This window comes from Melanaphis sacchari, unplaced genomic scaffold, assembly GCF_002803265.2.
Source record: "Melanaphis sacchari strain LSU unplaced genomic scaffold, SCAv2.0 Contig63_pilon_pilon, whole genome shotgun sequence".
NCBI classification, from domain to species: Eukaryota; Metazoa; Arthropoda; class Insecta; order Hemiptera; family Aphididae; genus Melanaphis; species Melanaphis sacchari.
This window is the reverse complement of record NW_020271454.1, coordinates 374569-446657: the sequence shown is the minus strand read 5'-3', so window position 1 is coordinate 446657 and position 72089 is coordinate 374569. Positions and strand designations below refer to the sequence as shown.

At 26.3% G+C, this 72089-nt stretch overlaps 3 protein-coding genes and 1 long non-coding RNA gene across 6 annotated transcripts; 2 read left to right on the top strand and 2 right to left on the bottom strand.

Annotated features, from left to right (window-relative positions):
• Nucleotides 1–139: 139 nt before the first annotated feature.
• Nucleotides 140–3382, bottom strand: LOC112600327 (COP9 signalosome complex subunit 4-like). Its single transcript, XM_025347526.1, has 9 exons — nucleotides 3028–3382; nucleotides 2527–2606; nucleotides 2299–2420; nucleotides 2089–2225; nucleotides 1893–2004; nucleotides 1349–1538; nucleotides 621–791; nucleotides 351–554; nucleotides 140–283 (listed from the first exon to the last, which is right to left on the bottom strand). Exons 1-9 carry the CDS (start codon nucleotides 3108–3110, stop codon nucleotides 141–143), a joined length of 1242 nt encoding a protein of 413 aa, XP_025203311.1. The 5' UTR covers nucleotides 3111–3382; the 3' UTR covers nucleotide 140.
• A 23182-nt stretch (nucleotides 3383–26564) lies between these two features.
• Nucleotides 26565–44714, bottom strand: LOC112600329. The gene is made up of 3 exons (XR_003114995.1): nucleotides 44572–44714; nucleotides 26958–27166; nucleotides 26565–26786 (listed from the first exon to the last, which is right to left on the bottom strand). It is a non-coding gene; the product is annotated as an uncharacterized LOC112600329 (long non-coding RNA).
• Nucleotides 44715–56648: 11934 nt separating this feature from the next.
• On the top strand, nucleotides 56649–58022 carry LOC112600332. 2 transcript variants are annotated; one of them, XM_025347530.1, is made up of 4 exons: nucleotides 56649–56721; nucleotides 56800–57298; nucleotides 57459–57684; nucleotides 57955–58022. In XM_025347530.1, the coding sequence occupies exons 2-4, from the start codon at nucleotides 56910–56912 to the stop codon at nucleotides 57970–57972; spliced, it is 633 nt and encodes a 210-aa protein (XP_025203315.1). In that variant the 5' UTR covers nucleotides 56649–56721; nucleotides 56800–56909; the 3' UTR covers nucleotides 57973–58022. The 2 variants fall into 2 exon arrangements, with proteins under 2 accessions (XP_025203315.1, XP_025203314.1); XM_025347529.1 differs by lacking the exon at nucleotides 56649–56721 and having other exon boundaries at nucleotides 56771–57298.
• Nucleotides 58023–60222: 2200 nt separating this feature from the next.
• Nucleotides 60223–68615, top strand: LOC112600319. 2 transcript variants are annotated; one of them, XM_025347516.1, is made up of 3 exons: nucleotides 60223–60433; nucleotides 64638–64934; nucleotides 68180–68615. In XM_025347516.1, the coding sequence occupies exons 2-3, from the start codon at nucleotides 64852–64854 to the stop codon at nucleotides 68571–68573; spliced, it is 477 nt and encodes a 158-aa protein (XP_025203301.1). In that variant the 5' UTR covers nucleotides 60223–60433; nucleotides 64638–64851; the 3' UTR covers nucleotides 68574–68615. The 2 variants fall into 2 exon arrangements, with proteins under 2 accessions (XP_025203301.1, XP_025203300.1); XM_025347515.1 differs by lacking the exon at nucleotides 60223–60433 and adding an exon at nucleotides 64302–64536.
• Nucleotides 68616–72089: the final 3474 nt, after the last annotated feature.

The window sequence follows — 72089 nt, the reverse complement described above, 5'->3', positions numbered from 1 at the left end:
ATAATAAAATACTAAAAAAAAATTGATTTTGTAATTTAGATATTTATTTATAAGCTTTAATACTATCACATACTACTGATATTATTTATGTATATATAAATAAATGACAAATGTACTTAATTGTACGCTAACAATGGTATTTAAGTATTTGTATGTGTATGACCACTCCTAACATTTTGTTCTGATTCGTTTACCGGTATAAGTTTTTTCATACGATTTAAATGAATGTTTAAAGATTCAATTTTCTTTTGTTGAAATTGTTTTGATTCGTTTGGGATTCGACCTTTTTACGAAAAAGAAATCATTTTAACAAATTATAGAACATGAAATAATATAAAACTGAAACTTACACATTTTAAATTTTACAAAACCGTTTGTATGGTCAATTGAGCCTTTAATGCGTCCTCCAGATATCATTTTTCCTGCTACTATTTTGACTATTTCTGGTTCTAGTTCTAATAAATGGCCAAGTGACTCAATTTTTATACATTTATAAAGTTTTTTGATCGAATTAATATTATGTTCTGCTATAGCTTCAATCAATATGGTAGTACCTAAAAAATTTCAAATATGTACAATTATATGTAATGTATTTAATGTGTGCTGTTGTAAAAAATTACCATAATTTGTATTCACTCTCTGATGTGGCAATAGCATTTTTTCTATTTGTTCAATTTCGCGTGGTTTGATCATACGCTCTACGCACAGTTTTTCAAGGATTGATAATTTTATGTACACTTTACATCTTTCATCTTTGAACAAAGATTTCAACAATTGAGTTCGAATGTTATCTATAACAAAGTTTATTGATTAAAAAATTGTAGTAGGTACAGTAACTAGTACTAAGACATGTGTTATAAAACAGTCATAAATTTACAATGATATACAACTAGTATTAAAATATTACTGTTATAAAAATAATTTGTAATTTTTATAATTAAATAAATCTACCTCATAAGTATGACTTCGGCCTATCATAAACTCAATTTAGTTTACGGCTAATATTGTTTTTTCTACAGAAAGTTTTCGCTAATAAAATTGATTGCTTATTATTACTATCAAAACTTAACTTTAGTATTCTGTCTCATATAACCCGTTTAATTAAAACTTTTTATTTTCCTTTCCAATCAACTAATTATGAACTTAACGAACCTATATCTCATACACTGCTTTATGTCAATACCAATTTTTCGTTCTTTTTGTTATTAATATTATTTTTTTGTATATAATGTAACCAAATTATTTATTCGTCTTGTCTATATTATTATTATATTTTTCATACAGAATCATTACTATACTTTTGTCATAATACTGCAATTTTTTTAATTAAGAGAACGTTATATCTTACCAGTTAATGATAAAATTGTACAGACAATCGTATTCTTCACAGCTGTCATACGTTCATTCTCACTTAATGATGGATAGTGCGATAATTCATAATATTGCTGTGCAGCATCAATAAATTTTAGACGGAAATCCATCATTCGTGCAACACAAATTTTAAAATTTAAATGAAGATCTCTATTTAATGTTAGAGTCTGAAAAAAATTATTTAATGTGTTATTATTTATTTATATCATATCCTTATTTGCATTCCTCCTTATTTATGTTCTGCAGACATAAAATGTGATAATAGAATATTAGTAAGCAAAGTATTCAGTCTATTACCTATCTATGTCACATATCATAAAATAATAATAAAAATAAAACTTTATCATGATATTAATTTATAGTTTTAACTATTATCTTTAAAATATAGTTTCATCGCTTAAGTAAGAATCGAAAAAAATGTAAATAAGTTTTAATTTATAAGTGTAATGTCATGTTGTTAAATCGATTCCAAACATTGGGTATTAAATTTTAATTATAATTTTATCGAGTATAAGACATACTTGCGTCATTGAAGCTTTTTTTACAAAAGGCCCTGCTAGCAATGGTTCATTACTTTCCATATACAGACGTGCAATTTTCATGTATAATTCCAGTTCATAATCAACAGAAAATCTTAAAAATATTTTAAACTTGTAATATATGTCATAATAATAGATATACCTACTAAGATAAGTCAATAAAAAAAAGTTTAATCACCTGTAATACGATTCCATTGGGATGTTGGCAAGCATATATGCTGCTTCCTTCCAATTTTCCTCTCCCTCGTAAATGTATGATAAATGGTGACAGATAACAGAAATATGGTATTCAAAATCAACCTCTCTCGATTTCATCTAATAAAAAATCAAAAAATAAATAATTTTGTTGGTAACTCATAAGTATACCAGTATATAGCAGTCTTCTTACTTTTTCCTGCATGAAATGAGCCAATAGTTTAGACTGTGGATTAGGCAACCAGGGTAAAATTTTCATACATAAATCGGAAAAGATTTGTCGGGATACGAACAAGGTGACGTTATTCTTAGCAACTGAAATCGAATAAATAAAATAGTGGTGTTTCAATGGTTTTAATTCTGAGATTATGTTAACACATGAAAATAATACTGTATAATAATATATACTTAAGTTACTAACGGAATTCGACGATTACTTTCAATATTTCTATCATATTGGCCGACCATATTGAAATGACGTTGGTTATCAAAATCCTACACCTGCAAAAGTTAATTAACAATGTTATTATACTATTAGTCGAACGCAGATTTCTGTTCAATCGCATATTTTTCTCCTTTTAACTTTTTTGGATTTTATCAGTCAGATTTTTATCTTCATGAATCATAATAATTTTAATTTAATGATAATTTTTTTTTTTTACATATTTCTGTATATTTAATGGTTATTGCATACCTATTTGTATAAAATTAAAAATGTATTGCATATTAAAGAAAAAATTTTAAAAAAATGTATCAAATAATATTTTTTCAAGTAGAAATATTAAAAATAATTTTGTTACTAATAATAAATTTATTATTTGTATTGACCGATGTGTTTTTCTAGCGGATTTGATGACTTAAATCTGCAATCGTCAAATAACCTATAAGCGTTTCGCAAAAAAAAAAAATTAATGTATCTCACTTAGTAATTCGTTGAACGTCAGACGACCACAAGTTAAAAATTTGGTTTAAATCGTGGCGGACTTGGTAAGTGGACAAGGCCATGATTTATCCGAACACGTGCAAAGTGTAATAACTGACGAGATAATATCGACGACAACAACGTGACGATTCGTTGCGTTGTGATGGACAGCGGGCAACTGGATTAACTGCTGAGTGTTCTTAACGGAAAAGCCAAATGCAACGGATGACGATTGGACTGACAGCGCGCGAACTGTAACGTGACTGAAAATCGAACAGGTGAAATCGATTTGAAGTTGAATAAACGTTAAGCGAATCCGACCAAGTTCAAGAAGACAAATAGATGGAACGATTGTTCTGTGAGAAGTGAGAATGACGAATGAAGACTATACCGCACAAGTGTATAACCGACAGCAGAGGAAATCGAGATATCGACATTCGACCTCGGTCGACCTATAAAAAATGATAAAATAATATTATATATTATACATAATAATAATCATTAACGAAAGTTTATCGTGGCACTGAACGGCATGTCAGACTTACATATTAGGCGGCTGTTATTCGTTAAATTTCTGTTATACTATTCATGCTTACAAATTAATCTATGTTGGTAACCGACAGGTCAAAATCCAACCAGAACGCACTACGTGCTTATCTGTAACCCAACAACGTCCTGATCATATTTTCCATAGACATAATATATTAATATATTTAAATAATACTTATTATAAGGCTGTAACGTTGTAGAAAAATGCATTATTTATAGCTAACTGTTTAACGTAGCTCCTTTTAATAGAGAGTTTTATTTAGAATTTAGATAATAATGAATTCACTTTTGAAATTTTTATTTTGCCAATTTTTGGTTAATTATATTATTTTTTTTTTTTGCTTTTTTATGTCGTTTTTAATTTTTAATTTATTTTTCAATATATAATAATAATAATAAAAATAATTTTTCTATTAATCCTCACTAATTTAAACTTTATACGCGTGTTTTAAAAACTTTTTATTTTAATTTTTGTCTGAACGCACGTCGTATCTAATAAATTAACATTATCTCAATTTAAAATATTTTACACTTTATCAATTTTTATATTTTTGAAAATATGATTTCTAAATATGCTTGCATTGTATTCTATACTTAATTTATTAAGATTTAAATTAATTTATAAGATTTTTAGTGTATTGTTTTTGGGATTTATAATGCATTTTAGGTTCTACATTCTTAAGGTTTTTATTTTTTTAAATATTTTCTCATTATAAAAAAAAGAATAAAATCTCTAAATTTAATGCAGTGTGATATGAAACCACAATCGTAGTTATGTGTATATTTTTTCCTATTAATGTTGATTAAAAATTTTCACTTGATCAAAAAGGTTAAAATTTTAATATAATATTTCTTACAAGTCAATATCATAGATATTAAAAATTTATATTAAAGATACACAGGCATTAATTTTTTTTAAGGTATTTTAAATGCGTATTTTAGCAAATTTTTCAAAATCATGAAAATATGCAATTAATTTTGTAGTTAAAAGTTTATAAAACTTCCAATTTTTGTAGCTTAAAATTGAAAATGTAATTACAAAGTTTCTCTTAGTAGTTCATACTGTAATCAAAATTCTTGTAAATATACATAAACATAGCTTTTTTATAGAATTTAATTTCAAATTTTAATGAAATTGAATATTTAAATTAAGCATACTTAATGATTTTAATTATTTTGTTGTTATCTTAAAACACTAATCCTGGGTATGGTACTCAAAATTTTAACGTATATATTATTATATTTTATGTACGGTGTTTTCAGAAAAAATGTATTTAACCTACCGTAGTACTGTATCACTAAAAGAAAAATAATTTACTTTAATAGATATAAATATATCATTAATACTTAGTAATATTAACTGATGAACGCCTCCGCTCAGAATCGTTTTTTGTATGCAATAATTTTATTGCGCACAAAAAATGATCTATGAATTCAAACTTAGTATACAATACATTACATTGATTCACTCTTTAATGACAAAATACAGTCTATGACTACTGTACAATAGAGTAGTTGCTTATTTTCCCTATTTTTTGAACTGTAACAATATACTTATAGCTATTATTTGTATATTGTATTTGAATACTTAATTTCACAAAGTACAGAGAATCTATGTATTCATATTCAAATCTATTGGATGTAATGTATTTTCAACTACAAAAAAAAAAAATGTTTATTACTATGACCAAGGTACCTATTTTTAAAAAGTAAAAATTTAAAAAAAAAAAGTGTTAGTGTTGGAAAAATGTACGGTGATCAAGTACGTAAAAAGAATTATATTTTTTTTTAAATATTTTTTTTTTTTTTTTTGGGGGGGGGGGGGGGTGGTAAATAATTTTAAATACAATTTTTATTTTTATTTTTCTTACGTGATTGATAAACAAACTTTTATTTTTAATTTTTAAAAATTTCGATGTTGGAGGGTTCAAACCCTAGGACGCTCCTGGATACGTGCCTGATTATGATTGACATGTCAATGATATTCATTGCTATTAACCTCACACGAGATCTGTACAAATCTTACACATATTGTAGTTTAATATTGACTTATTGGTACTTATTATAGCCAACAGCCAGTCTGTAGATAATAAAATAAGTCTCTGAATTTAAGTGTAATCATACTTAATTATCCTTCTATAGAAAAGGTGGACATTAATGAGTTAAAAAATTAAAGTCGAGTTATCTAACGAGTTACTTACTTAAAAAATAAATAAATTATTTATACCTACCTACTTAACGAGGTGAGTTTTTCTAAGTAGTGTAGTTATTAAAATTAGTTACTTAATTTTATAGTTAGGTTAAGTTATTTCTAATATAAAACACAGATTCAAAGTATATTTTGTTTTGTACAAGTTATTGTTTTTATAAGGAAAAAAAATAATCGAAAAGAGTCTATGGTTATATACAATATAATATAATATTATACATCTAAATGAAAGTATAGATATTATTAAGTATTCAAATAATTTTTTGGTATCTAAAATTTTTTTTCAATTATAAAATACTTTTTGTTAGTATTTTTATTCCAGAATACAAAATATTTTTTTTATTTTGCCATTGTATTTCAATAACCAATATTTTTATATTTCAAATTTTGTTTCTAAAATAATACTTTTTAATGGTTCTAAGAATTTATAATAAAATTACACGAATGAATTAAAATAGCTACAATTTTTATCTACTTAATATAAGTTTAAATCGACATAATTAGTTAATAACTATATCATAATACACGTATGTAAATATGTGAAATTTGTAAACTTATTAAAATATTTTTTAACTATTTAACTAATATATTTTTAAATTAGTTAAAGTATCTATTAGTGATTAAGCATGTAAAATGTTTAAGTACTTTTAAAATGTATATGTATTTGTATTTATATTCAAATACTTTTGAAAGAAAGTACTTGTAAGCATATTTAAAATACAAATGACAACAAATATTTAAATACACGTATTCTGAATACCTATATATAAAAAGTATTAACTGTGGATAATCAAAGTGATTAATGCATTTTTTTGGATTTCGTGTAGTTCAAAATCATAGGCGTAGGGTGATCAAATTTTTTTAAGGGGGGGGGGGGGGGAGCCCCCCCAGCGGGGGAAACATACTGATTCATGGAGGGCTTCGTCTGCATTTTTAGGGGGTTATTTTCCAAACTGAGGGGGGGGGGGGTAAGCCCCCCAAGTCTCCTAACCACGCCTATGATCAGAATAAAGCGAGTGTGTAAACATATAATTATATAAATTTACATTTAAAATTACAATCTCATTCAAATATATTAACTTAAAATCGCACAATAACAACACTTCCAGTTAATAACCCAGTTATAGGTACGTTTAAAAAGATTCCACCCCGTCTGTATTTTTCCCGAAATAAATTTATTATAATATTATGCTTATTAAGTATTTTATTTATAAAAATCTATACATTTTAATTACAAAAATGTAAAGTTTTCGTGTACAATTACCTTAAAAAAGTGCGTTTTTAACCTTTTATAAAAGTGTGAAATCGTCTCGTATTTTATCTTAAGTATGTGGTTATTTAATTAATAACCATTTAATGACGATTTTGAAGAAAAACCGTTTCAAAATCATCAAAATATGCCGTAGAATTTAAAATTGTACATACATAAAATATTATTGTTCTGAGCTTTGTGGCCTGATCAGTATACAAGCAAATACCTATATAGGTAATTGTCGTAGCATTAAATTACACATTTACACGTCTTATACAGTAGGTATCATAAAATAACATTACAATGCATTATATATTACATACCGTCCGTACACAATCCATTAAAACTGAACATGAGGCAGTTCATCTGATAAAGAAATCCTCGAATTCTGAAAATAAAATTTTTATCACAGTTTGAAGTACGTATACAATACACACGCACATGAGAAATCTCTGATCGCCCATAACTATAATGACTATATTGTGTATAACATAGAATATAATGTAATAATTAATATGTGATATGACTTTTTGAACCCCACTTCCATTATTTTTTTTTCAAATTCATTATACGTGTCTACTGTCTATATAATATAACAGTAGCTGAACTGTAGTTCACGTCTTATCGTAAGACGCAACACGTTTTTTTTTTCAATAAATAATATGAATGTAAAAAAAATTATGTAATTGAAAAAATATAAAATTTATTTAATTACATTTTCTACGAAAAAATGTATATGAAACATAGCATTTTTGATTATACATTTTTATGTCTTTAATGTAATATATTTATACGTAATTGTTTTTTAAACTTCAACGTATTTTTTAATTCTTGATTGACATTTAATTTAATGTAAAGTATTTGTCGTGTTTTCCTTTTTTTTTTTTTTTTATGTAAGTTTTTATGATGTCTGGTTCATGGATTCTTAGACAAGGCTCTATGAAAATGAGCACTTATTCCCTGTCTAATTAGAATTCTCTGCGTTTTCTTTTTCATACTCTTGTTTCGTAGATATGATAATATTATTATTATATAGTAACATACAACGTCGAATAGCACAATAGAGACTTGTTTGCATGTAGGTTAGGTTATATTAATATATTATTTTGAAACAAAATTATTCTGTACAAAATTTAATCTGACATTACAGTACGTTATTATATTGTAAAATGTTTCACATTCTACACTTGTTATAATATATTATTATTTGAATATCTTATCTTAGGTTAAGTAAGGTTAACTGAGAATCCTTTTTTTCCTGTTCTTGGTTTTTATATATTTTTTATTGATTATTATTTATTATATTGCGCAGTTAGTGATTCTCTTATCGCTGAAATTTTGTTACGTAATATAATTTGTATAGACAAAATTACAATATTATATTAAATCTGACTATCATATACATTATGTTTTTATGTTGTAGCCGTACCAAATAATTAGAGTACCACTACTCTACCGGCATATTCCAGTAAAGTTATACACTGTCTCGCTCGTGCTATGTACAGCTAAATAATATGTACCTACCATTTTCGTTTCACCGATGTAATACTAATACCTACAATAGATTATGGTACTTAAATATTGCTCGCCTGGAAGAGCAGTATATAAGAAAAATTAATTTTTACGGCCTATAGGAGTAATGTATAGGCAATAGGCGTAAATTCATATAGCAATAACCGAATTTTAAACAGAGAAAAATTTTGATGCAATATACTTATTGATATCATATTCAAGTCACTGTATTTTACGTTTTCTTAATTAGACACTAATAAATTTATTAAACTACAGTCGTTACTTCGTAGACAGGCTTTATTTTACAAATATAATCAGACGGATATGACGTATCTTGAGAATGTAAATGTACCGCTTATACTCCTCTCAGTCCTTTATTAAAAGTGTGTTATGAGTGTTAACCTATAATTTTGTTAATTTATACGCCAAAATGTCGATTTCATGTTTGACGAAGTAGTAGATAAATGCTTTTGCGGAGCTCATGCCGTTCACAGTACCGTCAGTACCACTCCACTCCGCTTACCTAAATTTTAAATACTTACATAATTCATAAGCTACTGGTTCAGTTAAACAATTTTTGTGTACGGACATACTTCAAAAAATATTCTGCTTTAGAGAACGAAATTAGAAATGTATAATGTAGTTTAAAAAAAAAGTAAAATCTTAAAAATTTGTGACTAGAAAAATATTTAAAAATAATTTTTTTTTTAATGTTGTTTTATTTCGATTGAAAATTATACAAGAAAAATAATTTCAAAAACGTAATTGATTCTGAAATAATGCGTGTTACTGATAAAAGGATCACCTTGTTCAAACAATATTAGGTAGGTATATATTGCACGTGACTCGAATAATATGGTGGGCCACATTACGGCATTATAGTACTATGGCCAGTATACACTGACTGGTAAAAAGAGGAGCCAAACGCGTGTTAAAGTTAACCTAATTTTAACAGGATGCGAAAATATTTTTATTTCATTGTTCAATCTATACAAAACTTTAATACTAACATTTAATTGAAAACAAAAAAAAATTCTCTTTACACTCGATATTTGTGTTAACAAACAGTTGTAAAAATTTATTTTCCCCAACCAATATGAATTTTATCGAACTATTACTGAGAAATAATCTATTGATCGACAAAGCTAATTTCTGATCGAGTTGAATAAAAAATTTTAAAAAAAAATACAAGCTTGATATTAAAATATGTTGGTAATTGTTTCTTAAACTTCGTTCATACCGAGAAAACATGTTTACAGGCATATTCTTTTTTTTTAAGACTTTGATTGCGAAATATCGTCAAGTTATCAGATAAAGGTTGGCCACCACAGGAATATTACAGTATTAGATGCAAGCAAGTACTAGAACACCGGCAATATTAGATGAAAAACAACTAATTATATATTAATGAGGTTATATAGTGTTCAAGTGTACATATGACACCACCGTGTATGGGCACCACCAATATTTATGTCGCATAGTTCTCGTTATGTTCGATATCCGCAGTCATCTATCGTTATAGATCACTAAGTCCTTACTGGGATTTTAGAAAAGGACCAAATGTACCACATAAATTTTTAATGATAATAAGGTAAGATGAAAAGCGATAGCAGTGAATGACATTATTTCATAATTTTATCATTTATATAGTAATAATGAAAATTACAGTATTTCATTGTATTCACTGTTCGTGGAGTTTTGGATGTTAAAATGTACAATTTAATTTTAGTGCGGACCTCACGAAATTTGCTTAAGAGGACGTCGCACCCGCATGTGTTATCTCCGTCTTACACACGTACGACATAGTAAACTTTCATTCGATCAGTTTCAATAGTGTGCTTTTAGTTTTAATATTAAAGCAAGCCCAGATTAATGGGAAGCCAAGGGAGGCACGGTCTCGGAGCCCGCTGATTTTGAGGGCTCATCTTTATCTCCTGCAACATATATATTTTTAATGCGTTTAAAAAGTTAAAAAAAATATTTTGGTGGATACAGTAGATAATTAATAATGATCAAATAAAAATGTTCTTAATCTTGTGTTACGAAAAATTACTAAATGAAAATAAATATTAAATTGTTATTCTAATAATTGATAGCGTATAAATGGTAATAATAGATATTAGGTATTCTTGATCTGGTCAGCGAAGCCCTACTCCCACCTTCACGTGGTGCCAACTAGTAACGGAACAACAGTCCCGGTTAACAGGGGAGGCACAGAAGGAAAACTGTATAAAACCAATAGCGGTGGGTCATCAACAGTGACCAGAGGACCAACAAAAAGGAAACTGCAAACCACGACAGCGGCCAACAACATAGGCCACAAGGGGCAAACACCGCGCTGACTTCCCCAGACCCGAAACCACCTATGAGACTCACGGACCCTAGGGCCTAGTAGGACTTCCATTGGACAGTTGGTCACTGTTTTTTCGTCTTAAAAGATAAGGTCGCGGATGCAGACGCTGCGCTTTGCCGCAGAACGAATGGCTTCGGAGACTTGGTGAGGAGGCTCCTTCAGAAGTCAAGTCAGAACAGCCAAAAGAAGGAAGCCCAGCTCGAGAAGCGAGGCCGGCTGGCTAACATACTAGGCCGCAAGATAGAGAAGGTTCAAACCTGTAGGGCAGTAAAGCCGGGTCCAAAACTTCACATAATAAGTCACCAAGTTTTTAAATTTTCTTACTATATTCATTCAAAATTTCAATGTACGCCCTTAGAGGGCAATGCTTAAAATATTAATATCTATAATTGCAATTTTAATTAATAAACGATGGCGGCATCGCGGAAGTAATGCGAAAGCAGTTCCCGCGGTGCCGTCGGTTCAAACAAAAAAAAAAGGTATTTTTGATCTATTCGTATGAAGTGCCCATGTATAATAAAAATAATTATTCGGCCTAATTTAACAAAAAAATAAACAACATGGGTTAATTTTCCCAAATTAACAAGAATAAAAAATAAATATAAAACAATAGCCAGATTAAGAAAAATTTATCATCATTAATGATATTATATTCAGAAAATTATATTTTACAATTAATCGATTTCAATAAAACTATTCAACAATTTACAAAAGAAAAACCGAGAAAAAAATTTTTTTAATTATTATTCTTTTTAACAAATACAGTGTTTATATATACATATACAATATATGTATAATAAATTATTACATAACTATTAATTTGTATAGCCTTATATATATTTTTTTGTGTTGACCGAATTATACAATAATAATATACAGTTTTTAAAATGTAAAAATACAATTTTTTTTTAAGTTAAAATTGAAAGGGGGCCCACTAAATTTATGGTGTCCTGGGACCCAATCGATCTTTAATCCGAGCTTGCATTAAAGTGAATTGACCTATTATCATTTATCAAACTTTTAGTTAAGAACATTATCTGTGTTCTCTCGTTGGTTTTTTACGATAATTTAATTTTTAAGTGAGTTACGAGTATGAAAAATATAAATATTTGAAAATGCTCATAATTCACTGGTCGTACGAGCTAGACGCTACTCGATTTTTAGTTTTGTCGTCCGGCGCGCGGCGTGCAACGGTTGTGGCGGCGGCAGTAGCTGCTCGTTCAAAAACCGTCACGATCACAACATACGCCCCCGTTACAGTGTACCGATCTTTCGCGGTTAAAACGCGTTTTCATAACGTTTATAACGCGTTCATAAGAGCCGATATAGCCGACAACAAAAGTGCGGGACACGGTTCGTTTCACACGGGAGTCCAGAGTACCAGGGGCGCAACGGGGATCGCTACTCGTTCGTCGGCGGCGGTATCACGGTCGGCGTCAGTGGCAGCGACGGCGGCAGTTGAAGATCACAACGTCATGAATTCCTGTTAGATTATAATACTATTTTCGACACTTTTTCTGAATCCACCAGTACAATAATTAAAATATAAGAGTGAATGGAAATTTTGTTGAACACAATATTGTTAAAACAGTTTTAACAAAACTAAAACTAACCGTTTTTAAAGGAGTTAAATGTAAGCAATTCTACGTGCACGAGCGCATGGGTTGTATAAATGTGTGTCTGTAGTAAGTGCTCCCCCCCCACCCAAAATTTCTTAAATAGTCAAAAATTTGAAAAACCGTGATTGTGCATTTATTTTATTAAATACGCATAATGTAGATTGAATAACGACACGTATAAATATATTATTTTATAACTGTGAACTAAATTCAATTGTTAATAACTAATTAAGGAGCCCCGTGCTAATGTGATTTTGTCCGCAAAAATACGCTTTACGAGAATAATGATCCTGTCCTGTATAAGATTTATTTATTTATTTTTTTTTTTAATTGACAGGGAAAAATATTCTACAGCCCGCATCGAACTTCTTTTTCTCGATATATTGTTATGAAACTTAAAAATAAGTCTTTTAAAAATAGACAATTGTTAGCTTATTTGAAAATTATTTAATACTATTATTTAAAATTAAATAAAAAATCTGAGTTCAATGCGGGCTGTGGAATATCGTTGTTTATCAATTAAAAAAAAAATTATTTGGAAATATTCAGTTGTCAACGAGTTATTCATGTTACCGTGAAGTCATTTTTGTCCATTGTTATGGACTACTATAAATATTTCATTATTTGTTAAAATTACGTGTACTTGTGAGTGAGTGCGCGTTGTTCATTTACCACTGCTCTACTCATCACAATAGTACATACTATAATATAGCACGTTTACCTGGTATAAAATAACTTATTGTTATTATTTATTAATACAGAATTCATTAAATATTATTGTTCTTATTGTCAGCGACACTCGGCGCACAAGATTGGGCTACGGATATTCGAATTTGTTTTTTTCCATGATTACGGAATACCGCGTATTGTAGCTTACTTATTGTTTACAAACGTGTATTGTTCAGGTGTGAATTTTAATATTCAATTAAAATTTAAAAATAAAAATGACATATATTATATTTACTCAAAAAAATTGATTTTAATTGATAAGATATTAATATGTTATTATTTTTATTATTTTATACAAATAAAGTAATGGCTTTAAATAATGCTGTAATATTTTATTAAAATAAACATTGTGTAAAGCATACTTTTAAATTTCGTACTACATAAAGTGTGTCGAATTACATACAATTTTAGGAACTGTAAGCCTGTAATATAATGTATGCAGTGTTTCACGATGAACTGATAATTACAATAACTTTTGTTTATTGAACATTTTTAATTTTTTTTTTTATTATTATTATTCTCAATTGTTGTCTGTGCTACATTTAAAATATTTTTCGATTTTTTTTTTTAACATTTTGTATGCAAAATTAAAAAAAATTTTACTTAATATTTAGAAAAAAATCAAGATAGCATTTCTTAAATCCGATTTTTAGAAAAATTTTGGTGTCAAAAACTTTTACTAAGGTTAAGTCAATAATTTTTAAACAATTTTTAAATTTTGTTTAAATTAAAATTTATTTTTAGTTTATCAGTGTTACAACGATTATCAATTACCGATTATCCTGAAAATTTGTTTGAAATAATATAGAATTTTATAAACATCAAAAAATTGTAGAAAATAAAAAGTTGAATATTTTTCATTTTTTTTTTTTTTTTGCAAATATGTTTTAAAAATCATATCAACAAAATGGCAATTTTGATTTTTTTAAATATCAAATAGAAAATTTTTTAATTCCTTAATTTTACATACAAAATTTTAAAAAAAAATCGAAAAATTAATTTAAATGTGCGTAGATGACAATTAATAATAAAAAAATAAAAAATTGTAAATGTTCAATAAAACAAAATTAATGGCAATTGTCAGTTCACAGTGAAAAACCTTGTGTGGTATAATTTATTATTATTTATTGGTATATTTCTAACGATAAAATGTATTTTTGGATTTCCATTCTAAGTATAGTTCCATTTTGTTTGTCAACGGCCGAATACTGAGTAGAGTACAGACAACAGACAGCCAGGTCCTAGTCATATTAAATACAAATGTACATCGATTACTCTCAGCATTTCGGTGTTCACCTATTTTATGTAGATACCTACTTTGTATTGTGTGATTGCTGATATCTCGAAGTTTCGCTACGTTCGACAAAAATACTCAAAATAATATTATAATATTATTATGAAATTAATAATAATGTTATGTCGCATGTCGTTGTTATCGTTGTTATCAGTTTGTCGCTTATTAATTATTATAGTTATTTTAAACACTGGAAATGATGTTATTATTTTTAATTTTGGTATTTCAAAATTTCTGACTTCTCAAAACAACGCTTGAGTCTTAGTTGCGTTTTCCATTCGCATTCTTGCGCTTCACAATAATTATTAATTACATTAGTGTATTATTTTACCAATACGTCTTGTGAAATCGATTTGTTTGCTAAGTGAACCAAGTTAAATTCATATTATTATTTACATATAAATTTGCATATGTTTTATATGTCAAATGTCAGAGTAATTAAATTGCACGGTCAATAAAATAGATTTTTTATTTTGTAATATACTTACACATTGTGCACCTATACAATTCTAATTTTTTTTTTTTTTTTTGGAAGTGTTTAATTCAATATTTTGATTCTTTAGCTGTTGCTAGTCAGTTGTTGGTACTCAGTGTTCATCATGTAGTGACTATTTACTTCTTTAACTACCTGCCTATTTAATGTTCCAGTATAGTATATATTGTATGTAATACCTGTGGAATTACTTTATTTGGTAAGTGATAAAATAGTTTATTATTATAATGTTAGGCATGATACCAATTTTCAAATGACATTCTTTTTGTACATGATTTATATTAAAGAAAATTGTACAATTATTATTAGAGTATATTTTATTCTCTATAGAATAAATTAAGTGTATATATTTTAATACTTATAATTATACATTTTTTCTACAATATATATTTTAATGAATATTATCAAACAAATATTTTACTGATTTTGATGAATTATCAATTGATTTTAAATTACTAATTACTTTAAATGGTTTATTATGTTTACTAAAAGTAATAAATGCATCAATTTATTACCATAAGATTCAAGAACATTAATGCATGTTATACCAGCTATAGATCATTCTCGTGTACATATTGTAGAACCAGGTACATATTATTACTTTGGAATTACAAAATATTACAAAATCTCTAAGTGATAGTAATTGTATTGATATTATAATAGGCATTTTTTTAATTACATTGGTAGAGTACAATTGCAATTTTAAATATTATCATTATGTATTACATATGGTAAATCATACGTTTTAACATTTTTTTTCTGTTAGGTAAAACCTTTAAGGGCAGCACACTATTACATTTTAATTATTTTGCTATACATCATAAAGCTGAATAGTTTATCATGAGTTTATCATTTAGGTAAAAATTTAATCTGTATTTCAATATTAATTATTACATACATTTATTATTTTAAATTTAAATAAAGGCCCTAGATTTAAAAACACAGATAATTTTTTTTATGTAAATATAAATATATTTTGTTATGAATTGTAAAATAATTTAATATTATCTGTAAATCTTAAATAAAAATGATAAAATATCTATATTTACTTAATGCATTATCTGTTATGTGATATTTTATTGGAACAATATAGTTTCAAGGGCCAAAAACAAAAAAAAAGATATTTTTTACAATGAAATCTTGTTCAATAATTTTTGGTAAAAATGTTATTCTACTTATCAGTTATGTGCAACGCAACCTTTTATCGGTGAAATTAATATTATTAATACAAGTTGTTCGATATTTGTCATGTATCTTGTTTAATTACAATAAATTTATATAGTGTGATGTAATTTTATAGATGCAATAAAAAAAATAAAACAATTTTCAAAGTTTGAACAAAAAAATGGGGAAATGAAACATATATTAAATCATATCATTAAAAAAAGGAACTTAATAAATGATCAAAAAAATATTTTTGTACTATTTAAGGCATTAATGAACATTATTGTGAGAGGTAAAAATCACTAAACATTTTAAAACGTTTCAAATTCTCCTTAAAATTGCTACTTAATTTACTATTTCAAAGTACTGAAAGAGAATGATTATTTTAAGTGCTCCCAGTTGTCTAATTTAACTTAGGTCAAAAAATTTATATTTTACCTTTTTTTAAGGAAAAATATTCAATGTTTTCAACTTAATAATATATAAAATTAAAAAAAAAAGTCTGATTTTTGAATAACTAAAATATATATATATATATTTAAATACAAAACTCATTTTTATTAAAAAAATTGTTGGAAATAATAAATTAGTATGTTTAAGTACAACATGGTGCTCTAACTGTTTGTTTTTTACATACAGTCGATGAAAATATGAAACACTATAGATTTCTCCCGAGTTACCGTTCAAACAATACAATAGTATATTAATTATTATTGTTAATATCAATATTATTTATCAGTTGATTGAAATACGATTGTAAATTCCTAAAATTAATTTGGAGTTCGTCGTTTTCGTTCTGAACAAAGCCCACAAATCCCTCATTGGAATCCTGACGCTCTTCTGATATGGCATTGGATGTGGATGATGAAATTTGGCTTGACTGAGCTTGATTATTGCTTGATGACATTTTTTCATAGGTTCTGTGTATTAATGTATACCTACAAACAAAAAGACAATATTAATAATTGTATAATTATTAATAGGTACCTAAATTAAACGTACTTATATTCATCATATACTTTAAGATACGTTTATATTGCTATTGAAATAAATTTATTTTTATTTTAGTTATACAGTTTTCAGGTTAAATCAACTTTTGTACAAGATGCTGCATTGAAAAAATGATTTTGTATAAAAATAATAATATAATATTCATTTCATAACCTACAAGTTATTCTAAGTTAAAATTATAGTTCCAAAACATACAATGAAAATAATTTACTATGCACTGTATCAGTCTACTGTCTAATTTTCAGTATGGTATATTAGTATGGAGTGACCTTCGCAATAACATACTAAATTCATTAAAAGCACCAAAATAATGTTATCAGAATTTGTCTAAATAAATTTACTATTAAAAAATCTACAAATGAAAATTACAAGGAATTTGGTGTTTTGCCAGTAAGATGCTTATATAAAAAAAAAATAGTAATAATACATTTATTGAAAAATATTAAATTAGAAAATCACTATAAGAACTTAACCAATAAAAGATAATTTAGAAATTATGATTCCCTTGTTAAATATACCGATAAATCTTTTGATCAGTTTTTTGTAGACTACTTGAGATTAACAAATTTTAATTCTATGCTATTTGTATTTAAAAAGAATATAATAATGGGTCATTCTAAGAATGTTAAGTATGTAGAATATAAATATTTATCCCTGGAGTTAGAGAAAAACACTTTGTTAGTGTAAAGTCTGTTTGGTTTTTGTTTGTTCATTTATTTTTAAGTGTAATGTTATTTTAAAATTATATTATATTATGTTCATACAGTTATACATTCTTCATATTTATATTGTTAAAATTGTTATATTATCTCATTATTTTATTAAATAACTATAATAACTTTCTTTATCCAACACAACCTGTAAAGCTTAAAGTTGGGAGATTAATCGAAATTTTAATTTATAAAATGTCTGTTTTGTTTAATTTCAATAAAAAATAAAATGCATATATACAATATACATAAATTAAAAAAGTTTCAATTACTTATAAACATTTATATATTTAAATCACAACAAAATAACTTAAATCATTGTTTTAATTTTAATATCAAATTTTGTCAAAATTTAATTGTAAAATGAATGATCTATCTAACATTGTGTTATCGTATTTCTGCATTTTTTAAATGAACCTTTGAGAAACCTCTTATTAAGAAATTTGATGATATTTTACATTTTTAAACGGACTTATAAAAGATCAAATCTAGAATCTTAGGGAATGATTTAAATATATAAACATTTTTAAATTAGTTGTCTACATATTTGAGTAGCTGCAGATATAAAGTTTTTTAGACCAAAGTTGTTTTTTAAAAACATGTACACAAATATTAATTTTTTCTTTGTAACGGGTACTATATGAGTGGTTTATCCTAGGTAGATTATGCTTAAATCTATAGAAACTTGTAGGATATTTTATAATTTATTAATGCATAAGACATTTAGTTATAAGTAAACAGAGTTATTGTTATAATACATAGGTTTCAATAACAAATTTTTTATTAATCTTCTAAGGGTGATTTTTAGTTGATAAGTATGTAAGTCCCCAAATACAAGTGCCATAATTAACAATAGATTGAACAAAGGATAAAAATAATAATTGTTTTATGTGTATAATAAAAATGCATATAACTTCATGAAGTATTTAGAAAAGTTATTAATGCATGTAGTGTTATAAAAATTTGAAAGGGAATTTTATTCAAACATCTTATCTAATAAAATAAAAAAATATTTTTGTTTGCTTATTGAAAAAATTATAAAATATTAAATCATTAAATCAATTACCAAATCTATAAGTTAAACAAAGTGTACAAGGACAGCTAGTGTTTAGACATTTTTATTTTTTTGTTATCCTATGTGAAAATATAATAATATTATGTAGAGGATCTCATAACGATACAGATTTACAAGTTGGATTCATGAAGTGTGTGTGTGTGTGGGGGGGGGAGTGTGTATTGGTAATGGTTATATGATATATCGCTTATTATTATTTTTAACATAAGGGCGTAATACTAAGAGATAATTTTAAGTTATTAATTAATAAATATAACAATGATCGTAATCAAATAGGTACTTACTTTGTAAAGATTAATGTCAATTGCGGGATGCGTAACTCGACTGGACTGAATAAATAATAAACGATGGACGAGTACTTGGATGTATAAACCACAGATCAATAGGCGGTATAAACTAAATAATGATAACAACGGCGAAGCTCTGTGTTAAACGTGTTCTGGGAAGGATAATGGCGAACAGATGCAAAATTGTGGGGACCATTGATTACTGTCATGACTCATGTTTCAAACCCACCCATCACCAGTTTTATCCGGTAACAGTATATATGCATAATGCCGCGTATATTCTTTGAATCATACCCTCAAAAAAATATTTGAAAATACGTAGCTGTTTACTCGTATGACGTGTGTACTGCACACACCCAAAAAAATATATAATCAATATTATAAAATATATATTATACATCCTATTAAATAATTATTTACAAATTTTAGTTATTTAGTTTATATTTTTACACGTATATATAACAAATTCGCTAGTAAAAATATCATGACAAACTACAAACTATAGAATACAATTGATATAATATTAATTATCTTTAGCGATTTATTAGATTTTACGTATATCTAGGCCTACCTTTATTTTTATTTCCATCTTCTCTAACGAAATTGCTGAAAAATTGCATTTCAGTATTATTTGTTGTACTGAATTCATTTTAAAAATTGAAAACGAATAATATACGTTAACCGTTAACGTCGGTCGTTGATATTTGATAAAAAACGGAAACATGATTTTCGTTTTAAATTTTAAGATTATCAGCTGATAATCAGAATTTAAAAACGAGTGTTAGTAAAATTAAATTATAATATCGACGCGCGATGGTGACGTCGAAAATAATTCGTTGAAAACAATTAATTGATTATGTACACATCAATTCCATTTTAATGCGTTTTGCGTGTTTTGACTTACTTTATGTTTTATACTGTACAAATGTACCCAGGGAGTGTGCACTAATTTATAATATATCGATACCGTTTCGACACAGACAATCACCCAGCCATTTGGCATTCGAAATAACCAATTCTAAATATTGTATTATTTTCACATTTTAAATTTGTATATTTTGAAACATAATCTTAATAACATTACAGGTATTCTGTTGTATTATTATGATTTATGTTTTCAATTTTTCATGAGTTTAGATAGGTACTAGGTAGTGCACCTACATTTGTGCACATATACTCTAGCAGTCACTGACTAAAATATGTTCATCATTTTTTTCTTCAATGACGCAGTTATTTAAAATCCGACTTTAAAAACTTTTAAGCATGTTTAAAGACCATATTTTAAAATTTTTGAGATTTTCTATACTACTTAACTAGTGTCCCGTGGAGATACAAACTTTTAATTATTAAATGAGTAGGTATTTACATCTTTGACTTGGTGTAAAATATATGTAAAAAATGGTTCGTGCATAATAAATAATACCAGATCTGGTTTGTAATTTCATATTTTTATAGTAACTAAAAAACTACACGTTCGATTTATGACTTAGGTACATCAATATTTAAAAAATATATCCCCTAAATAATTTACAGTAAAAAAGGGAGTATTGTAAAAACAGAATTTGTATCACCACAAGACACTCCTAAGTGGTTCAGTTCAAAAAAATCTCAACAATTTGAAAATGTATAGCCTCCTAGTGGTATTTAAAAATCGTAAAAATCAAAATTTGGATGAATTATTTATTGAAGGAAAAAAATACGTTTGAGCAGTCTTGTGAATTATACTGTATATAGTGCATACGACATACCTACCTACCGTAAAATATAGGCATATAACGCGGACAATGTTTTTGTTGTAGCGAACACAATGTAGCGTGGGGTGGTCTAGTACAAATACTCAGGTAGGCATATGGACATTTTATTATACAATGTACTCTGTAGGTATTCGGTTTTGTATACAAATTCCAAATGATATATATAAAATAATATTAGGGGCCAAAATGTAAAATGCTTCAGTGCCTGTTGTTATATATAAGATGTTTTCAAATCTTGGGGTCTTTTTGTTGTTGTCGCCATTAAAATACAAAAGAGCAAATAACCTCCGTACTATACCTACACGGCTGGTTTACTTTTATATATAGATCGAAAAAAAAAAATACACTATAAAGTGTGCAATAAGAAAACGTAAATAATATAATAAAATATCGATTGTTAGTACCCATTAAACAATAAAAATTCTCATAATAGGTATTTAGTAGACAAATGTAAGTCTTTAGTAAAGTATAATAATTTTTAAAGTTAACAACATGTTTGTTTAACTGAAAAAACTTAATTGTTTACTTAAAAATGTATTTAACAACACGGTTTCATCATCCAAATATGTATTTTTATTGTTAGAATGACAAAATAATTATAGATTAAAAAAATGTACATTGAAAATGTTAAATATATATTTTTGAGTGAATATAATAAGATTTATCAAATTGACGGACAATTTATTGTCAGTTTGAACAAATTGACTATTGCAGTATATGACAATATTTGTATCATCAAAATAAAATACTGTAAGTGTAATAACTATGTAGGGTTCGGATTTGAAGGCAAAAGTATTTTTTTTAAATAATTATAGGTAGTAGAAAAATAATTTTCATATAAAAATGTGTTTTGTTTAATGTCTAAGGCGGTGAATATATTTTTTTCCTTTTTTAATTATAAATGCCCTTTTTGCCTTTTTTTACTTATAAATGCATTTTTTCCTTTTTTTTTTTTGTCTACGGTACAAATCGATGAGCTGTAAAGACATTGCATTGTTGATGTTATGTTTAAAATTGTTTACAAATTTTAAAATGGAGAAACAACAAGTGATAACGATTTAATAAGTAGTAATTTAAATTTAGATAATTATTTGTGTATAAAATATGTCCCAATAAATTCGGTGGACGTAGAAATTTTCAATATACAAAAATATTTTGAGCTCAAACCGTCAACGTTTTACTGAAGATAGCTTATCTAAGTACACGGTGGTAATTTTTTTTTTTAATATCAACTACTTAGTAAATTAAATTTTGTAGTATATTTTTGAATTACATTTTAATATAAATTAAATGCTTTTTTTATTGATTATACTGCCTTCAAATCCGAACCCTGGTAATCAATGTTAGATTTGTTAATTATCTATAAAACATCAATGTTACTAATAGCATTTTATCACTATATTTTTAAAACTTCTTTCTTGGAATATATCTTAATGTAAATTATCTAGCTATCACAATTTTTACTGTACGTAAGAATAAAAAATTTAACATGGAAATTATTATCTAAGTATAATAAAATATAAATTATTTCTTATTTTTAATATTATTTTATTTTAATAACTTGAAAAAAATAATTAATAATAACGTCATAATTATTAATAAATCTTACCCAAATAGCCATAGGATAAAAACGATTATTTTTAAAAAAATACTTAGTCACATGTTTTTAGTCATAAAAAAATTATTTAAATGACTGAAATTTAAAACACGGTTACCCAAATCTTAGATCTTCGCTCTCAGTCTTAACGACTAGACGGTCTGGGAATCATTGGTTTAACATTATACTGCCTAATGGGTGACACGATCGCTATCGGTTTAGGATTTTTCTCTTTATATTTCCTATCCGAGTCTAACTGACATTTACTCATCTGATTTTGAAGATCCTGTAATGATGGTTGACGGTTTTCTGACGAAGATGATTGATCATTGGAACTCAACGACATGCTGATTGTCTAAAACAAATTGATGAGATATAACAAAAATATTTATTTTAAGTTCGAGCATATTGTGAGACAATCAAAAGTAATCGATCGTTGGTCGCTTTTGTACAAATGGACGATGGAAATGTCTAGTTTATTTTTTTATACGTCAAATACTATAATCTGATAGTTTATATGTAGTTTAACCTGAAATATTGTAATATTTGAATATGTCTGGTTTGAGTGGCGTTTGTTTTAATTTTAGGTCTAGGGCAATCGCCTACTCAAGTGTAAATATTTACGGATACTTTTTGGATAACATAAAATTATGACCAATTATTAATACCAATTTATTTTCAAATTCTAACATTGAATTAAGGTACAAATAAATAATGAATAAATATAATATACAATTATTAAAAGGAACCAAGAAACGTAAATGGACGATATAAACTACAGTTTTAATTAAAAATACATAATTAACGGTTGTCCATAAAAATCTACTCGTGATAGACGTATTTGTCACCAGATATTGTATTTTGATACATTAAAATATAAGAAATATTTAATTGTTTAATAAAATGTGGACTTACAAATTGATTAAAACGAGTGTTGATGAAATTAACACGAACTGCAAACTGTTGATCGACAAACTAAAAATCCGATTCTGCTAAAACATTATACAATAATCATAATAATCAATATAATCGTATAGTGTGTCGTTTATTTTTTATAAACTTTTAGATGTTATACCTAGATAACGTCGCGTTAGCTGATTTAAAAAAAAAATGAATAATAATAAACACTATTATTTCAAACAGACGGTTTTAGCTGTCGGGTAACACAATATAAGATCTATGTGACGGTATTTAAATCGCATGACTCCTGGTTTATATTTAATATATACAATTTAAACGTCGATAATAAGGTCGGGAACAAACTATGAAAAAATCCTCCTCTTCAGAACTGCGTCGATATGGTCGGAGATTTAATTTTGTATATAGATAGCAATTGCGTACGCATTAGGATCGTATGTCAAAATAATTTTCCGATTATACGAAAATTTCATCTTGACAATAATCAATGTCCAATACAATTATAATCGTACAGTGATAGTTTTATGATAATTTTTACTTATATAATAATATAAACATGAACAGATCAGTCATATAATTACAAGCGACGAGCTATTAAATAAGTGTGTAGTTGCTATTTGTCTATAATATATGTATAGTTGTAAAATGATTAACATTTCAAATAGAATTAATTACCTAAGTTACTAGATAAATATATTTAATTACATATAAAAGTCATTTTTTGTTATTTTAGCTAACGAAATTAATATGCTATGTAACGAACGACGCATAATTTATACTTAAATACAAAATTATTTCATAATAAAATATAATTAAATCAAAAAATGTATAATAAATAATTTACATTAAATATAATATATTTATATGTACTAGCGGAATATACTCGTTTTTACACCTCGAAGTATCAATTAAATTTAATTTTCCACCAGGAACTGTCCATTATAGTGGCGTAATTTTCTAGTGATGATTGGTAGCGTGTGTAATTCGGGTGCATAGGCGTAAATTGGGGGGCTTGGAGGACTTAGCCTCCCAAAAATATATATAGCCCCCTAATTTTTTTTAAAGTTTTTCAACAATTTTCAGGTTTTATATTAAAGAAAATTATAAAATGTACTAGGTAGTTCCTAAACAGGATATCCGATAGGTATGTATTATATGGACATTTAAAGTTCATGCGTAAGTTTTGTATTGTTAATTTAAAATAAAATTAAAATGATTGAGCTACGTTAATATTATATGACAATAACTTTTTCAATCTACATTTTGAACAAAGTACTTTCTTCATTGATCATTTTAAAGTAAATATAGCGATAAAAATTTTTGAGAACAACATATTTTACACATTGGTTAATATTTAATTTTATATTTTATATTTCTTTAGGATTTGTTAAGTATTTCTGTTTATTCACCGAATTATCAGCAAATAACTTGCAGCTTATTTTTAGAGCTGTGAATTTTATGCATTAAAAAACCTTAAAAAATGCCATAAATTATAGTATAAAAATATAAAATACACCTAAAATGTCTATGGTATTTGATTTTGAAAATTCGAAAACTTATTCTGTTATTTATTTAACGAATAAAATGTGATATGTTTTTCGTATCGTAAAGAAAAATACATTTTGTTATAAATCTTTTATATTTTAGGATATCAAATCTAATCTGAGTTATTCATTAAAAAAAAAAATAAATAACTATACACCGGAAACATGAATTTAACACCGAGAGACGTGCTCTGTAGAGTATAATATATATAAAGGTAACTGATTCCCAGAATTTTGAGAAGAAAGGTGACTGTTTATTATAGTATGATGGGTATATTGATTGTCTAAAACAGTATAATGAAATCGCAAAAATTATATTTATTTATTTTAAAATAGAACATAATATTATGATGAAATTTTATTTTTCACAAAATTACTTTATTGCAGACTTTTGTTAATCAAAGTAGTGTTGAGTAGTATTATTATAGGTAATTTCGTTGAAATATCAAATAATATTGTTTCTGTATAATGAAAATCATTTCTGATAAGTAATTCTTATAAAATGCATATTGTTTCGATTTATTTAGAGTATTGTAAATTAGAAAAAATAATAATAATGATAATATTATTATTAATTTCTATAATATAATGGAAGTATTCGGTGAACTAATTTATATATTGTATTTCATTTTAATTCATCACAAATCATTTTTCAATGGTTTCAACTTACAACTCGATGACTACTTTGCACTGTATATATTACAAGAAAATTTGATTAAACTTAATATATTTATGATTTTTAATTGATACTTTTCTTAAAATACACAAAAAGTTTCCTATGAAGAGGCCTCGTGGACTGGTGTTATTTTTTTATAAAATTATTAGGTAATTTAAAAAATCTTTTTGGACATTCAAATTAAACCCATTTAGTATTTTTAATTGCGTTGCGTTTGGAATAATTGTATGATGATTGCTGAAAGGTAGACAGATGATAAATCTTATGCAAATCGACAATTTATTGAACGATTTTCATAAAATTGTCGTCAACCAATTCAGCAAGATCTATTTATATATACTTATTGATTTTTAACACACACATAATGAACATAGTTTACTTACGAAAACTATCACTTTATTTGATGTGATGAACGATATTTTTTTTGTATTTTAGATTTAGTTAAAACAATATTCTAATAAGTATAATAACTATAAGATAATCATCTGCGCAGTCAACATTTAACAGACTTTAATAAAAAGTAAATCACAGAAATTTAATTTGTCACAGGCAACGACGTTCGGGATCAGAATCAACTAATTAGTATTTAATAAGACACAAAATTTACTGATTAGTATTTTTAATTATCGAATATAATACGCTATGAAACATGGGTATAACGCAAAATATTATACGGCAATCTATTTTAGAATATCAAAATTTTATAATATCATATTAAGTTTACATTATTTGTAACAAAATATGAAATAATATTATTATAATATTTAGTATACATCGTACAAAATAAATAATGTGAGTTGGAAATAACATTTTAATATTGAGTCAACTATTTATTACATTTTTAGAACATTAATGACAGCAATAGACAGTCATTACTAAAAAAACAATCAAACTTAATACAATAAGTGAATAACTAAGTTCACGGGAATACTAAATATAAATTAATTATTATACGATTCGACCGCGACGACTTGAAGAGTGGGCGGAGGTGTCCGTTGGCGGTTTATTCACAACTGAAAATAAACAAGTTATCTATTTACAACAGAAATCACGTGTATACAATTAAAGATAGAAAAAAAATAATAATAATAATACATGATATTATTAAATCAGTCTGACAGATAACTAGAGTTAAAGTGTTTTTTGCAAGACTGTAGAATTTAATGTCTAAGTACTTAACATACGTTATTTTTTTTGTGCATCATCCTTAGTCTTTGGCGCTGGATTATTCGGATTGAACGTATCCGAACTTGACAAACTCCAAACTCGAAATATAACCGGCAGATTTAAATGTTGGTTATATAATGTGAAGCCGGCGCCCCTTCTGCGCCGGTTCTTCGTGTACCGAGGCTGATTTGTTTTGTTTGGGTTGCACATGTTGAATGCGTAAGTTCTGTGTACATACGAGAAATACTAAATAAATATATCGTATTAGACGTATTTATGAATTTAATTTTAATTCTCTGTGATGTATAACACAATATAAATCTATGATTAAATAATGTAATATTATAAATTATAATATCATATAGGTATTACTTATATACTATAGTGTTAAGATTTTTTAGGTAGCATAATAATATTGCAAGTTCCAATACCCATAATAATTAATAATATTTGTAAACAATCGAGGATAAACATTTATTCGTAATATTTATGCAATCAATTCTGAATATTTTTTTAATGTTTATCTTTCACATAAGCGTAAATTGGAGAGGGTAGGCAATTTGGGCATTTACCCTGGTCAACCTTAAGACAACACATTTAAAAACTACGAGAAGTCTTATTTTTAACAATTATAACTCAGTGCCGCAACTAGAATTTCTTAGTCCTGAAACTAAACATTATTTAAGTGGCCATTATCAAAAAAAAAAAAAATTAAATTATCTATATTGTTATAATTACACATTTTTAAACAGGTCAACAAAGTATTTTACAAGTACAACACAGACATGGTAAAATTATATTTAAAGAAATTTAATGTTTCTAGATGATTTAAAAAAACTTTTAATTAATTTGTCTGTTTTCAACTTAGAAGTCCTATCTTTTTCTATATTGAATATGACAATGTTTAAAAATTGAAAGTCGATTCTGGCCACATGAAATATGAATTACCTAAATGGTTTTTTATGATTTTTAGTTTTGAAAAGACTCTTTCAACGGTTGCAAAATTAATTAATGATATTAAGAAGAATTATATACAAGCTGCTAACATTTCAGAGCAACTTGTTGTGATATCATTGTTTAGTATGAATGTAGACATTTCATATAAAGTATTTAAATTTTTGTTTTTTTATTAATTCTTTAAAGGATAAAATTTGGCTAGTAATAGTTTTAATCAAAAATAAATGTCAGCGTTAAAGAGATGTATTACGCGTAAAATAATAAATTAGAACTTAGTCAAATTGAATTACTAAAATACTGTACGCTGTACGTAAATATAATATCATGTCCGTTAAAATGAATTACATTTTAGCAAATTACATAAAAAAAAGTGTATATTTTAATGTCTTGATATATTATGCGTTAAATATCAATAAATCGTTTATCATGATAAACGTGGAAAAAGTAAAATAGTAATAGTATGTAATAATATTTTATACATCATGTACATTATATATGAGTAGATATCTGACACTTATATATATTACACTGATAAACGGTTAAAAAATGTCTTATTTACTCCAATTATTATAAGTAATAGATACGTTTAAGTGGCGTATTAACAAGAGAGTGATATTATCTATTTACTCTTTTTTTAAATAATTTTTTACGTAAAAAGAAAATATTCGTTCATAAATGGTATTTTTATAATAGGTACGCTTAAACTGCTTAAAGTGTAATTGTTGATGTTTAAGTAAAATTACGAATGACGATGAATATCAACTAACAATGTAGGTACTTAATATAATTAGAGGTTTTTTTTTCGTGTACCTACTTATTTTGAAATGAGTTTTATGAATTTAAAAAAGGAATTATGTAAGTACTTAAAACTCAATTTAAAGTAAATATTTGGAGAAAAAAACGCTTCACTACAGCACGGTTATTATTCTTTACTACAAATTCAATAAACAGTGCATTCGCTCTAATATTAAATATAATTAAAACATAATATGAATCTATTATGTATATGTATAAGTAATACCTGTGTGGAAGACAAGAGACAATGCTTCTCCGGTATATTAGTTAACAAATTTGAATCAGTTTTCAGAAAATTGATCCTATTTTTTCAGTGTATCAGTTAGATTGACAATAATAACAAATAATATACGTTCATTATCGTTACACGCTAATTCTGAAGTGTCGAGGTGGTGACATGTACCTGTGTGTGTGGGAGGACGCTCTGCTTTTTCAACTTACAGTCCTCACTCGTCATACTACTACTTCACGCCCATTTAAACCTACCTATACACACGTACCTAAAAATTCGCCTGTATTTTCTTAATTCATTAAAACCGGTTGGTGTTAGATCCATGTTTTCTTTTCGTAAGGTGTGAAGTGATTTGTAAAATATTACAATTTAAAAATGCTCATACTCATTTATTAAGTCATTCTAGAATATTTTATATCTTAATTTCTACGACTAAATTTTTTTAAATAATACCAAAATAACGAAAATCATTGAATATTCAACGTAGGCAAAATTTCAACTCAATTAGTTCAAATAACAAAATATTAATTGTGTCTACTTATTTTTAATATTTTTTAATTGTGGTAAGAACAATTTAAAAAAAAGTTAAAAAAGTGATAAATATATTTTGTAAGTTATATCATAATATATATATTTAATGTGAATATTTGAGGTAAAAATTTCAAGTAAATAGCTATTGTGTTATTCAGTTTTAATTTAGGTATACTTAATAAAATTAACGATTCCGATGCTGCTGAAACTGCAGATTTTGCAGGACTTAAGCGCGATTGGTAAGTTGGATTCTGAACGACTATTTGTTGGTTAATTTGACTACGGGGAATAAAATGTTGTACCTAAATCAGTTTTAGGAAAAAATAAAAGGTATATTTTGTGATTATGTAATAAATTTTATAAATTATTAATTAAAAAATCAATTTTTATTATCATTCTTAAATCAAAATTAAATAAACTAATTCAGATAAGTTTCATGTACGTTCCAGTTAATAATATAATGTGGATACAAATTAATTAATTATACATTATGGTAATTAGAGGGTAAGTCGGTACCTAACTTACATACTACTTATTTTTTTCACGTGATTCGATTTACCTTTTTCAAATGTACACAAATTATTGCGGTCCCAAGTTATTTAGCACAGTTTTATGCTTATCAAGCCTACCTGTTGGATTGATCTAAAACAGTTTTGTTTTTGTTTTGTTGAGTATGACGCTCTATGTGAAGTAGTATGCCTTTTCCAATTAAAAATAGACATAATTAGAAGGTTCTTTGCGATGTAATCTCCGAAATTACCATGAATAGCCACTTAAAAATTTATCAAATCATACCTATGCTACAAAATGGGTCTTAAGCCACTCGATTAGTTATGACTGTTATGAGTTTATGACTAATTACAAATTATTTTATTGATGATATTATATTAAATATGATAATTCTTTAATTTTTTAAATACTTTATTATTTATGATATTAATATATCATGATACATTGCCATATAAGTGTGATGACAAATGGTTAAATACTAAATGCAATAAAACAAAAATATGCATTCTTACAAATTTAATTATATCACTATTACCTATATTTAAAAAAAATAAAATATGGTAGTTACCTAGTGACTTGTAAGTTGAAGCGTTAAAATAATATAAGTATTATTTTATTGTAATATTAAAAAAAAAAATGATGGTCAGTTCAAAATAGCTCAAGCCCTCGTCGTTAACAACTTGCGAGATGTGAGTGTTATGACTAGGGTTAGGATTTATATGCAATAAAAAATTGTAAAATATGCATTTGGCTTACAAAAAATATACTAATATATGTAATTAATATTATATAGATATACGCCAAAAAATATGAAATATATACTTAAAAAAAAAATCATAAGGTTTAAAATTAATTAAATAATATTTTCAACTAATTCACGCTATTTAAATGTATTACCCAAAACAATTAAATGGTGTTTTAAATTTTCAAAATTGGACGGTTTTCTGTTAGACCTTAATATAGGTATATCTTAAATAGGTATTTTTGAATAGCGTCGTATGATAAAAACGTCTGTTAACAAAATATACCATAAAATATGCATTTTTCGCGTTTTTATAGTTAAAATATGCAAGAGCATGAATTTTAGTCCAAAATATGTAAAAACGTGCAAAATAAAATCACTACTGTTTATCTCATCATGAGATAATTCGTGGACATTACTTACAAAAGCAATAATCAGAAGTTGCAAAAAAAATATACTGTTGCATATAAATCCTAATCCTAGCTATGACAGATGACAGTGACAAAAATATTGTTAATAGGTATATTAAGTCATATAATTATTGATAATAATTCTGTCTGTGCTGTAATACGATATATGTAGTTCTATAAGAAAACTTTAAAATGGAAAAATCGTTAAAGATTCGTTGAAATCCAAATAAAAGACTATTCAAACGTGTCAAGATGTTGCGTATATACAGAGTGAAACATCGCGTTTCCTCATTTTTTCATACAACTAATATTCAAAAACTGGAAAACACGGTGGCCTACTTTGTATAATATTAAATATTATTCGAGTCCCAGAAACCGAGCCGTTAAAATACGTGAACATATGGACATACTAAGGTTTAAAGTATAAAATATTATGTCAGCTTAACAAACAATTTATTCGTTTATTAAAATTTTAATCAAATTACTGAAAACAAAATTGTCATTTTAATAAATCAGACTTATTAAATCAACAAAATGTATCTACCTATGCAATTTGTATTGACATAATAGTTATTTATTTTTATTGCCTTGAAAATTTATTATTTCTTAATAATAAAAGTGTTTTATTGACGGGTTGGTATATATAATTTATTGAAATTGATCGTTACTTTTTGTTGAATTTTTATACATGCAGTAAAGATACCAGCGATCATAAAATATAACAATAAAATGGTTCAATAAATAAATCTAGTCCCTTTGTCAAATTAAATAAACTCAAATAACACAAAAATATAAAACTACGATGACGTGCGACAAACTATAATTCACTAACATATTATTTTCTATAGTTGTTGATATGTAAATGATGTGATAAACGTATGTTTCAGTCAAATTTTAGGAACTTAAATAAAAGATCCATAGTGAATGCATTTGTTAATCTCAAAAATCTATTAAACTATACAAAACACGAAAATAATTTTTTAATCGCCAAGTGTCAACGAAACTCCACACTATTTCTCTAATAGAATTAAAAATTATCATACACTCGTACGCGGTGAGTGTACGACACTTGGGCACGTAAAATTGAGTGCGAGCTTTTAGACGCAATGACAATTGAGTGCAAGACAATTGGGAGCGAACATCAATAATTTTTAAAACTATAATATAAAACGTATACTAATAATAAATGAAATAAATTCTAGATTTTATTGCAGTATCTATACGTGTATAATACACGTTGATGTCCTATAGGTTACTTTGTTATACAGTAGAACGCCGATTATCCAGCTAATTAATGTTAAGGAAATATCATAACGGTTATAATAATAAATTATAATTATAAGCAAATATGATAATGATTAAATCTCGTCGAAGAATTTTTAATATAATTTGTCATGATTTAAGATTTTATTTATACAATACATATTTTATACTTTGTATTTTTATGTGTATATAATAATGCTAGTCATAAAAGAGGCATCCTGCAATCAAAATTTTTATTTGCCCGTAAAATGATAAGCAACAAGAAGGTAGTAAATAATAAACTGTACACATATTTTTGATTCTAACTTACTTGATTAAATTTTTTTTTTTTTTTTGAAACCAAATATCAGTTATATTGTAATATAATCAAATTCACGATTAGGTAAATAATTAATATAAATTTAAATTTAATTTTAATGATCAAATTTCCTGTTCATAAAATAATATTTACATTTTTTAGAGGGAGAGGGTTGCAAAATTATATGTTAGCCAATTCTTGTCTCAATCATTCATTAATAGCCACGTACTTATTTTATGTAAATATACATTTTTTTTGTTGTTCAAACGCCAAAACATTCTACCCTTAGCCCACTTGGTATACAACCAGATATTATTATTCTGTATATCCCGCACGGACGCCTATAAAAGCCTTAAATAACGCTTACGCTTTTACGTTTGTCGCGTTTTTTAAGCATATACTGTTACACAATGCTCCAAAAAAATCAAAAAAATGATCACACGTCCAATACTCCATTCAGAATCAATTATTATTATACGTTTCATTGTGTGAGCCACACGAGTGAAAACCGTTGTCGCCTCGTAGACGCTATTGACGTAGTTAGGACTTAGGACCCGCCTATTATGACGTCAATGCGTTACCGAAAACTTTTCCAGCGGCGTAACAACCAAACGCGGAAAATCAATATTAGCAGTCTTTTCTTTTTGGTGTTTTCGTACAAGTGTACAAGTGGTCCTCTATTATAGTGTAGTACTCTATAATATCGTGATTTAAAATTACACCTACATGCTCGCTTAAAATGTTTGTGCGACGCATTATTAAATCGTTGACAATCATCATAATATTTACAGTAGCTAGCTGAATTACTTGTGCTGTCGTGTAAAAGTAAAAAATTTAAAAAATAAATAGTTGAATAATAATTATGAAATAATATTTTATTTTATTTTTACGCCTATTGTCTACAACAGAAATGTTAGAAATAACATCAAATAAAGTGATATGATATGATTTCTATAGTTTTAATAATACTTATCATTACAGATACCGCAAATATTTCACCCAAAACATTTTATGTAACAAACACATTTGAATAGAAAGAAAACCCATGCCGACGACGATGCGCAGCAGTAAACGTATGGATAGTGAGAAGCATAAATATATGCACACGGCAAGCAACTAAAATGTACATCGCTACGTAACTTCAGGAAAAACTAAATATTTATCATAAATATTTGATTAAAGTAATTTATTTTGGACTTCTTCCGTAAAATGGGGCCTAACAACAAATTTCGTTTTTGAAAACGAAAATCCCGGAAGTCGGTTCGAAACTTCTAATATCACAGTATCGCATCGCGCCTTAATAATTATATGCAAATAAAAGATGTAAAGATAAATATATCGAATACAAAAAAAAATACATTATAGTGAATGTTTTTTTTCCTCGTTCACCAATAATGTCAGTGAGAAATATTATGTCGGGCCATTCACCACTAAAACGTCGACGTATGACGACGCGCGACGGTTAAACCGGTATACTAGATGTAATTGTGATGTTACTCGTAGTATTATTATTGTTGTTATTATTTACGAGTATAATATAGTTTATTTGAAAGAAAGAAAACATTTTTTTAGAATCGTGATATCATCGAAAACATTTATTACACATTATTAAGAAACACGATAAGATATATTTCTATACACAATTGTAGTGTGTTTAGTGGTTGAGAGGCTTACTGTTTTTTCGGTTTTAAAATAATGATAACAATGGTTCGAAATTAACTAAATGTGAATACCATAATGTTATATGAACTCAAAAAAGAACAAATATGGTTTAAAAACATTTACTTTTTTATTTTTTTTTCCCGTTTAAGTGCAAATATCTTATAAAATTACAAACAATTGATATTCATAGAAAAGTTAGATTTATAAAATGTATACAGGTACTTTAAATTAGCTGTAGTCTAAAAATTACATTAATTATAAAATAAATAACAATAACAATTTTTCATAAGGTATTAAAATTTTCATTTTTATTATAATAACACATACTCGTGTATTATATGATGATTATACATTATATAGTATGCTTTAATAGTTACGAATAGAAATGGGTTAAAAGTCATAATAAAAACACGATGCAATTTAAAGTGAAAACGAAAGCGCTTTCCAAATGAATGTATAATATTATGTATTTTTAATTTACGATTTTCCTAATTGTACAACATTTAAATATTTTATTATATTATGAGGTAGACATATATATTGCAAAAATTTATAAAATCGAGTTAGATATCAATTTATTTGGAAAAAATGTCAATAATTCAATTGACGTTGAGAGAATAGAAAACGTACTGCCTATTTCTCAATGAATTCATCGTTTATTTTAAAAATGACTTGTTAATCTAAAACTAACTTTTTCTACACATAAAAATAGTATTAAAAAAATAACTTAATTTTACGCTAATCCGTATTATTGCTCGTGTTAAACGAATAAATATCTTTTATTAGCTATTATACATTCCGAAAAATTCTAAAATTAAAAATATGTCCTATAAACTAAAAACAACATCAAAATATATATTATACAGTTTTAATTATTTTTTCGGTTGTGTTTTAAAACTTATTTCTAGCTTACTAAGCATTAAATCTAATAACCCAAAAAAATATATAGATGTGTAACAACTTCCAAATCTTATAATAATAACTAGAGTTTGGAAGTTATAGATACTAAAACACAAATTATGCACTAAAATCTTAAAATATGAATTCAACAATGTAAAATATGCATTCAGTATTTTGTTTCGGAGGTGAGAAGGAACTTAAAAATTTTCCTGCAATCCCTTTCACACAATTATTATTACTTATGTAAATCGAGACTTTTATGACATCTACAGTCGGCAGTAATAAATAATAATTATTATTTTTGTCATCGTTATCGATTAAAGGCGCCGCCCGGCGTACGATGTAATTGCCAGTAGGTATTTAAATCTAGAAAAATAATTTCCAATGAAATAATTACTCGGCGATTATCATAAACATTTTTAAAAATAATTAACTTTAATCTATGTCAATTATAATAATTAAATTTGAAAGAAACGCCATAATTATTGTAATTTTATTTGTTATTGGGCGCATCGCTGATTTTTTAAAATAATATAGATCGAAAAATGAATATGTGTCGTTACTCGTTAGTGAAGTAAGGTTGAAGTATAAGCATAAATGACCGGGACACAGGTAATACTATTACTTTGGCATGATCCAAATCTAGGTACCATTTATTTATTGAATTATGTTGTCAGTATATTTAACTAACAGTCGAATGACTTCAATAATTGTCCCTCGTTATATACGCATTACACATTACACAACTTATTATAATCCTATGTAAAACATATCATCAAATCACAATTTAATTAATTTTGATTATAATTATTATAATATCTGTCTTTTCAATATTGTGTACATTAAAGTTCTATACACATATATTACTTAAAAATAAAAATGTATTATTATTTATTTAATTAAAATTTTTTTTTTAGTTTAACCTATTAATAATTATAATTTTAAATTTGAACTGAATAAGCTTTATAAATGTATTTATATGTATAATCGTTAATAAATCGTAAACTTTATACATATATTATGCACAAGTTTGACATTTAACTAATTTGTACCATGTTTATGTAAAGCATTGAACTATGTGCAGTAATATACTGAAATTATCAGCAGATAACTGGTTGGCAGTTGGCTATGTTAATTTATTAAACTGAAATAATATTATTGGTATTTAAACAGAATTAGGACCAATACCTACGGAAAAATAACAAATTCTTAAAACTACCGAAATTGCGTCCCCGAAAAAAAGATCACAATCATACACTTCTACTAACTATGCATTATTGCGGGTAGGCTATTTTTGAAACGTACATAAATTGCTACCTGAGATATTCTAATTATTTTCATTCTGTTAAACAATTTCAAGATAAGTAATAATTAGGGCTCGGAAGTTGTAGGAATTGCATATTGTTCTGTATACTCTCAGTTTATGGTAGACCAAGCTAGAAATCTGAACTGTACAATAGAGTTAAAAAATTGAAAATTAAAAATACACATTTTGTGAATTTTAGCTAGAAAAAAGTGAATATTTTGTTGATTTTATGTGCATATTATACATATTTCATATTTTTCTAAAAAAAATTGATTTTGTTTTCTTAACCTGTATTGCACTCAATTAATATTAAATATACAACTCAAAATTATTAAAAAAGGTATTTATGGTAATTTCAAAAATATTGAAAAAATATTTTTAATATTATTTTTAACTTAATAAACTGTCAAAATGCCAACCAGTTATACATTTTTTTCAATTATAAACAGTTTTTATGTATATTATTATTTTATTAATTTAGTAACAACATCTGATGTATTTGTTTTTGGAATTTAGAATAATTTTTTTGCACATTTATCTTTAATGCATATTTAGTAATTTTTCATGCATATTTTGCCTTTTTTCTTCCGAGCTCTAGTAATTATCTTTGATGGTAAAAAAAAATATAAATACGATAAAAAAAATGTAATTAAGCGGCTATGCAAACAAAAGATTAATAATGTTTTAGACTTTGTGTGAGAATTAACATACACATTTTTATTAGTTACTTATTTACTGATAATTTTTAACAAAAAATTGTTTAATCATAAACATTAAACAAAAACCTATATTTTTAACCATACCAATGGGCAATGTTTCAATATTGCCAGTCTTAAGTCTGAATATATTTAATTGGCAAAAATATCCCTAGACTTATTTTACATATCTATGAATAAAAATTTGAGCCTCAATATATATTATATACAAATTATTCTTGGGTTGCCATTTTGTTAAATGTAAAATAGAACACAATTTATAGCGATCCATTAAAAACCATCTTCCACGAGCATTATGCTCTTTCCTCTGACAAAGTATTCGCTAAAAAGTAATGTTTTAGTGATAATTTATACTATTTCTAGTGTAAAATATTTCGTTTTATGATAATAAAATGAAATATAAATAAATTATTTTAATATAGTCTTTAATAGTAGCCTAAATATAGGCCGTCCGTAGAGCCACATAGAAGACGACAAATTATTGGATAAGACCAGTTTTACCAAATAACTGTTTATCATATAGTTATCTAGCAAAAAAAGCCTTACCGTACCTTTACACAATACCACAGTTAAGTTAGGCGAAAAAAAAATTTACAATGTACCGTACAAATTTGAAGCCAATAAACTTAGGCATTTTCTTGTCTTGGAATACAATAAACGTCTTATATATTATATTTTAACACATAAGATCCATAAAAATGAATTCCAGGAATATTCCAAGTATTACCCACCTAGTGCGTGGCTCTAGATTTACCAGACTTCTGGCACAATGGTGCGGTTTTCAATTGAAGGTCGACGTTAAGAATTTCAAATAAGACGATGAAAATTCTGAGAACATAATTCGAATGAATGATCCGTCATTCAGTGTTCAGTATTATATAGTTATAAAGTAAAACCTCCCCGAACAATTACCTTATAAGCGGATGTTTTTCGGGGAACGGTGACGATTTCACTATTTTTCAATAAAAAAAAAACCTTCAAATAGCGGGTACTTATATAAAAAAAAAAAAAATGGCAAAATGACAGAAAAACTTGCTTTAATGCGAATTTTGATGCCAAACTCGTTCAAAAACTGATTTTTCACACGAAATTGAATTGTATTTATACATCAATGCATTTCTTTTTTTTTATATTATACGTATACATTTATGTATATTAAAATGTTAAGACTATTATACTATTAAAACATTTAATAATAATGTTATAATTTAATTTAATCTAACTCGTATTTTTTCCTTTTACATATTTATCCTTTATGCATTTTAAAAATGTTTACTTTCTGAATAGCAGACGAAATTTCAGTGTCCGAGAGTGTTCGCTATTCAGAGGTTTCACTGTATAGTGTATAATAATATAAATCGATTAAAACCGAATAAGTAGATATAGGGATCGTGCAAAGTATAAAATCTATTCACATAAGTATATTATTATTTCCAACCATAATTATATAAATTAAAAACATAATCATCTCTAAACTATAATTTTTGGGATACATTATTAAAGATTAACATATCTACTATATGTATCATTCCTAACGTAAAACCAGTAGTATGTTTATTAAATCCAAATTCAGTATTTTGTGTCATAAAAAAAATTAATTATATTCCTATAGCTGCGTATTGATTGCGATCCGTGTATTTTTTAATCTATCGTAAATTACGTCATCTCATTTTTAAACAAAATTAGAAAAAATTTTTTTGGCCATTCAATTTCCAATTCTATGTCTTGATAACCAGGTACTTAAAATGGAAATAAAAACTAATAAAAAAAATTATTAAAAAAAGTAAGAAATACACACCATTTCTTATCACATATGTAGTAGATATTTTTGCAGAAGAGATTTTTTGAGTATTCTGACGATTCATTTTTTATTTTTATTTTAAAAATATTTCAAAAATAAAAAATAATTAAACAAAAACATATGCTGTAAATAAGAATGACAATGAAACAAAACAGTCCTGAAAGCCGTATAAACTATGTGTTATAAACGTTGTTGGTTAGGCATATATTTTCGTGGAAATAAATACCTAAATTATGTGATTAGTTCGTTTTAAAATCATTAAATCATTTTTTTCATAGAGGTAAACTTGGTTTTTACTTTTTACCTATTATAATATTATAAACTACCACTTCTTACTGTTTTTCATAACCACATGACAATTAATTTATATTGTAAACTATACAGAGAGTAACGAAAACGCCTGAAGAATAAAATAAAATAATTTTTGTTCGAATCTATTTTTTATTTTTTTATTCAAAAAATAAAAGGCTTAAAATTTAATTACATCTTTTAGGGAAAAAATTTAAGTTACCAATTATTTAATCTAAATTTTAGTGGTAAAACGTTTATTTAAGTCAAAGTTTGATTTTTCCAATTTTTAAAATATCATTTATGGAAATTTTAAAACATGATTTAATTATCAATTATTTATTATCCTTATATTTTTCATAACTTTTTTATAAGTTTAACTGGTATTAATTTTTTATTTTTATGTGTTAATTGTTACACTCTGTATTATCGTATATATATCTCCTACTTTAAATAGACTGATTTTTTACCAAGTTGAAATTATTATGTATAATCATGGTAATTACTAAGCCAATTTAATTGTTAACCGCATTTAAAGAGTTTTAATATAGTTTTTTTTAAGAATAATATTTTCATGCAGTAGGTTTTAATATAATTTATGGTAATTTTTATTTGTATGAGTATTCATACAATAAGCACAATTGTGTTTTACAAAATGTCCAAATAATCATACTTTTGTCTGTGTTTTTATTTCAAGATATTAATTAATTTACTTATTTTTTGATGATAACATATTTTTTTATTTATACAAAACACACTTAAATCACTGTTTATGACAATTATTACAATTACAATTAAAATAAATTTACTTTTTATATTAAATATAATTTTTTTTACATAATAATTAACCCCCTTCCCTTCGTTGAATATTTAATCATTTATTAAAATATCTTTTTGAATCACTATTACTGAGTAATGACTATACGCATTACAATACAATAATATTACATAATGTTTAGGGCCCGGATTTATATGCATTTGAATGTTTTTTCTGAATAGTCCAAAAAATAACTAGGTAGCTTCAAGTTCGATTTGTAGTCAATAAATTCGAAGTATAAAGTTTTTTTTTTGCATATTTTTGCATATTTGTCATTTTTTAACATGTACTGTATTTTACGATTTAAATATTGCATATTATATATATTTTTTAAATGCATAATATGTATGTAATATTTTGCTTTTTTTAAATTAAAATAACATATTTACAGTCCGTGTAGTTTGGTGAAATCTTTATTTGTTTTAACCTGAGACCTATTGGGACAAGTAGTAAACTTTTATTGAGTAGGCTTTATACAGGAATCTGAGTGCGCGTAACTTTCATTCGATTTTATTTATATTTAATAAAAATAAAAGACTTATTTTTAATCAATTTTTTATATTTTATAGAATATATTCCTATAAAATAAACATAAATGCATATTTTATAGTGCATATTGTTTAGGTTTTTAGAGTATATAAATCCTGGCCCTAATAATGTTATAATTTGTTTAATCTTCAGGCGGCTAATAATAACTAAACATATCAGTACCAATACAAATACAAACAAAACCGATAAAAAAAATAATATAATTTATCTTTACATTATTAATCAATCGACTTACATTTTCTTATTTTATTTTAACCATACTCGGGATTGATTTTAATTTACGAACATTATACTTTAAAGATAGATAGCATACATATATATACAGAGTGCGGCATAAGTCGGTTCCTTCCCCAATTAACACAAAAAATTAAATATGTATATTGTATATAGATTTATTAGATATTATAGATTTTATTTATATTATTAAGTAATTACAAAAAATCACTAGTTATGCTAACTGATGACCATCTTTTTCGATGCAACTGCGGAAACGAGAGCCCACAGAACGGCATGTGCCGACTTATGCCGCACTCTGTATATATATCTTTTATGATATTAAAAGGTTATACCGTTTATTGTATATGATATAAATTTATAATATGCGTAGCTGTTCAAATATTTAAACATACTCTTATATTTTGTTTGTTTATTGTTAATAGCAGTAAACACAGAATGCAGTATGATTGTTCCATAGACGAACCGCGATATTATATTATCATTACATTATTGTAGAAATAATCGACTTACTCACTACGCTTAAAATATTGTCAGATAACACGCGCCCCCCGTCATGATAATAATTCAAATAGTATATATTAACAAAGATTATATTTTTGATTTAATGACTTTTGGCCGTGGTCAAAGTACACGTTTTGTATGATTTTAATTAGAATTGAAAAATTAAACACCAAAACTATGAATCATTTATGTTAAAATGATTTAATTATACTGTATGAAAAAATCACTATAATGATATGATTATTAATTATTAATTACTTTATGATTTCCGCCAGATTGATAAAATTATACTCAAACTATGCATATATATGCTCATGATATCGCTTGTACGAGATTAAAAGGAAGAAAAGTTAAAAAAATGTGTTTGGTATAAATTATTTATCACAATAATAGGCAATGTAGTATAATATGTGTGTGTGTAAGCGACCTATAGTCAAATCTAATATTTCATACAAGTTTGTTAAAGCTTTACGAATAAAGATAACTAAACAAATATGATTTTTAAATTTGGTAAATTGTACATAAATAAACAATAATCATACCCTCAAAGATGTATATCTTGAAGCTAATATTTAAAATTTTTACATTTTAAGGAAAGGTTCATACAAGAATTATTTGATGAATCACGAAAACGAATATTTTTTTTTGATACTGAGTTGTCATATGTCACATAAAATAAAATATTTATTATAATTGGATATAATTTTAAACCTGTATATTATATTTGGTAAAACTACCCAAGTTAATGTATTAAAAATATGTGTAGTTTACATTTTATAGAGCATAGGATAGAGTAAAACACTTAATACTGGAATTAAATTTGTCACGAGTGACGAGCTATATTTCTGAAGATTAGCTAATAATATATAAACTAAAATATTATATTATTATATTCAGCGTATGATATACATTTTAATATTAAATTTAACTTTAATTGGTATACTATTCAATGTCAACTAATTAAAAAAAATAATAAAACCCTAATACGTATATAGACTGACATATACATATACACAGCAATTTTGTAAATATAGATAAATGTAATTTTATGTCAATAATTTAATTGTCCGCTATTAACCAAATAATTGATAAATAATGTACATGTTGTATAATATTGTTTTATCCAACGTTAATAAAAATTAAAATTCTCAAACTAATTGATTTATTTTAATATCAACTTGAATGGTTTTATTTTAAAATTTATAAATTACTGATATTGCTTATGTCTGTTTTCGAAAGACGATTATGTTTAGTTAATAATAATTATTATAGATTAGTAAAATATTTTTCTAAAGTATAACAATTATCATATCATAATATATTCATATTATATGCCTACAACCTATATAATATATTTTATAAACGCCTATAAATATTGTATTTTAGTCTAGGAATTCAACGCGCTGTATAAATGTATGATACAAGATTCTTCCCAGGGACTGATCCAGGGGGGTCCAAGGGTCTAGCTTCCCGAAACGTATTATTTCTCACATTTTTTTTATAACTCTACAGATTCTGATATTAATATATTTCAAATTACATAATATACGTCAGATAATATAATATATTATACATTATACAGGGTGGATATATATATTATATATATAGGAAAAAGCGAATATGTAAATAGACGTTTAGATTTTATTATTTAATTTCTAAATTTTATATTATATTAAATAATCATTAATTTATTCATTATATTGATTATCTATACTTACTTTTATAACAAAAATTTTAAATTATGAATAAAGTAGGTACAGTAGAACCTCGATTATCCATGACTCGATTATCCGTGCCCATTCTTTCGAAAATTTTTAAACATAATACTCGATATCGACAATCGTATAAATGACATTTTTAAAATTTCATAATTATAAAATTGTACCTATGTATTTCTAATTATAATTAATTAAAAAATGTCATTATTATAAAAAGTCTCGATTAACCGTAATTTTCATTTATCCGTGTGACCCTCTCACCATCATTACCCCGGATAATCAAGGTTCTACTGTACCTATTAAAAAATTATTCGCCCCTCTCCCAGATTTTTGATCTCGATCTGTGCCTGAATTTTTTCCCTCGTTATCCAGCACATAATCGCCGAAGCTTTGATAGTTATTAGTTAGACACCTTTCCTTTTAGTGTTTATAGAACTTGGTGAAAATTTAGGAATTATGTGACAGCAGAAAGGTTTAGTCCATTATTTTAATCGTGGTCACAATTTACATATAATTACAGTCTACCGGGACATCTCTGATATTATTAATGAACTATAAATAAAGTACGTATTGAGGGAGGGGGACGGCCCCTCAAAGCTCGTGTTATAGTTTCATAAGATTATAAATATAATATAATCTACCTTATATTTAAATAATTTTGTATAAAAATCATAATTTAAGAAAGTATTAGTTAAATCTTTATAATAACACTGAATAATTATTCTGTGATATTGTGTTAACAATTTACACTAAATGAAAAAAATACATACAGATCTAATTTTGTAGAAAATGACAGTTGATTAATAAATAAAATATTAGGCACAAAAAATAATTTTTTTTTAATACAAGAGCACGCCGGCGCATATTATAAAAAAAATATTAAGTAATTGCCAAAGATACTGGGTATTTCACTCGGCAAAGAACATCAGGTCAGAGGACATCGAACAGCGTATAATCATGGTTGAAAAAAATATCGATAGTATAAATAATTATATTATAATATAACACGGCTCCAGAACACGTCCATTTTGGTTTTCAATATTCTTAGCAGTGGCGAATTTAAGAATTTAACACCACAGGTATACAGGCTAGGTACCCGGGTACAAAATATGATGCTATTTCTTTTTCATTAACATTTATCATAGACATTCCTATGAGACTATAGGCTCCCATGAGGGCGTGGTCAATTCGCACCAAAATTGACCCTAAATATTTACATGTGTAATTTGCATCAAAATTTTTAAACTGTGTTTGTAATTTGCACCAAAATAAAAATCGATTAATATAAGATAAGTACTATCGAAAGAATAATCGTACAACCTAATCGTTTAACCTAATAAAATACATCATAAATATTTTACTTTTTTTATATGTGATGAGTAAAAAATTATCACTTACCCACTATATTGTTCTCACTTTTTTATCACCGTCGACTGTTTAATAACTGTGTAATTCGACGTTTAAAACGCGTACTGAAACAATTTTGACTATAATGGCTGAAACTGGATCTCGCTGTAATTAAGTTAAGACGTTCAGAACGAAATAACGATTGCTCGACATTTTACATCGATATTTGCTGTGTATCACTGAAAATTACAATACTAATAAATAATAATAATAACAAACTGAGATAACATTATAATATGTATACAAAAAATTTGTGAACCGTAGATTACCGTATATTTTATACAAATAGAGTTCATAGGGTTAACGGTTAAGTACTTAAATATAAAAGTAATAATATAACTTTATTAAGTTATTACGATAAACCATGGTAGTTGTTATTATTGTGTGCGTATAAGGCGATTGTATATACGTTCAATTTATCACTGCGGTAGATAAAAATGAATTATTATTATTTATGCTGCGGCAAACGGAAAAATTATTTATAGTTATACGAGTAGTATTATTAATGTTAGAAAAGCAAACGAGTTGTAGGTTTTCAAATATCACACAACGGTTGGAAATTAAAAAAAATATTTCGGGTCGTTCTATTGAGCGATTTTTAATCAAATTGGTAGTGCTTAGTACTTATCTTGTAACTTTTAAGTTCAGCGGTACACGATTTTATTTCGCATATGTCAATATACATGTAAAATGCATTTATAGACTTAAAAAAATCAGTTATAATGTATAGCAATAGAAGACGAGATCGTTTTTTTTTATAACATCCCAAAACTTAAAACGAAAGCAGCTAGTCACCACCTATATGCTATAATATATAGTTATTACTGCAACAGTATGTAGGGCTAAGATATATACATACAATAAAAATATGGTAGAATATGCGTTTTATTTTTTAAAATATATAAAAAATAAAATATTTTGACATTCATTAAACTTAAGTTTAATCCTGATTATTTTAATTATAAAAGAAACGATTCTTTTAACACAAAAAATTCTTTATTATGATAATTGCAAAAATAGTATAGGTTTCGTTTAAATTTCTAAAGCTGATCTTTAAATGGCCCTTAAAATATTGTGAAATAATAAAAAAAAATTGTAAGTTATCACTAATTATTTTAAATATTTAATAATAAAAATGACTTTCGTATTAAACATTTTTCTCTCTTATGGAAATTTTATATTTATATGATAAAATATCTATAACATACATTTTGAATCCTCGTGTATTATACATATTTATAAAAAAGAGCACTATTTGTAGTATGTTAACTTATTGATAAAAAAGAAGTGTTTTCCAATGGGTGTGTCGTAAAATGTTAATAAATCCTTAAGTCTTAACTAATAATAATGTGCTGCGATAGATAATAGTTTAGGATCACTATTATATAAATGTATTAAAATTAAAAATATTTTCATATCCGGAATTAACCTATAGACATGTCCTGTCGGTTATTTTCACTATTGGGTGAAGTGGCCTTACTTCAAAATGGCGAAGTCAAAATATGAGTTTACGATAATTAAGTAACAGCGATTATTTTAACTATACGGCATTTTACTGCAGAATCATAATCTACGATATTTTTTTGTTACAAAATATTAATTATCTTTTTATTTATTTTGTTTTGTTTTTTTTTTTTTTAATAAGTATAAATAGATAAGACATCTATCTTTGTAATGAAGATATTATATAGGCATAACATTTATTTATTAATTAAATTGTACCTAAAGGCTAAAACCGCATACAGTGTAGTTGTTATGTTGTACGGTACGTTTTGTATCTTATTAATGTTTTACTTTTCTTTGAATATAAATTAAATTATTTTGAGATAATATTTAAACAAATCGCAATATCATATCCTCAAAAACAGCATTGTTTAAAATATTTAAGATGAACGAATTTACTATAAGATAACTCGTTAACACAAAAAAAACGATTTTATATCATTGTTTTATCTAAGTTACACTTGAATCGGAAAGATGATACATTGTTATGCGCTGACTTCTTGCAGTTTTTAGAGTATAAGGTTTTAAAATGTTTTATACTTTTATCATTCTTGAAATAAGATAAATTGTTATTTGATTTTTATTGTTTAACTTGATGTTTAAATATAGTATATACGACAAATACATTGAACAAACATTATTATTTAGTTGAACGATGATGGATTTTTGTATACTGGTTGAAAAATGTAAAAGGTTTGTAAATAAACTTATTTATTGTAACAAACCAAATATTAAAAAAAAAAAAAAACTGATGACTAAAATAAAATAAGAGAGTCTAATTCCAACGAATTTATTATTAATAATATTGTTTTAACTATGTATTTTTATTTTGAATACAATAAAATCATAAAATAAATTACCATATAACTGTATATATATATTTACAACAATTCTAGCAGCGTCACTGTATTTTTTATTTGGAATCGTGTTACGTTCGGGTAAAACAAAAATTTGAAGAATCGTGTATAAAAAGTACATATATTATGCAAAATCATATGTTACCTAACCTAGAGTTCTTAATTCGAGCCTGTACATGAATAAAATACCATGATATAAGATTATATCTAAATTAGCGTTGTGTACGTCGCAATAAATCAATATACCGTAGTTATATAGACATACGATGCAGATGTATCGCCGCAGCCAAAAATTGGAAAATACGTTTGGTAAGACTGTTGCGGCGGCGCCGTCGTACTATTCGTTGTAGTCATTATTCGTTTCCAAGTATTATCCACAGCGAATAATGAACATAATATACCGTGTGTTCACCAATTTAAATAACATTGAATTTCTCGGCCAGATAAAATCAAAATAAAGCGAATTTTTTTTTACAAACTAGTGGTATATAAATCCACATTTATAGATAAATTTCAACATCATTTTTATCATTCTGGTATGGGCATTCGCAATAAAAATATATATTATTTTTGAATAGCAACACCTATTTTGAACACCATATTCGGTAGGCCTAATTTGAATGTGTCGTATCAACTATGGTTCTAAATTAAAAATTGACTGAATAAAAGCCATTTCCTTTTTAATAAATAAATAATTTTTTATGGTTAATTAAAATACATAAAATCATCTATAATTATTTATTATTAGTTAATTTTTGGATGTTTTTACGTATTTTTTTTTTATATCTGTTGTAAATGAGATTTACATAATACACGTAATATGGGTATACATATCGTACATTTGTTTATTAATATTATTTATAACAGTTATTTTATTATACAATTTATTAAATAAATTGTTCAGTTTCCTCCATTATTTTTTACGCATAATTGAAATCGTCTTGAGACATTCTCTATTGGTTATTGACATTATTTGACTTTCAGTTATGTTATTACACAATACACATAACCACGATTTTGTTTTTTAAATCAGCAAAACTAGCAGGTAGTTCTTTATAAACTATCAAATGGAGTAATATCTGGTGATCTTGCTGGTCATTGAATAGGTCTTATTCAAAATACGTATAAAATAAAAATATATGAAAAAAACATTCAATAATAAACCAATAATAAATAATTATATATAATTTTATGCACTTAAATTAACCGTAAAAATGTATTTATTTATTAAAATGTAAATAGCTTTTGTTCAGTCAATTTTTAATTTAGAACATAGTTGATACGATACATTAAAATTAGACCTACCGAATATGGTGTTCAAAATAGGTGTTGATGTTCAAAAAAAAAAAAAATAATATTTTTATTACACATGCACATACAGAAATGATAAAAATTTTGAAATTTATCTACAAATTTGTATTTATATACCACTAGTTTGTAAAAAAAATTCGATTTATTTCGATTTAATCCAGTCGAGAAATTCAATGTTACCTAAATTGGTGAACACTCGGTATATTATTGTAAATCGAGTACCTAATGGTCCTAATGTATTATTAATCTGCCCAGAGAGTGCAAATTGTAATAAATAATAATAACTGGGAGCCCGATATACGTGCACAAAAAACCTCGGAATATGCATTTAAGTCATTAAAGAATACCATATTGTTATAATACACGATATGCTCATTAAATTTAATAAAATTAAAAAGGTTTATTTTTTGTTGTGACTAGTTGCCCAAACTATAGTCGTTTAGTCAAGAAATACCAAACCTATCATAGATAATATAGAATAAATAGGTCAAAGTTATTTCAAAAACAATTAGGTAACGTTTTCGAATATATTTTTGTAATATCATTTTAAATCGTCAAAAACGACAATTTTCTAAAAAAAATATATTCTTGTTGTTATAACTATTGAAATATTTTTTTTTTAATTGACAACATGCATTTTTAATTTTTATTCTTCGGTAAAATATTTTTGTAGTACTTTCATGTGTCATAAAATTTAAGTTTAGACAATTAGTTCATGAGATATTAGTACTTGGAGTTTTAATAAGTAGAATAGCGTAGAAAGATACCTTGCAGTGCTATTCCACTCATCTAAATTTCAAATACTTATAAGTTATAACCATAAGAACCTACTTGTTTGAAATTTTATTTTGATAGATAGAAATACTCCGAATACATTCTGCTTTAGAACATGGAATTAAAACTTTTTGATGTTATTTAAAAGAATAAAAAACTTACAAAAATACAATTTTTTAACAGAAATATTGTATTTTGATGATATATAATTATTTAAAATCCATGTTTTCTAAAAAAATAGTGTTAACTAAAATAATAATTTCCTACGTTAAATGGAAAATGTTATGTATTATTATTTTGAAAGAAGTTATTGGTCATTTTATATTGTATTGTGCTTCACAAATGTCTAGTTGGTATAAATAAATATATATATATATTATGGTTCATTTCTAATTTAAAACTTTAATACACAAATATGTATATAAAATTGTTATATTAATTTTAACTCTTAATATTAACTCTGGACTTAATTGTTTATAATTTTGTAAATTATTTGTGTTTTTTTTTTTTTTTAAGCAAATTTGAACTTTTGAATATTTAGTATTTTTAAAAACATTAATTTCTAAGCCCTAATTATCAACATTCACTGTCTATATATTAATACATTATCACATTGACAAATTATTATATCCGATCAATAATGAGTGATCATATCAAATTGTATCGATATCAATAAAATTAAAATGTACTTGCATTGTGTTTTCTCTGTCTTATCCATAAGTAACACATCAAAATAAACGTTTTGTGATTTCTAAAGTGTGCCCCTAATTATTACGTCATTATGTTAATGCGTGACTAAAGCTAAATATTTTAGTATCATTTTTCAATTAACATGAATGAAGTATGATACGGCCACGATAACCATTAATGCAAAAATAAGATAGTATATTATAATTTATAAGTCTATAAACCGAAGATCGTTTGAATTTGATGAACTCTGAACTTCAAACAACTGTTGACATTTCCGGTTGTATGTGTGTATGCGTGTATTCATATGTATGTGTAAAAGAACAAAGTATAATATTATTCTAACTATTGTGTATTCTTATTTTTCTGACAAACGCAATAACACAGAAATTATACATAGGACAATGATAATGGTACTATAAGCCCATACAATTTAATTTAGACTTGTTTATTTAATTCAACGAAGATAACGAAAATACGCATGTATCGATAACTGCCACAGTTAATACCAAATAATTAATAATTAATTTTTTATGATTTTATGATTCCTAAAAATCGTTAGTTCTATTTTTTCAGTACACATTTTAGAGTGTAACGTCATAATTTTATTGAAATACTGTTGCAGCCGCTTTATCGCACGTTATTAGTCACGTAAAAGGTTATCGCATTATATCGGATATATTCCATCATTAAATCAATATATTATATCCTATGTTGGAAAAGTAATTTTTCTTGTACCGAATTAAATTAAATCACGAATTATCTTTCTCAATTGCTATTAATTTTTTTTTATTTAACCAAGGTACTTTTAAGTTGTTTTGAGATTTAAATTTTTTTTTTTAATATCAATAAAATGTTTTTACTCATAACCGTTTTAGTATTTTACGAATACCATGATATTTATTAAAATCTAATTAAACACACCCATTATACCTAATAACCCATACAATACTTAATGTACAGCAGAGCGGTAGGTACCTACTCCCTAATTGGCTACCTTTTTTAATTTCATTAAATAATGATACAATTTCAAATTACAATTTATTAAAAATAAAACAGTTTTTTTCTTTTTTTACTTGTTAGCTTATTACAAACGTGTAGCTTCAATAAAATCGTAATTATATCTTGATATATTTAAATACACTATTAATTTATTCTTTAAATGAATTTAAAAAAAAAAAAGTAAAAGTAATTTAGTAATTTTAGCACAAGAAAATAACATAAATTACGTACACATTTTTTACAAAAAATGTAATTATTCGTAGACTAATAACTTAAAATTATAATTTTATTACACTCATTACAATAACATGTCACTTAATAACTCAAGTTAAGTTAGTAAGTTACTTTATATAAAACTAATTATAACAACGATATAAATGAAAATAAGTACCTATTATTTATATTAATGATAGTAATCGTTTAATTATACAATAATGCTATTACTATAACAATAGTAATAGCATTATGCAGTTTATTAATTTTTTTATATTACAAAAAGAACATGAAACAAAATATAAAATTGAATTAATTTGGTTATTTGTATTTTATAGATTTAAAATAAAGTATACCTAAGTATATAACTTGATATTAATAAGGTTCTACTAAAATAAATATTAATATTGAATAAATAGTTCACAAACCATTGAGATGTATTTATTATCATATATTGTAGTGTCAAAACACAATAATGTTATAACTGCAATATAAATGGGAAATGGACATTGTTTTTAAATAAAAAAAAAAGTATACTTGCGAGCTAAATAGTCGGTTTTTTCTTTTACCTATATTATATGTTTATATGAAGGGCTAGGTTGGTCACAAATTTTTCCAAATAATGTAACATCTCATCTAACATAGACAAAGTTTTAGGCCCCAACATGAAACATATCAACAACATGATTAATTTCTTAAGAAAAACTGACCTGCTCAATCAAATCTAGAAGAATACGGCATCGTAACACACCCCTATACAGAACAACCATAAACAATGTATTATTATTAAGTATATCTGTATTTACCTAAATGTTCACATGTAAAGTTAAAAATAAAAAATAAAAAACTGTAATTGCCTTTGTAGCCGATGTATTTTAAGAACATTAAGAAAAAGAGTGGGAATAAGGAAGATACCTTAATATATCAGGTTCAAGAATATAATTTATTACTTTATTATATTGTCATGTCACAATCGCCAACCAGTATCCATTTACCTTCAGACCTGTATATGGGTATATGTACCGGATTGTAACTTATAACATAGGTTTGACACAAGTGAGACCTACCGGTCGCATTTGAGAACAAATTTCTCAGTATTCGCAAACCAACAAACCAGGGTACAGCGAAAATGCGACAATACCCACTCAATTGTACCTATATTCTTTAAACTAACCGAAATATACGCAATGGTACAGCCTTGGCGTCAATTTAGTTCCCCTCTTCCCACCACAGGTTACGACATTTCCTCTTGAATCAATAATATATTATACTTTATTTTTTGGCCATATTTATGTTAATTATTTTTTCTTATATTTTAAATGCTCATAATATTATTATTCAGTTATCGATTGTTGACTTGTATACAACGTATGTAGCTGGACATATCATGTACTAAGTAATATTTAATTCGTTTTAATAATATTATTTAAAATATTAATATATTTATTTCTCAAATTTCTAATAATTTTTCATGTTTATCATTTGAGAATATTATATATTATAACCAATCTTACGTATTTACAGAAATTATATTTTATTATTTTTTTTTTTTTCGTAAATAAAAATTAGCTCCTTTTATTTCATATCTGTAGATTTACAACTGAATACGTTACCTACATCTTATAATAAACACAATTCTTCATAATGATTGAAATAATTATTATCATTATTTTCATAGTTAAAATTTTCCTTGATATGCGAAGTACAAACACTATAGGTACATTTTGACAATAGTAATACTAATACAGCACTGCCAATTATACATATTTCTTGTATAAAACTAATCTAGTTTATTATAAATTATAACACAATACTTTAATTGATTTGGTGATTGTTATTTTATTTATGATTTTGTAATAAATATCTAATAACTGTATACAATTTTATATTGTATTTTGTTGACGGGAAACTGTTTTTGTATTATTAAATAATATAATTCTTTGTGAAAAATTTAATTCTGTAAAATGGGACGGAGAAAAAATATATTCGGCGAAATGAAAAAGCTGCAAATGGAAATTGACTTATTATTTATAGCCAAGGTGTTTTTTATTAGCGTACCTAATATTTTATTTTTATTGTTACTTCTCATAATATTTTTAAATTCCAACGTTTGTAAGTAATAATAATATATTGAATTGGAATGATATAAAGGTCTTTTGGCAACAGCCGATCAGATACTAATATATTTATTTTTTTGAATCATACTACGGGCGTGAATGCTGTTTTAAGTTAATAAAGTAAACATAAAAATATTGATTGTTGCTTAGCTTATATGTAACTTATTAGTCATTACTCATTACAAACTTAAAATAATATGAAAAATAAGTAATTTGCTTGGACACAGTATATTCTCTCAACTATAAATTCAATATGTATATTTTTATTTTTAGTTTTATTTATTTATTATTAAATGTAACCTCCTAAAGAATTTTTGAAAAATAACATAATTATTTACAAATAGTATCATACAATAATAATAGTAAAATACATATTATAGTGTTATAAATTAACAATAGAGAAGAAATAAACTTTGTATAAAAATCAATTGCGTTATGACACTAGGCTAAAAAATCTAATAAGTCAAACTTTTTTATTTATGAACTTACTTTTTCGATAAAATTTTGGAAAAAATGTTAAAAAATTATTTGAAAACACATGTTGGTGAACACGTATGTACTACCGTTGGAATGAAAAAATAAGTTTTGAAATCAAATTGTATGGGATTATACACAATTTTTTATGATTTATATGTAGATACCTATTTATTACATATTTATGCGTTATTGCGTTCGATAGAAGAATACTCCTATTTGCTCGTATTTAAAATTATATAATATAGGCATGTTGAGGGTATAAATGTATATTATTATGTTCTGTTTCTTAACATAATAAACACACCCATTCACAACTCTTACTAAATCATATATACAAGCCCCACGTGTCATACAAAAAATTTAAGAAGTTATAACTATGAATACAAATTATTATTATCATAATGATTTCTAGTAGGTACCTATACTAAAATATTAAATATCCTTAAAATTATGTAAACAGAAATAGTTTTTGCACCGGCAATCAGCGTGTGCGTAGCTTTAAAAAACAAAGGTCGAAAATGCCATCTTTAGACTTTTCTTCAAATAAAGATAAATAAAATTTTTCTTTTAAGGCATAATAAATCATACTTTATTTTTTTAGCGATTTGCAATCTAAAACGAAAATATATTGATCAAATGATAAACGTAAAAACGTTGTAGCACTGAACGACTGAGCCGGAAATATTGAAGATAGTCTACAGTTCAAAGATTCAGAGTTCATAAAATTGTCATATTATTATACAATAGAACCTCGATTATCCATGACTCGATTATCCGTGTTTGCGATTAACCGTGCCCATTCTTTCGAACATTTTTAAACATAATACTCGATATCGACAATCGTATTAATGACATTTTTGACGATAACTTCATATTTTAAGCCCTAATAACTTGTTGTAGGTATACAATATTATGGATGTAGAACGTATGTATAACATTATTGTATGAATACGTCTTCTTATGTATATTTATAATTACAATTGAATCAAAATTTTTAAAATTTCATTATTATAAAATTGTACCTATGTATTTCTAATTATAATTGAATCAAAATTTTTAAAATTTCATTATTATAAAATTGTACCTAGGTATTTCCAATTATAATTAAATAAAAAATTTCATTATTATAAAAAGTCTCGATTAACCGTGATTTTCATTTATCCGTGTGACCCTCTCCCCATCATTACCCCGATAATCGAGGTTCTACTGTACTCGATTTTAAGACCGTAAAAATAAATACAGCTACTACAGTATTAATTTTTATTGAGATCGTGTCCTCTCCCATTCGTATTCATTGAAACTAAAATGTTTTGTTGAGTCACACGATAACAAACACGCGTAATATTAGGGACGCGTGTTATTTTTTATAGTAAGTAATTACCGGTTACTAGCGTCAATTTCGCAAAGGCTCATAACGAATGGTAATCACGATCTTTTAGCATGCTACCACTTTAGGCTTGACGGTAAGATTATTTTTATGTGTAAGAATCTTTTGTGAATGTTTAACCAATAAAAAAACATACTTTTTGTATATTTTTGCATATTGGAACATAACTTATAGGTACATCAAATGTTAGTATTAAGAGAGTATTCAATAACTGATAATTAAAAGAAATAATAATATTTAATATTTATGTATATTTCAAAATGAAGAGTTTAGTATTGGAAATTTTCTTAGTGGGTTATCGCGTGTCATGCGTAACAAGTAATCATTTTGATTAAGCCCCTGCGTATGCACGGATAATCGTAGCACAACAGAAAAATTAATTACCTATTATTTTTATTTCTTTTAAAATATTAATCTTTTGCCAATTATACTAATCTATTTATCCGATATCATTACTTAAAATTAATTTGATTTCGACGCGTATTTAAAAAATCTTTTTTTTATGTTTATATACTTTTTTTATTTTAATATTATTAGTATTTTAAAATTTAGAATATTTAAAAGTAAACTTAATAATTAATTCAAATTTATTTTCTAAGGCTTATTGTTCTTTTATGTTAGAAAATAAATATTCTTATAATAAAGTATTTATGTATTTTTCAAATAAAATATTGTATTTCCTAAATTGTATAAAGAGAGAGAACAAATAGTTCACTGACATAATATTGTGTTGTCTTTGAACTTCATTTTACTAACACACAGACATAATATTATACCAACATTATTTTAAGTTCAGATACTAATTCAATGTTGTTATATCATAAATTGTATTAAAATTAATTGAAATTGTATTTGTAAATTAATATTGGTTAACAAATCTATAGTTGGTTTTTACGATATTTTAATTTTTGAGCGAGTTATGAGCAATTATTTACATACAACTCGCTTGAAAATTAAAATTTCGCAAACAATTAATTAAAAACACGGATAATGTTCTTGATTTTAACACTTTAAGTCAGTCATTATAAATCGATTCTATTTAATACTTAAGTGAACAACACAACATTGGAATTGCTGAATGAAAATTTGTCATGACCCATGTTGCCTATATATTATGTAAGCCGGAGATGGCATGTGTGAGTGTAACGTCCTCTTAACACATTGAAGGTCTTAATACCGGTAGGCGCCCCCTCCTCTTACCAGATCGCTTTAATATTGTTAATTATTATCGTTTTGGAGTGTACCGAAATGAAGAGAAGAATCGAGTTTTTTGACCCATAAGAAAGGTCACAAATATTTATCGGTCGACAGCAATTCCAAACAACATACTATTGAATACTGATAAAGTGATCAGTAAAATATACGTAGAAATGCAGCTGTAGAATTTATTAATATTAATATTAAACAAGTAGTTCACGACGACCGGTTATTATAATTTTACTGTAACAAACATGACTCTATAGGCATAATACTTTCTTTTTTTCGGGAAAAAAATAATCTCATTCTCTGTTCTTATATTATGTATATATATATATAAAGATATATTATCATTGCATGTATTATGTGAATTGAAAACGTTACCTGTAGTGGCGGCGGTGACGGCAACGGTGTTTTGTCGGAGCGCTTGTGGCCAGCCTGAAAAACCAATGCTCCTCCCTCGTAATCGCTCTTCCACCGCTACTTCACCGCTACTTCACCGCTACTGTATTCCCACCATCACCATAACCGACAACGACACCTACATTAACGCCGGTCTAGTTGGCCGCCGATCGAACGGCACACGGCATCAGTGCATCACTAGTCGTCGGAATCGGTAATTTTCTCATCTGCTCATTAGTGTCATCGTACTGTTCACTGCTTAACGTTCAATTTCGTGTGTTGTGTGTTTCAGCCTTTTCGACTTGTCACATTCTCGACCTCTGAAGTTTTTCTCAAGTACAGCGATCACTTATTTGTATAGATTTTTTCTCAAATCTATATCACGTTAAAACATCGTTGATCATGCCTAGCGCTTCAAACGATCGCCTCCATATACCCGGGGACAACTTGGAAAACGAGAATCCAGACAACGATGAACAAATACAAATGTTACAACAATTAGAAACAAGCGACAGTGACACTTGGTCGGAGAACGACATACCGCCGGGAGCCGACGGATTAAGCGAAGACGAAGACGACGATTTACCCGTCAACCAACCCGTTTCCGACAATAATAGTGAATCGCAGGACGCATTCAGCGATTCGCCATCATTCATGGAAATAGATGAGCCATCCGACACGGAAATCCTCGAATCCATAGAAGCGGCTAGGGGAACTACTTCGAACGCGAGCGCTGGTCGTAATCGTGGTAGGAATGTTGCCAGAAGAGGACGCCAAAGACGACACCCAACGTACGTTATAACAAAGATTACGAAATAATATGATAAGAAACGAATGCACATATATTCCCGATTTCCGATCTCGGAAATTGTTTTGTTGCGAGTACTCGTTTTTCCTTCTCATCGTTGCCATTATTACACATTCATAATTATCAATTTTTTTTTCCCACAGCCTTCATTACATACGTACGCCGTTCGAACGCGGTGTGACGTTTAATGGATTTGCCAGGAACCTCATACCGGAAAGAATCACGGGATATATGATCGAACGTCAAAGCGAAACGATATTATATTACATTAAATGGCGCAACGACGATAATAGGATCAGACTCATCGAGTCGAGCCTTGTGCGGAGATACTGTCCCCTTTTGATCGTCAACTATTACGAGGCATTGATGGTAAATAATTATACATAAATAACAATAATTACACATACCAATGTACAATCTTATTTAAATTTAACTTCTTTGCGAATGGTAAATCCTTTATAAAAAATGTATCATCACGATAGATTTCCATGTCGCTTATTATATCAACTGTTAAATTAATAATGGTAATATTACATTATTAGTTATCCACGCTAAAAGTTTCATAAGCACACTTTTAATTCCATGCATTATACTAACTGTGTTATTATTAATAATTTATTGTAAAATGTTTTTTTTCAGATTCACGATCATTCTTAAGTGTGCCAAGTCTGTTTTAATTAATTACGATTCTACTATGCCTATGTGTTTTTTTTTACATTCATAATAATTAAATATTGTATTTTTTTTTTTCACTATAATTTTTATAATGTAACTTATGTTACATTCATACTTTATTTTATAAACATTTTTTTTTTCTTAATAATATTTTATAATTTATCATTACACAATATAATGGCATTATAAGTTATGAATTTATGATTACAAATAAATATATGTATTTCCTCTTTTACGAAGTTTTGTCGACTCTTTATTTTCTTGTAATGTTTGGTGAATAGGTTCAAACGTATGTCAATAGTAACGGTCGGCAAAAAGCGAATATTTTTGAGTCAACATCAAAATCTTTGATAATATACTACATTTAAAGGTTATGTTTTGGAAGCATGAGTTATTTTTGTTTACAGTGGCGTTTTTGTTGAGTACGTTAGGTGATTTATATATTCCTAATTGTAGGAATGAATACATGAACAAATGAATTGTATTGTTAATACAATACAAACGCATATTTTTGTGACGAATATAGTCAGATCATAATATCATATGAAGATTGGTAAAAACACGTAGGTAAATAATAAGTAAAATATTTGACATAGCCGTCTATGTAGCCAGTGAGGTATACGTAGAACTGGTTATCAATACACTACATTTTAAAAACATTTTTTCGTGGACATCTCTCAAATAAAAAGAAAGAAAAAAAAACCTGGGTACGCCATTCGAGCAGTACCACATTAACTAAACTACTAATCTATTGCCCGATATCTACTTAGGGAAGGAAGATGGTTAAAAAAAATGGATTTTCAGACCTCGTAAAATAACTGAATTTTAATTAAGTATATTTTTTTTTTTTTTAAGAAAAAAATGATCTATAGTTCACAATGAACTCCAATTTTATTTGATTAAAAATAATTTGTAAAAAAAGCTTAAAATTGTTTTTGACATATCTTACAGTTTGAGATTATTGAAATAACAAAGTTCAATGTAGACTATAAAACATTTTTCTCTATCAATTAAAAAATATAAAATGTTGATCGATTCTACATGATACGAAAATTATTCCCGTGAAGTAAGTAGCGTATTTTCGAAAAACGTGACATTAGCACCGGGCGCCTTGAACGTTAACACGCACGATTTTCGTTTACGCATTTTACAAGAATGACGTGATAACGATTATAGCGACCATATTGTCTACGCTATGATTTTTATATATTATTACTTTGGAGATCTGTCGTTTGGTGCGAACTGCGAAGGATCGTCTAATGATTTTTACGTCGCCGAGTCGTAGTTCCGATATTTTAATATTGTCAATATTGATAACTACCATTGTATATATTATTACTATTACTCACGTCCGTCTGAAATAACCAAGTGAAAACAGTCAAATACATACCACTGTCATCTGTCGGCGTTTTTTGGCTCTTGCCGAGTAGAGTAGATTGCAAAGTTATAACAAACGGAAAACCGTAGTGGTTTTTGACATTTCGCGCTAATCAACAATGATGATAAGTGATAACAATTTCGCGTGTCTTGCACAACAGCAACTGTGCTGTGAAAATACCATTTTGTTCATTCATTGATAATAACCATATAGATACAGCATATTTACTATCTCCGCTAAACGTGTTTAGGACATGGGCATTATAGAGAGGCCGTTCCCTACATCGTTCTGAACAACGGGCTGCGAAAGTGGTTACTAATTTCAGTGTCGTCGCTTACGAGGAAAAAAATATTGTTAGGTATTCGTTACGTTTTGTTCTACGTTATCTCCAATAAAATATGTTATCAATTATGATAAAAATTATGAAAACAATAATGTAAAATGTAGATAACAAATGTCAAAAATATGACGTATATAAGTATATTACATTGAAAAATGTATTTTATTACTGAGTACTGACTATATAGCCATTTACCGAACTGTAAATTTCAATTTAGCATTTATTTTAACATATATAATATGATAGACCTATTTTATATGGTATAACTGTACAAGTGTATTGAAACCAGTACGCGATACATCTAATTAAACTTTGACAAATAGAGGATAACATATAATAGTATTATAGACAATTGCTACTTTAAGCGGCAACAAAATAGAGAGGGGAATAACGATAGTCCCTCAAATAGTAGCTTTTGAACGATAAAATAAAAACAGAAGAAATAAAATATGAACAAGCCGTTGCGGTTAACGATGTTATCAATATTATGCTGACTTTAAGATTTAAGTTCGTTGATGTTTTCTTTTCGCAATCGACGCGTTTATTGATATCATAAATTCATAAATGTGGTAAAACACGGAAACAGTATTCGGTAATAAACAAAAACAAATAACAATTTTAACGGAATATTTCGACGATTTTTTTTGAGTCTTGATTCTTCAGTATAATCTGCGATAAATTAACATAATATTACGTGCACTGTTCCGCCGCGTTACAACTTACAAGTAAGTAGTACACGTATAATCGACTAAAGTGACATATTAATAAAATTAATTAACGATTTGGCCGTTTTAAATTCACGCTAGATACACTGTAGATCCCTATCGAATATATTTTATAAGTTACATTATTATGTCACACAAATAGTCACCAAAACGCAAACGACATATTTTATATTTTTCGTATAACACTGTTTCTTGTATCGCAACCAAATATAATTGTCGCACAATGTAAGAATATATTTTTTTTTAAACTACGGTTTTTATGTACAATTTTAGATAGGTATTTAAAATATAAATTTATTAAAGAATTAAAGGCTATCTTCCCAATATGCGGTCTATCAAAATGGATGTGATCTACAGTAATAATATAAAAAGTATAAATAAAAACATTTTAATTTATTAAAAAATGAATTTATAAATGTTATACTATGTCACCATGATTACAAGAATACCAATTAGATGGTTTGACAATCTCTTTTTTTTACACTTCTCCAACTTTTCCGCGGTAATTTCTTTGATATAATTTTACTTCATTATCACATCTGTAACATTGTTTTGCACAAGGTAGTAAGCCATAATCTTGTAGGTATTTAACTGTAGATTCTTCAGTTAAAACATTTTTATAAAATTCTTTAACAAGCATTTTAAAAACTATTTTTTTAGCTCAAAATTTAAAAAAGTTGTTTCACTAAAAACGACAGTAATTACGGACCAGGTGTTATATTATATTAAAATTTATATCGTTATGAAAAATTAAGATAAAACATATAAATTGGTAGATAATAAATATAAATGATGCGGATTCCCAGCCATAGGTAGAACACATATAACATTGTTAGATCGCATATTGGGAGATAGCCGAATTAATGATTTTAGAAAAATTTACTGGGAAAATTATTAACAATAAATGTAGTGGCTGTAGCCCATTTGCGTCCAAAATAAAAAAACTTGACACCCTGATTTATAGCCCAAATGCGTCCATTCCGCATACAACATTGCCGTCAGTTATCGTTTAAAATTTTTTTAGACAAATTAGTAAAAAATTATCATCAAATTAAGTACTGCACGTGGAAAGTTCTGTACATATTATTTTATTCGGTCATAAAGTTAAATCTTTGCACGCTTTTCTTTTATACCTACCTTAAACATCCAATAAGTTTAAACTTTCTTCAGTTTCCGGATCATGGGTAGGTCTTTAATTTCGGTTAACTTCGTTTTTAAATTATTGGTTTTGACATACCTATGCATTACACAAACAAGGTTTCTACTCATGTGATATTTAAAATAACGAAAAACTAAACAAAATTTTTGTTAACTTGAAATAATTTTATAAAATTTAATTATATTATAGTAGTACTGTTAATGTGCTGATGTAATTGTCACATAAAATACAACTGATAAATGAATTTTTATGTAATATAATCTTTATCGATTGTGATTTTACAACTTTGATTAGCACGACTAACGACAAAATATTATTATCTTTATCGATTTGGATATTGGTTTCGATTAGCATTTAACATGGGAAACGATCAAATATTATTTTAGATTTTATAGTTATACCGATGAACTCAATAAATAGCAACGTTGCACGATTTTCACTTGGTCTGAATCGGGCGTATATGAGCTATGATTTAGGGTGCGCCGAAATTAAATAGTGTTGTTATCATATTGATAAACTTATGTTAAAAAATAATAATTTTACGAACATTTTTAATTAAATACAATCAACATCTATTGAATGATAAAAAAATAATAATAATTATTATTATAATGGATTGTTATTGTTATATTGTCGATACAATTGAAGATACAAGATACAATTCTATTTAAAACTATTCTTTTGAATTTTGATGACTATTGTCTATAAATTTGCATTTGTCAAATCTTTTGACTACAATACAAAATATTTTTAATTTTTTGAAAAAAAAATTATTTGTCAAATTAGAAAAAAAAAGAGAAAAATACAATTTATTTTTAATATTACACATAAAATATAGAAATTAATCCTCAAATACATTTATTAAAAATTAAAATTGAACATCGTTAAATCCGAAAATTGTTAATCTTCCGCTAATTAGTCCAAAAACAATTGAAGTAGATAGATAATTATATTACAACAAATATGTAATTCTGTAATGGCATACAAGTTTATTGCTACTCAATATTACAATAATGTAGTCTATATCCTATACAAATGTGAAATATGACCTCATTTCTAGTTGGTTGATTTGAAATAGAACTGTCAATGTAATTATCAATTTTTCAAAATTATATTATTATGTTTATTTTATATTATTATAAAATTTAATTTACTATCATATAACATTATGATTTAATAGCAATAAAAAAAGATGTTAATCAGCTATAATTATTTAAAGTTTAAATAAGCAGAAAAGCGAACTGACATTTTCCGTCGTATCCGCTTTATCTTAATATGAAATAAGTGTTTACTCATAACTATAATATAATAAGTAATAACTAATTGTAACAATTTAATATTTGTTTTAAAATACTTCAAATAATCTATTACGTATTGAAAACGATTGTATTAATTTTAAAGGATAAAAACTTAAACTAAACTAAACAATTATAATCATAAGAAATGTATTTAAAAAATGAGCATAAAGATAAATCGATTATTTAAAATGTACAATAATTTGTGATGTTATACGTTTGTGAAACGGAGATAACGTATGTAGTATAGCGTCTTGATAGTTTTTAAAATAATAAGTTTTTTTAATTTAGAAGAATCTTTCTAAACACAATTTAATGTACCTACATGAATTTTAATATAGTTTATTTTTATTGAGTAATGATATAGTGTATGCGTTTAAATGAACTCGTTAAATACTTTTGTAATAAAATGGTAGATATCTAGTATATATATATTATAACAGTGATTTAATACGAATTTTCGTATTGAAAAATTATAAATTACTATTACATAATATACTAAAACTCAATTATTTATACATTGAAATGTTTTTTTTTTTTTTGATATGTATAAATGGTATTATTAATCTCGGAATATTAATTATACACGATAACACAATATTACTGATAAATACGTAGGTAATAATGCACAAATTTAAATAAACGTTTTTTTTTCTCTTGTCGTTACTCGTTACACAGAATAAGCTAATCCGATGTTATTGTGTTGGTAATTATAAATGTATGCAATATTATACATTATACATATATATCACTGATATCGAATGCATTGTAATGGATATTCTACGGTACTGTTATCTTTATCAGAGACTTTTCTGCTTTTCGGCCAACGAAGAGAGAAACTACTGTAGTTCTCACTCGACTCACTCGTACAAATCTTCTGAGGGATAAAGAAACGAATACGATAATATTTTAAGTTTAAACGAGAGACGAAATGACAATGCAGCGATTAACATCGGTGTTAGTCAACTGCAGACTTTTAAACGGTTTACGAGTTTAATACGGACGTTATAAAATAATAGGTATTATGAGTGTGTTGTCGAACTGAAAAAAAAACAAATAAAATTAATTAATTGAGCAATCGCCTGTCGTGTGGTAAAGTACCAACTATAACAATCTGATGATAAAAAATTCGATAAATTCGTAACACTAACACGGTTAAGTGAATGTACCATCGTTATAGTGAATAGGTACATCTCAACCGGTCCCACGTGCTTTCGTATTAAAATTTAAATAAAACATAAGAATCATTAGAATCTCGGGAGCTTTGCATTCCTACCAGTTATGAAAGTCCATCTTTTTTTTTTTTTTATCAAGAAAGAGACTACTTTGTCATTCATAAAGTCTCATCAGCCATATTGATGATAATGATAATAATAATAATAATAATAATATTGTAACAGGTACCAATACAAATCGGTTATCGTCGTCTATCGCGGACTTCGCACTCTTCGCAGTCTTCGCACATTAGCCGCGCGCGTTTTGTACTTGCTAGGTTAACCAGCGGATTTCCGGTCGTGTCGCGTTATCTTCGCGACTCCCCAGAGCCTCATCGACAACTCCATGTGCGCGTAGTGCGAATTGCGATCGTTCCAACTGTTCCGGGTTTACCTACTTACGCCGCGTCTGTTCCGTGGCGACACTGAGTCACGGTCAGTAACTAATAAAACTAAACGTATCGTCTGGTATTATGATTATCTTGTCGTTTCGTGCGCTTCTTAAGTCTCCTCAGTCCTCAAACTAAACATTGCAGTTGCAGCTTGGGTAACGGGGCATGTGTGCGCCATTGATATAAAGTTGCGTCGCCGTACGATACAGTTCAACAAGTACACAACGTCACAACTGCATCGCGGTCGCAGTGTTAATCATTTACTACAGCGGAACTCGTGCGTCCTGTCGGCGCTCGCTCACATCGGATTCCGACAGTGTGTATCCACTATCCGTCTGTTGTCTTGACCGCCGTTGTAATGTCGAGCTCATTGAAACGTAAATATCTTGACGGGGACGAAGAAGCGAAACGTAAACGCAGTAGCTGGATGGTCTTTCCGGGGTAAGCATGATATTTATACCTAACTGACATTAATGCAATAATTAATATTAATCTTAGGTGTAGATTATGTTTGTAAATATGTTATATAGAAAACACCATTGCTGCTATAACCGGCGATATTGCATCAGCTCTCTATTCACTCATTTTTTAAGTCTTAATTAATATCTTTATTATTAATTAAATTTTTTCTGTGTTTTTGAATGGTGAAAACCATAGTGATAGTATTTCTCGCTTATTGCGAGTAAAAACGCGCGAATTTAGTAGATAGCATTGTCGTATGTTGCCATATGTTTAGTATCAATGGTTATGATAATATATACATAATATATATGTATATATGATAAGTGATGACTCGTTCTCGATCGCATTGAGCTACTATATTATATTACTACAGTGAAACCTCTGAATAGCGGACACTCTCGGTCGCCAAAATTTTGTCCTCTATTTAGAGGTGTCCACTATTTAGAGGAAAACATTTTTTTCAATTAATAAATAAATTCAATAATTTTTTTTATTTTATTTTTACATTAATTAAATATATCTTAAAAAAAATGCCCAAGAATGCCCATATTTGTATTTGATGTTCAAAATTCCAGAATGTCTATTTTTTCTTTTAGAGTTAATCGTTTTCTTTTGCTGATAATAGCGCACTACAATAAACGTTCGTTTATTGGCATCACAAACACAACTAAACACACATAGGACAATGTATTAGTTTTAATATTTTGTTGGTGTGATAATATTTCAATGACTGAACGGATAAGATAAGATTTTCATATACAGTTTAATAATGTACACATAAGATAACTTAATAATTGAGGTTTTTATTCAGATACTTCAAAATAATTCTTAATTTAAGATAAAAATTATTAATATTAATGTCATAAAAGTGTCCATTATTTAGAGTGTCCTATATTTGGAGGTTTTCCTATACATAAATAGTGAAAACGTCCCGGTCCCCGAAAAAACGTCCGCTATTTAGAGGTGTCCGTTAAGGGAGGTTTCACTGTATATTAAGTTTAATTTGTTATTTTAAAATTATTTGTTATTACAATAATTTAAAAAAAAAGTTTTTAGTGATTAACAATATTTTTAATACTTTTTAGTTTTTTACATTAAGGAGGTACACATTTAAAAATATACGATAATATTCTTTATTGTAAAAAAACGTACTTATTAAATTCAAATAAATCATAAATTATCATTAAAAAAATAATTATTTTAATTTTATTGCTGGAAAGTCTTAACTTAATGATATAATCCCGAATTATAAATTAAAAGATGATATTTCTTTGATGAATATGCAAATTATAGTTCCCAAATATTGTTATCTTATTAAAGATCTAACTTTAATGTTATAAATTTTAAGTTTTGGAAAATTTAGTTTACACAAGTATAAGAAAATCCATGTTTGAATGCTATATATAAAGTGTTTAATAAACTAGATTTCAATTAATACGATATTTAATATTTATAAATTGATTAAATTAGAACCTAGGTCACGATTCATTAATGATTTAAACATACATTTTTTCATTTAGTTATAGACTTCTCTCCATTATAGAAAACTATTAAGAGTTATTAATGGATAGTCAGATGGGCCAGAGTACTGGATTGACATTGCTTAATAGTTAATATAGTATAGCATGAAAAGTATTACAATGCTTGTTGTGTTTGTTTTTAAAGAATTTTTGAGAAGACCAATTTCATAATTTTATCTCCTTCTTATGAATAAACTCTAATATAGTGATAATGAAATTAAATATTTATTTTATTATTTATAACAAACAGGTTAAAAGGAAATCTTTTAATAGAGTAAATTGTAATTACAAGATAATTTTAACATAGTTAGATATAGTAATGTGTAATACTAATAATAAAAAAAATATATAAATGTATATTGATATTAATAATAATATAATTTATAGTTTACAAACAGTGATATGCTAAGCAATTTTTAAACTTGTGATAAAATAAAAATTTTTACCTCAAATTAAATTTTAACTATGGATTTTTTATCCTATAAATAATAATTTTTTTATAACAAAAACAAATTTGTTATATTTTATTATATATTTTTAATATTTATTACATACTATACAGGTAATTATCTCAAAAAGACATTTGGTATGTCATTATTGCTGACAAATACCACTGTTTACAGATTTAGTGTGTTAGTCCTAGATCTTATCAATAACTTATTTTTTATAAAATATTTTTAATATTATGTGATTATGGGCAATTATTTTTAATAATAATATACATTTGTATTTCCATTCTTCTTTAATTCTGTTTTTGCTTGTTTGATGAGAAAAATAGTATTTTTTCTAGTTTTTTTTTAAAATTTTTTATCAATTTTATTTTAAGCCCAGCAACTAAGGCTATTAGCTGTGAATAGAAACAGTTGGTTTTTTGTGTAAGGTTTGTTTATAAGATTGAAACACGTATGTGTATGTGTGCACGCCATGGATTCTTCACTAAGAACCTGGGTGGTCACCCATCCAAGAGCTAATGACACCGGCTGATGTTTAACCTTAGAACACATTAGCAACTGAGGCCAACTACCGCACCACTCCAGGCTACAAAAAATATTTTAAGAGAAGTTATATTCATGTGCATTGTCTCCATCTTAAAAATACATAGCATACCGAATTGTTTGTTCTGAACTATCCGTTTAACCCCTTCATGTTTAATGTTTCAGAGAATTTATCTATTATAAAATTTAAAAGTAAGAATACTATCTAGTGAACCTCTGGATTTTATTTTTATTTTAGTTTTAATGAGTTATGATTATTATAAAATTGTTTGTATTTTTTAAAATGTTCCTAACTCGCTTTAAAATTTAAATTAAATAAAAACAAGTTTTACTAGATTATATTTTTACTTTTAAATTTGGTTAGGTAAATTAACTGTAATATTCACCATAAAAGAGTTAAATGAATTCTTCAAAAACAAGCAATTTGTTAAGTTATGTTTGTTAGAACGGAAAAAACACATGTGAAGCAACCTCTTAAACTCTTATATGATGAAAGAAATATTTTTTTTTAGTTATTGACAGAAATGTTGTAAATTGTAATAATATATTAGGTACATTAAAAAAAAAAAATATTCAGTGCTTTAAATATCTTAAATACAATTCTTCTTATTATTATTTTGCTTGTTTACTTATATATACTTACATAAAACTTTGTTTCACGTGCAATTAATAATTAATTAAAAAAAAAAAAATAATGGATTGTTCACAGGATCGATGCATTAAGACCATACAATATTGTGTTTGATTATGACAAATTTGAATATGAACTGGCTGTTGGACTTGATTTTGCACTTGCTAAAGCACTGGTACCAAAAGAAATCATAGGAGCTTGTAACTTTAATGGTGAAATAGTGTACTTTATTAAGTGGAAGCATCAAGATGAAATAAGTTACATATCATCTGAACATGCTTCAAATTTGTATCCTGAAGTTACAATTAAATTCCATGAGAAATATAATAATATATCTCAAGCAGTTACTACAGGTAGGTCGCTTCAACAACATGATGGTAGAACTGCTCATCGTCGTGTTGGGCGTCCTAAAAATACATCACAGGGTTTAAAAAGATCTTATGTATCAAAGTACCTATCTAGAAAAAAATAAATATCATGAATACATTTTTTTTTAATTTGAGAATAATAATAAGTGGTTATAATATAAGTTATGTATAAATATTATTATTTTTTTTATTCATATAAATTGTTTAATAATGTTTACTCTTTCCTTGTTAAAGTAATTAAAAACAAATTAATATTTTTGCACTTTTAAATTATATTGATGTTATCTTTTGATCAAATTTTCCATTGTGTGACATAAATGAATTTTCTAGTATTAAGAAGTTGTGATATTTGTATAATTAAACTGTACTGTGCCTATGTGCATATGAATAAAACAAGGTTTAGTAGATATTATATTTGATTGTATTGTTCTAATAATTATACTATTATTTAAATTAATAAGGCTAAAGAATCTTCATAACAAAACTATTATAGATTTTGTATGACCAACAATGTGATTCAAGTAACAAATAAAATGTTTAGAATTAGAATTTTTTTGTTTTGTTTTACAGACAATTATATGTTCAGAATAAGTTGGCTATTAAAATATGTATTTAAATTTGTAATATATATTTTGTAAGCAAAAAAGTAAATAATATGTTGTCAAGACTGGACAAATTTTTTAATAAATTGAGCGAAGCGTTGGAGCTTTTAGGAGGTGCTGCAATATTAAAAACCAAGGTAGCCTAAGGTAGCGGTGTCTATGCTATCTATGTATAAAATAATGTCTACGCGTGATTTTAAGATTTAACTTAATTTGTTTTAAATCGCCGCTATACTTCATAGATAAATGAAGATTATTAATAAATGTTTTCAATTAAAATTGAAAAGTATTTATTTATATTGTCAAAATTTTTTGTTATATTTATGGAAAGCCACCATTCTTCTTTCAGCTGCCTTTTCAGCAATTTAGTGACACCGTGCAATTTTATATCATGTTTCACTTTTACACGTCACCAAACATATTTACATGTTCCATCATTTGAGTTTCAGCACCTGTTTCTGGATCAATAAAATTATTTTTATGATTTACAGTATGGTGTGTATGTAACTAAGATTATTTAAACTGCTGTAAGCTTAAAAGCTTTCCACTCATCTGGAAAAATGGTCGTCCCTGGCTCAATTTCTCTTTGAACAATTGGAAGCAAAGTGATGCAGTCTCTTTTGTACATAAAACAATCAACCTTATAGAATGTAGATAAATAATATTACAATTGTATAGATAACATACGACGATAAATAGTATTTGTAGATATTAAATGACACGAGCATTTATTGTGTAGATTGCATATGACATCACTACCAAAATCAATTTAAATATTGTATGATATGTAATGGTAAATATTATTATTATTATTAATATTAATTGTTACAAGATAAATGTTACAAATTACTATAAAAAATTGTATCCCAAGACAAAATTTAAATTACATAAAAGTTATGCATTAGGTATAACAAATTCATAAAAAAAGTTGTAATTTTATAACTCAAATTACATGATTATTTAAGAATACAAATTATCTGTAAAAATATGAGTGCTTTTAAATTAACTATGTAAAACACATAAAAGGTAGTAGGTAATATTTTATACATTAAAATTGTTAAATGATATAAAATATCAAATTTGATAGTAAGAATTTACTTTTAGAAATACAGATTTTTTTTTTTAATGATCAAGTAAACATGATCTTATAGAGAAACAAAATAGTATTTTGACTGATACAGAAGAATATAAAACCTACTATTGTAGTTGTATAAAAATATTAATAACTTATTTTATCCTAATGTTTATGACTTGAATTGCATACATTTGCCTCAATAGTGTATTATACAGGACAAATGCAATAGAATTTGATGTACATGAACATTTTAAAGTTCAAATTAATAAATAATACAATACTTAGGTATATTGTACTTGGATTTTAATTACAAGTTACTAAAAAATAGTAACTAAAATATGAAATTCAAGTTACTTAATACTTTAAACGATATAACTCAGTTATATATCATTAATACATATATTTCAGATACTGTCTACCCCTTTGATGCATACCATAGGTAATATATAACAATATTCACTATATCGTAAATACAGTGTCTAAAGTGATAATTAGGGCTGTGAATTTAATGCACTAAAATCCTTAAAAAATGCCAAAAAAATGCAATAAAATATGCACTTAAAATGCAAAAATAGGAATATAAAATGCCAAAAATTATAGTATAAAATTAATTTAAAATGGTTTTTAATTTAATTTTTATATTTATATTAATATTAGGTACAGGATATTAAATATTAGTACAAAAAAGTGTTTATTTAATAAAAAAGTTAAAAAATTTAACATAATATATACAGCCTGTGTAAAATAAAAAAAAGTTTTCAAACAAGTTAATTGACAGAATTTGGTTAAAAATACTAGAAAATGAACTAAAAAATGCAAATATATGCAAAATAAAAGTTTCATAGATAGATTCATAATTACATAATTCAAAGTATATACTTACAAAGCTATGTTTTACAATCACCAAAAAAAAATGGACTTTCCTATAAATTTACAGTCCTGGTGATAATACTTACAGCTAATCGGTCTTGAACGGCTTAAACAGACTGCTACTATTTAACACTTATATTTCCATGTTGGAAAAAATATGTCTACTCTACTGGAAGTCTCATTACACTGGTCAATATGTATTTTAAGAATATATTTCCACATAGTTTGATCTATTTTCTAGATTTTATCACCTGTATTTGTCGTATGTTGATGAGTGATGACTAGATAATACTATTTCCTCGACTCAACACATTGAAAAATATTAGTTTTTGAAAATATCTTTTAACATAACTTGAAATCGTCATGAAACAACATTTTGTACTTTCAAGTTTATTTTTCTTAATGACTAGAGGGCGGATTTGTATGCGTTTGCATATTTATTCTGGTTGATCATATGATATGCGAAGTGAGCACAATATTTGTTTCATGTGATAGGTTTTATTAGTACATATTTTTTTATTTTAAAGACTTATTTTACAATTTTAATTTCATATTTCATCTTTCAGTGCATATTTTGATGTTTTTTTTGTTGTTTTTTGAGACATTTTTGAAATATATACTATTGTTTATTATAATTTATAATATAAGCAAACATATTATATTTTTATAGTTTCGATTAATATGAAAATAAATTAATAGGTATATCTAAACTTGTAGGTATAAATGGTTTTTCTAAATAATATGGTCTTAGATTAATAATCGGGGAAATAAAATACCTATATCAAGATAAGAAAATATCGATTACAATCATGATTGACTATTGAGTACTATTGACATTATTTCAGTATTTCAGTCGCGTTAAAGTATTTACAGTGTGTTCGTAATTCGTAAGTGCTTAAAGTCGTAATTTGCGTTTTTATTATTTTTTCAAAATGCCGAAATATAAATCGTCGTTATTGAGTCGTTTTTGTAAATACGCGCGTGAATTCGAGGAGAATATTTTTTCAACCGATGGTAAAATCATACTGTGCAAATTATGTGAAGTAAGAGTTTTTCACGATAAACGGTATTCA

Bases quoted from the DNA above. Each gene is read 5' to 3' on its own strand.
- LOC112600327 (XM_025347526.1), bottom strand. From the start codon at position 3,110: ATGGCCTTGTCCACTTACCAAGTCCGCCACGATTTAAACCAAATTTTT. The intron at 2,607-3,027 runs GTGAGATACATT...TAACTTTTGCAG, and splicing joins GACGTTCAACGAATTACTAA to GTGTAGGATTTTGATAACCA. The intron at 2,226-2,298 runs GTAAGAAGACTG...ATTTTTTATTAG, and splicing joins CTCATTTCATGCAGGAAAAA to ATGAAATCGAGAGAGGTTGA.
- LOC112600332 (XM_025347530.1), top strand. From the start codon at position 56,910: ATGCCTAGCGCTTCAAACGATCGCCTCCATATACCCGGGGACAACTTG. The intron at 57,299-57,458 runs GTACGTTATAAC...TTTTTCCCACAG, and splicing joins CGCCAAAGACGACACCCAAC to CCTTCATTACATACGTACGC.
- LOC112600319 (XM_025347516.1), top strand. From the start codon at position 64,852: ATGTCGAGCTCATTGAAACGTAAATATCTTGACGGGGACGAAGAAGCG. The intron at 64,935-68,179 runs GTAAGCATGATA...GATTGTTCACAG, and splicing joins AGCTGGATGGTCTTTCCGGG to GATCGATGCATTAAGACCAT.